Source organism: Pelobates fuscus, chromosome 13 (genome assembly GCF_036172605.1).
Source record: "Pelobates fuscus isolate aPelFus1 chromosome 13, aPelFus1.pri, whole genome shotgun sequence".
NCBI lineage: Eukaryota > Metazoa > Chordata > Amphibia > Anura > Pelobatidae > Pelobates > Pelobates fuscus.
The window spans coordinates 105,605,571-105,677,659 of NC_086329.1; the positions used below are offsets into that span (position 1 = coordinate 105,605,571).

Here is a 72,089-nt window from a genome sequence, read left to right on the forward strand (position 1 = left end):
GTATTATTGCTGTGGAGCTCTGTTATACACTCAGACACATTACTGGGAGTATTATTGCTGTGGAGCTCTGTTATACACTCAGACACATTACTGGGAGTATTATTGCTGTGGGGCTCTGTTATACACTCAGACACATTACTGGGAGTATTATTGCTGTGGAGCTCTGTTATACACTCAGACACATTACTGGGAGTATTGTTGCTGTGGAGCTCTGTTATACACTCAGACACATTACTGGGAGAGTTATTGCTGTGGAGCTCTGTTATACACTCAGACACATTACTGGGAGTATTATTACTGTGGGCTCTGTTATACACTGAGACACATTACTGGGAGTATTATTGCTGTGGAGCTCTGTTATAACACATTATTGGGAGTATTATTACTGTGGAGCTCTGTTATACACTTAGACACATTACTGGGAGTATTATTGCTGTGGAGCTCTGTTATACACTCAGACACATTACTGGGAGTATTATTGCTGTGGAGCTCTGTTATACACTCAGACACATTACTGGGAGTATTATTGCTGTGGAGCGCTGTTATACACTCAGACACATTTCTGGGAGTATTATTGCTGTGGAGCTCTGTTATACACTCAGACACATTACTGGGAGTATTATTGCTGGGGAGCTCTGTTATATACTCAGACACATTACTGGGAGTATTATTGCTGGGGAGCTCTGTTATAAACTCAGACACATTACTGGGAGTAATTTTGCTGGGGAGCTCTGTTATACACTCAGACACATTACTGGGAGTATTGTTGCTGTGGAGCTCTGTTATACACTCAGACACATTACTGGGAGAGTTATTGCTGTGGAGCTCTGTTATACACTCAGACACATTACTGGGAGTATTATTACTGTGGGCTCTGTTATACACTGAGACACATTACTGGGAGTATTATTGCTGGGGAGCTCTGTTATATACTCAGACACATTACTGGGAGTATTATTGCTATGGAGCTCTGTTATACACTCAGACACATTACTGGGAGTATTATTACTGTGGAGCGCTGTTATACACTCAGACACATTACTGGGAGTATTATTGCTGTGGAGCTCTGTTATATACTCAGACACATTACTTGGATTATTATTGCTGTGGAGCTCTGTTATACACTCAGACACATTACTGGGAGTATTATTGCTGGGGAGCTCTGTTATATACTCAGACACATTACTTGGATTATTATTGCTGTGGAGCTCTGTTATACACTCAGACACATTACTGGGAGTATTATTGCCATGGAGCTCTGTTATACACTCAGACACATTACTGGGAGTATTATTGCTGGGGAGCTCTGTTATACACTCAGACACATTACTGGGAGCATTATTGCTGTGGAGCTCTGTTATACACTCAGACACATTACTGAGAGTATTATTGCTGTGGAGCTCTGTTATACACTCAGACACATTACTGGGAGTATTATTGCTGTGGAGCTCTGTTATACACTCAGACACATTACTGGGAGTATTATTGCTGGGGAGCTCTGTTATACACTTAGACACATTACTGGGAGTATTATTGCTGTGGAGCGCTGTTATACACTCAGACACATTACTGGGAGTATTATTGCTGTGGAGCGCTGTTATACACTCAGACACATTACTGGGAGTATTATTGCTGTGGAGCTCTGTTATACACTCAGACACATTACTGGGAGTGTTATTGCTGTGGAGCTCTGTTATACACTCAGACACATTACTGGGAGTATTATTACTGTGGGCTCTGTTATACAATGAGACACATTACTGGGAGTATTATCGCTGTGGAGCTCTGTTATACACTCAGACACATTACTGGGAGCATTATTGCTGTGGAGCTCTGTTATACACTCAGAAACATTACTGGAAGTATTATTGCTGGGGAGCTCTGTTATACACTCAGACACATTACTGGGAGTATTATTGCTGTGGAGCTCTGATATACACTCAGACACATTACTGGGAGTATTATTGCTGTGGAGCTCTGTTATACACTCAGACACATTACTGGGAGTATTATTGCTGTGGGGCTCTGTTATACACTCAGACACATTACTGGGAGTATTATTGCTGTGGAGCTCTGTTATACACTCAGACACATTACTGGGAGTATTATTGCTGTGGAGCTCTGTTATACACTCAGACACATTACTGGGAGAGTTATTGCTGTGGAGCTCTGTTATACACTCAGACACATTACTGGGAGTATTATTACTGTGGGCTCTGTTATACACTGAGACACATTACTGGGAGTATTATTGCTGTGGAGCTCTGTTATAACACATTATTGGGAGTATTATTACTGTGGAGCTCTGTTATACACTCAGACACATTACTGGGAGTATTATTGCTGTGGAGCTCTGTTATACACTCAGACACATTACTGGGAGTATTATTGCTGTGGAGCTCTGTTATACACTCAGACACATTACTAGGAGTATTATTGCTGTGGAGCTCTGTTATACACCCAGACACATTACTGGAAGTGTTATTACTGTGGAGCTCTGTTATACACCCAGACACATTACTGGGAGTGTTATTGCTGTGGAGCTCTGTTATACACTCAGACACATTACTGGGAGTATTATTGCTGTGGAGCTCTGTTATACACTCAGACACATTACTGGGAGTATTATTGCTGTGGAGCTGTGTTATACACTCAGACACATTACTGGGAGTATTATTGCTGTGGAGCTCTGTTATACACTTAGACACATTACTGGGAGTATTATTGCTGTGGAGCTCTGTTATACACTCAGACACATTACTGGGAGTATTATTGCTGTGGAGCGCTGTTATACACTCAGACACATTTCTGGGAGTATTATTGCTGTGGAGCTCTGTTATACACTCAGACACATTACTGGGAGTATTATTGCTGGGGAGCTCTGTTATATACTCAGACACATTACTGGGAGTATTATTTCTGGGGAGCTCTGTTATACACTCAGACACATTACTGGGAGTAATTTTGCTGGGGAGCTCTGTTATACACTCAGACACATTACTGGGAGTATTATTGCTGTGGAGCTCTGTTATACACTTAGACACATTACTGGGAGTATTATTACTGGTGAGCTCTGTTATACACTCAGACACATTACTGGGAGTATTATTACTGTGGGCTCTGTTATACACTGAGACACATTACTGGGAGTATTATTGCTGTGGAGCTCTGTTATACACTCAGACACATTACTGGGAGCATTATTGCTGTGGAGCTCTGTTATACACTCAGACACATTACTGGAAGTATTATTGCTGGGGAGCTCTGTTATACACTCAGACACATTAATGGGAGTATTATTGCTGTGGAGCTCTGTTATACACTCAGACACATTACTGGGAGTATTATTGCTGTGGAGCTCTGTTATACACTCACTCACATTACTGAGAGTATTATTGCTGTGGGGCTCTGTTATACACTCAGACACATTACTGGTAGTATTATTGCTGAGGAGCTCTGTTATACACTCAGACACATTACTGGGAGTATTATTGCTGTGGAGCTCTGTTATACACTCAGACACATTACTGGGAGTGTTATTGCTGTGGAGCTCTGTTATACACTCAGACATATTACTGCGAGTATTATTACTGTGGGCTCTGTTATACACTGAGACACATTACTGGGAGTATTATTGCTGTGGAGCTCTGTTATACACTCAGACACATTACTGGGAGTATTATTGCTGTGGAGCTCTGTTATAACACATTATTGGGAGTATTATTACTGTGGAGCTCTGTTATACACTCAGACACATTACTGGGAGTATTATTGCTGTGGAGCTCTGTTATACACTCAGACACATTACTGGGAGTATTATTGCTGTGGAGCTCTGTTATACACTCAGACACTTACTGGGAGTATTATTGCTGTGGATCTCTGTTATACACCCAGACACATTACTGGAAGTGTTATTACTGTGGAGCTCTGTTATACACCCAGACACATTACTGGGAGTGTTATTGCTGTGGAGCTCTGTTATACATTCAGACACATTACTGGGAGTATTATTGCTGTGGAGCTCTGTTATACACTCAGACACATTACTGGGAGTATTATTGCTGTGGAGCTCTGTTATACACAGACACATTACTGGGAGTATTATTGCTGTGGAGCGCTGTTATACACTCAGACACATTACTGGGAGTATTATTGCTGTGGAGCTCTGTTATACACTCAGACACATTACTGGGAGTATTATTGCTGTGGAGCTCTGTTATACACTCAGACACGTTACTGGGAGTATTATTGCTGTGGAGCTCTGTTATACACTCAGACACAATACTGGGAGTATTATTGCTGTGGAGCTCTGTTATACACTCAGACACATTACTGGGAGTATTATTACTGTTGGGCTCTGTTATACACTCAGATACATTACTGGGAGTATTATTGCTGTTGGGCTCTGTTATACACTCAGACACAATACTGGGAGTATTATTGCTGTGGAGCTCTGTTATACACTCAGACACATTACTGGGAGTATTATTACTGTTGGGCTCTGTTATACACTCAGATACATTACTGGGAGTATTATTGCTGTTGGGCTCTGTTATACACTCAGACACAATACTGGGAGTATTATTGCTGTGGAGCTCTGTTATACACTCAGACACATTACTGGGAGTATTATTACTGTTGGGCTCTGTTATACACTCAGATACATTACTGGGAGTATTATTGCTGAGGGGCTCTGTTATACACTCAGACACATTACTGGGAGTATTATTACTGTGGAGCTCTGTTATACACTCAGACACATTACTGGGAGTATTATTGCTGTGGAGCTCTGTTATACACTCAGACACATTACTGGGAGTATTATTGCTGTGGAGCTCTGTTATACACTCAGACACATTACTGGGAGTATTATTGCTGTGGGGCTCTGTTATACACTCAGACACATTACTGGGAGTATTATTGCTGTGGAGCTCTGTTATACACTCAGACACATTACTGGGAGTATTATTGCTGTGGAGCTCTGTTATACACTCAGACACATTACTGGGAGAGTTATTGCTGTGGAGCTCTGTTATACACTCAGACACATTACTGGGAGTATTATTACTGTGGGCTCTGTTATACACTGAGACACATTACTGGGAGTATTATTGCTGTGGAGCTCTGTTATAACACATTATTGGGAGTATTATTACTGTGGAGCTCTGTTATACACTCAGACACATTACTGGGAGTATTATTGCTGTGGAGCTCTGTTATACACTCAGACACATTACTGGGAGTATTATTGCTGTGGAGCTCTGTTATACACTCAGACACATTACTAGGAGTATTATTGCTGTGGAGCTCTGTTATACACTCAGACACATTACTGGGAGTATTATTGCTGTGGAGCTCTGTTATACACCCAGACACATTACTGGAAGTGTTATTACTGTGGAGCTCTGTTATACACCCAGACACATTACTGGGAGTGTTATTGCTGTGGAGCTCTGTTATACACCCAGACACATTACATGGAGTGTTATTGCTGTGGAGCTCTGTTATACACTCAGACACATTACTGGGAGTATTATTGCTGTGGAGCTCTGTTATACACTCAGACACATTACTGGGAGTATTATTGCTGTGGAGCTGTGTTATACACTCAGACACATTGCTGGGAGTATTATTGCTGTGGAGCTCTGTTATACACTTAGACACATTACTGGGAGTATTATTGCTGTGGAGCTCTGTTATACACTCAGACACATTACTGGGAGTATTATTGCTGTGGAGCTCTGTTATACACAGACACATTACCGGGAGTATTATTGCTGTGGAGCGCTGTTATACACTCAGACACATTTCTGGGAGTATTATTGCTGTTGAGCTCTGTTATACACTCAGACACATTACTGGGAGTATTATTGCTGGGGAGCTCTGTTATATACTCAGACACATTACTGGGAGTATTATTGCTGGGGAGCTCTGTTATACACTCAGACACATTACTGGGAGTAATTTACTGGGGAGCTCTGTTATACACTCAGACACATTACTGGGAGTATTATTGCTGTGGAGCTCTGTTATACACTCAGACACATTACTGGGAGTATTATTGCCGGGGAGCTCTGTTATATACTCAGACACATTACTGGGAGTATTATTGCTATGGAGCTCTGTTATACACTCAGACACATTACTGGGAGTATTATTACTGGTGAGCTCTGTTATACACTCAGACACATTACTGGGAGTATTATTGCTGTGGAGCTCTGTTATACACTCAGACACATTACTGGGAGTATTATTGCTGTGGAGCTCTGTTATACACTCAGACACATTACTGGGAGTATTATTGCTGTGGGGCTCTGTTATACACTCAGACACATTACTGGTAGTATTATTGCTGTGGAGCTCTGTTATACACTCAGACACATTACTGGGAGTATTATTGCTGTGGAGCTCTGTTATACACTCAGACACATTACTGGGAGTGTTATTGCTGTGGAGCTCTGTTATACACTCAGACGCATTACTGGGAGTATTATTACTGTGGGCTCTGTTATACACTGAGACACATTACTGGGAGTATTATTGCTGTGGAACTCTGTTATACACTCAGACACATTACTGGGAGTATTATTGCTGTGGAGCTCTGTTATACACTCAGTCACATTACTGGGAGTATTATTACTGTTGGTCTCTGTTATACACTCAGATACATTACTGGGAGTATTATTGCTGTGGGGCTCTGTTATACACTCAGACACATTACTGGGAGTATTATTACTGTGGAGCTCTGTTATACACTCAGACACATTACTGGGAGTGTCATTGCTGTGGAGCTCTGTTATACACTCAGACACATTACTGGGAGTATTATTGCTGTGGAGCTCTGTTATACAATCAGACACATTACTGGGAGTATTATTGCTGTGTAGCTCTGTTATACACTCAGAAACATTACTGGGAGTATTATTGCTGTGGGGCTCTGTTATACACTCAGTCACATTACTGGGAGTATTATTACTGTGGAGCTCTGCTATACACTCACACATTACTGGGAGTATTATTGCTGTGGAGCTCTGTTATACACTCAGACACATTACTGGGAGTATTATTGCTGTGGAGCTCTGTTATACACTCAGACACATTACTGGGAGTATTATTACTGTGGAGCTCTGCTATACACTCACACATTACTGGGAGTATTATTGCTGTGGAGCTCTGTTATACACTCAGACACATTACTGGGAGTATTATTGCTGTGGAGCTCTGCTATACACTCACACATTACTGGGAGTATTATTGCTGTGGAGCTCTGTTATACACTCAGACACATTACTGGGAGTATTATTGCTGTGGAGCTCTGTTATACACACAGACACGTTACTGGGAGTATTATTGCTGTGGAGCTCTGTTATACACTCAGACACAATACTGGGAGTATTATTGCTGTGGAGCTCTGTTATACACTCAGACACATTACTGGTCGTATTATTACTGTTGGGCTCTGTTATACACTCAGATACATTACTGGGAGTATTATTGCTGTTGGGCTCTGTTATACACTCAGACACAATACTGGGAGTATTATTGCTGTGGAGCTCTGTTATACACTCAGACACATTACTGGGAGTATTATTACTGTTGGGCTCTGTTATACACTCAGATACATTACTGGGAGTATTATTGCTGTTGGGCTCTGTTATACACTCAGACACAATACTGGGAGTATTATTGCTGTGGAGCTCTGTTATACACTCAGACACATTACTGGGAGTATTATTACTGTTGGGCTCTGTTATACACTCAGATACATTACTGGGAGTATTATTGCTGTGGGGCTCTGTTATACACTCAGACACATTACTGGGAGTATTATTACTGTGGAGCTCTGTTATACACTCAGACACATTACTGGGAGTGTCATTGTTGTGGAGCTCTGTTATACACTCAGACACATTACTGGGAGTATTATTGCTGTGGGGCTCTGTTATACACTCAGACACATTACTAGGAGTATTATTGCTGTGGGGCTCTGTTATACACTCAGTCACATTACTGGGAGTATTATTACTGTGGAGCTCTGCTATACACTCACACATTACTGGGAGTATTATTGCTGTGGAGCTCTGTTATACACTCAGACACATTACTGGGAGTATTATTGCTGTGGAGCTCTGTTATACACTCAGACACATTACTGGGAGTATTATTGCTGTGGAGCTCTGTTATACACTCAGACACATTACTGGGAGTATTATTGCTGTGGGGCTCTGTTATACACTCAGACACATTACTGGTAGTATTATTGCTGTGGAGCTCTGTTATACACTCAGACACATTACTGGGAGTATTATTGCTGTGGAGCTCTGTTATACACTCAGACACATTACTGGGAGTGTTATTGCTGTGGAGCTCTGTTATACACTCAGACGCATTACTGGGAGTATTATTACTGTGGGCTCTGTTATACACTGAGACACATTACTGGGAGTATTATTGCTGTGGAACTCTGTTATACACTCAGACACATTACTGGGAGTATTATTGCTGTGGAGCTCTGTTATACACTCAGTCACATTACTGGGAGTATTATTACTGTTGGTCTCTGTTATACACTCAGATACATTACTGGGAGTATTATTGCTGTGGGGCTCTGTTATACACTCAGACACATTACTGGGAGTATTATTACTGTGGAGCTCTGTTATACACTCAGACACATTACTGGGAGTGTCATTGCTGTGGAGCTCTGTTATACACTCAGACACATTACTGGGAGTATTATTGCTGTGGAGCTCTGTTATACAATCAGACACATTACTGGGAGTATTATTGCTGTGTAGCTCTGTTATACACTCAGAAACATTACTGGGAGTATTATTGCTGTGGGGCTCTGTTATACACTCAGTCACATTACTGGGAGTATTATTACTGTGGAGCTCTGCTATACACTCACACATTACTGGGAGTATTATTGCTGTGGAGCTCTGTTATACACTCAGACACATTACTGGGAGTATTATTGCTGTGGAGCTCTGTTATACACTCAGACACATTACTGGGAGTATTATTACTGTGGAGCTCTGCTATACACTCACACATTACTGGGAGTATTATTGCTTTGGAGCTCTGTTATACACTCAGACACATTACTGGGAGTATTATTGCTGTGGAGCTCTGCTATACACTCACACATTACTGGGAGTATTATTGCTGTGGAGCTCTGTTATACACTCAGACACATTACTGGGAGTATTATTGCTGTGGAGCTCTGTTATACACACAGACACGTTACTGGGAGTATTATTGCTGTGGAGCTCTGTTATACACTCAGACACAATACTGGGAGTATTATTGCTGTGGAGCTCTGTTATACACTCAGACACATTACTGGTCGTATTATTACTGTTGGGCTCTGTTATACACTCAGATACATTACTGGGAGTATTATTGCTGTTGGGCTCTGTTATACACTCAGACACAATACTGGGAGTATTATTGCTGTGGAGCTCTGTTATACACTCAGACACATTACTGGGAGTATTATTACTGTTGGGCTCTGTTATACACTCAAATACATTACTGGGAGTATTATTGCTGTTGGGCTCTGTTATACACTCAGACACAATACTGGGAGTATTATTGCTGTGGAGCTCTGTTATACACTCAGACACATTACTGGGAGTATTATTACTGTTGGGCTCTGTTATACACTCAGATACATTACTGGGAGTATTATTGCTGTGGGGCTCTGTTATACACTCAGACACATTACTGGGAGTATTATTACTGTGGAGCTCTGTTATACACTCAGACACATTACTGGGAGTGTCATTGTTGTGGAGCTCTGTTATACACTCAGACACATTACTGGGAGTATTATTGCTGTGGGGCTCTGTTATACACTCAGACACATTACTAGGAGTATTATTGCTGTGGGGCTCTGTTATACACTCAGTCACATTACTGGGAGTATTATTACTGTGGAGCTCTGCTATACACTCACACATTACTGGGAGTATTATTGCTGTGGAGCTCTGTTATACACTCAGACACATTACTGGGAGTATTATTGCTGTGGAGCTCTGTTATACACTCAGACACATTACTGGGAGTATTATTGCTGTGGAGCTCTGTTATACACTCAGACACATTACTGGGAGTATTATTGCCGGGGAGCTCTGTTATATACTCAGACACATTACTGGGAGTATTATTGCTATGGAGCTCTGTTATACACTCAGACACATTACTGGGAGTATTATTACTGGTGAGCTCTGTTATACACTCAGACACATTACTGGGAGTATTATTGCTGTGGAGCTCTGTTATACACTCAGACACATTACTGGGAGTATTATTACTGTGGAGCTCTGCTATACACTCACACATTACTGGGAGTATTATTGCTGTGGGGCTCTGTTATACACTCAGACACATTACTGGGAGTATTATTGCTGTGGAGCTCTGTTATACACTCAGACACATTACTGGGAGTATTATTGCTGTGGGGCTCTGTTATACACTCAGACACATTACTGGGAGTATTATTGCTGTGGAGCTCTGTTATACACTCAGACAGATTACTGGGAGTATTATTGCTGTGGAGCTCTGTTATACACTCAGACACATTACTGGGAGTATTATTACTGTGGAGCTCTGTTATACACTCAGACACATTACTGGGAGTATTATTGCTGTGGAGCTCTGTTATACACTCAGACACATTACTGGGAGTATTATTGCTGTGGAGCTCTGTTATACACTCAGACACATTACTGGGAGTATTATTGCTGTGGAGCTCTGTTATACACTCAGACACATTACTGGGAGTATTATTGCTGTGGAGCTCTGTTATACACTCAGACACATTACTGGGAGTATTATTGCTGTGGAGCTCTGTTATACACTCAGACACATTACTGGGAGTATTATTGCTGTGGAGCTTTGTTATACACTCAGACACATTACTGGGAGTATTATTGCTGTGGAGCTCTGTTATACACTCAGACACATTACTGGGAGTATTATTGCTGCGGAGCTCCTTTATACACTCAGACACATTACTGGGAGTATTATTGCTGTGGAGCTCTGTTATACACTCAGACACATTACTGGGAGTATTATTGCTGTGGAGCTCTGTTATACACTGATACACATTACTGGGAGTATTATTGCTGTGGAGCTCTGTTATACACTCAGACACATTACTGGGAGTATTATTGCTGTGGAGCTCTGTTATACACTCAGACACATTACTGGGAGTATTATTGCTGTGGGCTCTGTTATACACTCAGACACATTACTGGGAGTATTATTGCTGTGGGCTCTGTTATACACCCAGACACATTACTGGGAGTATTATTGCTGTGGAGCTCTGTTATACACTCAGACACATTACTGGGAGTATTATTACTGTGGGCTCTGTTATACACTCAGACACATTACTGGGAGTATTATTACTGTGGAGCTCTGTTATACACTGAGACACATTACTGGGAGTATTATTACTGTGGAGCTCTGTTATACACTCAGACACATTACTGGGAGTATTATTGCTGTGGAGCTCTGTTATACACTCAGACACATTACTGGGAGTATTATTGCTGTGGAGCTCTGTTATACACTCAGACACATTACTGGGAGTATTATTGCTGTGGAGCTCTGTTATACACTCAGACACATTACTGGGAGTATTATTACTGTGGGCTCTGTTATACACTCAGACACATTACTGGGAGTATTATTACTGTGGGCTCTGTTATATACTCAGACACATTACTGGGAGTATTATTGCTGTGGAGCTCTGTTATATACTCAGACACATTACTGGGAGTATTATTGCTGTGGAGCTCTGTTATATACTCAGACACATTACTGGGAGTATTATTGCTGTGGAGCTCTGTTATACACTCAGACACATTACTGGGAGTATTATTACTGTGGAGCTCTGTTATACACTCAGACACATTACTGGGAGTATTATTACTGTGGAGCTCTGTTATACACTCAGACACATTACTGGGAGTATTATTGCTGTGGAGCTCTGTTATACACTCAGACACATTACTGGGAGTATTATTACTGTGGAGCTCTGTTATACACTCAGACACATTACTGGGAGTATTATTGCTGTGGAGCTCTGTTATACACCCAGACACATTACTGGGAGTATTATTGCTGTGGAGCTCTGTTATACACTCAGACACATTACTGGGAGTATTATTGCTGTGGAGCTCTGTTATACACTCAGACACATTACTGGGAGTATTATTGCTGTGGGGCTCTGTTATACACTCAGACACATTACTGGGAGTATTATTGCTGTGAAGCTCTGTTATACACTCAGACACATTACTGGGAGTATTATTGCTGTGGAGCTCTGTTATACACTCAGACACATTACTGGGAGTATTATTGCTGTGGAGCTCTGTTATACACTCAGACACATTACTGGGAGTATTATTGCTGTGGAGCTCTGTTATACACTCAGACACATTACTGGGAGTATTATTACTGTGGAGTTCTGTTATACACTCAGACACATTACTGGGAGTATTATTGCTGTGGGGCTCTGTTATACACTCAGACACATTACTGGGAGTATTATTGCTGTGAAGCTCTGTTATACACTCAGACACATTACTGGGAGTATTATTGCTGTGGAGCTCTGTTATACACTCAGACACATTACTGGGAGTATTATTGCTGTGGAGTTCTGTTATACACTGAGACACATTACTGGGAGTATTATTGCTGTGGGGCTCCGTTATACACGCAGACACATTACTGGGAGTATTATCGCTGTGGAGCTCTGTTATACACTCAGATACATTACTGGGAGTATTATCGCTGTGGGGCTCCGTTATACACGCAGACACATTACTGGGAGTATTATTGCTGTGGAGCTCTGTTATACACTCAGACACATTACTGGGAGTATTATTGCTGTGGAGCTCTGTTATACACTCAGACACATTACTGGGAGTATTATTGCTGTGGAGCTCTGTTATACACTCAGACACATTACTGGGAGTATTATTGCTGTGGAGCTCTGTTATACACTCAGACACATTACTGGGAGTATTATTGCTGTGGAGCTCTGTTATACACCCAGACACATTACTGGAAGTATTATTGCTGTGGAGCTCTGTTATACACTCAGACACATTACTGGGAGTATTATTACTGTGGAGCTCTGTTATGCACTCAGACACATTACTGGGAGTATTATTGCTGTGGATTTCTGTTATACACTCAGACACATTACTGGGAGTATTATTGCTGTGGAGTTCTGTTATACACTCAGACACACCAACAATATGGAGCTAGTAGAGAAGGGGGATTTGGGCCCATAATAGGGACTGTCCCTCGTAACTAGGGTCAGTTGGGAGGTGTGTGATAATAAAGCTGACTGTGGGTAATATTTATTCAGTGTGACATTCTATGTCTATGGTTATGGTTATGACAGTCACAATAAGTGACACTTCCTGTTTGGACCATCTCAGCCCCTCCCTTAACAAATATGGTTAGGAATGAACAATGTAAGAGCCGCTCTGCCTTCTCACCTCTATGGTGAGGAGGACCGCCGCGCGCACTGTGCCTTCTCGGAATCCCATTGGCCCGCGCCGCCTGTCACAGCAACAACTCACCTCCAGCGAAGCCCCGCCCCGATGGCGAGCGATCCCTGAGGTCAGGGCGCGATGTGATTGGTGGATGTGGATTACGTCACGCAGACTGGCAGCGAGTTAGGCTGCGCTGTATCGTTACTCTCTGATGTGTCCGATTCCAGGAAGTGAAGTTTGTGAACAGCTCGAGTGAGAGGAGATCAGGTGAGACAGGGCGAGCACCCAATATCCCCCCCCCCCCACTATCCTCACACAGCCCCCCAATACCCCCCAATACCCCCCACTATCCTCACACAGCCCCCCACTATCCTCACACAGCCCCCCACTATCCTCACACAGCCCCCCACTATCCTCACACACAGCCCCCCACTATCCTCACACAGCCCCCCACTATCCTCACACAGCCCCCCACTATCCTCACACAGACCCCCACTATCCTCACACAGCCCCCCACTATCCCCTCACACAGCCCCCCACTATCCTCACACAGCCCCCCACTATCCTCACACAGCCCCCCACTATCCTCACACAGCCCCCCACTATCCTCACACAGACCCCCACTATCCTCACACAGACCCCCACTACCCCCTCACACAGACCCCCACTATCCTCACACAGCCCCCCACTATCCTCACACAGCCCCCCACTATCCTCACACAGCCCCCCACTATCCTCACACAGCCCCCCACTATCCTCACACAGCCCCCCACTATCCTCACACAGCCCCCCACTATCCTCACACAGCCCCCCACTATCCTCACACAGCCCCCCACTATCCCCTCACACAGCCCCCCACTATCCTCACACAGCCCCCCACTATCCTCACACAGACCCCCACTACCCTCACACAGACCCCCACTACCCTCACACAGACCCCCACTATCCTCACACAGACCCCCACTATCCTCACACAGACCCCCACTATCCTCACACAGACCCCCACTATCCTCACACAGACCCCCACTATCCTCACACAGACCCCCACTATCCTCACACAGACCCCCACTATCCTCACACAGACCCCCACTATCCTCACACAGACCCCCACTATCCTCACACAGACCCCCACTATCCTCACACAGACCCCCACTATCCTCACACAGACCCCCACTATCCTCACACAGACCCCCACTATCCTCACACAGACCCCCACTATCCTCACACAGACCCCCACTATCCTCACACAGACCCCCACTATCCTCACACAGACCCCCACTATCCTCACACAGACCCCCACTATCCTCACACAGACCCCCACTATCCTCACACAGACCCCCACTATCCTCACACAGACCCCCACTATCCTCACACAGACCCCCACTATCCTCACACAGACCCCCACTATCCTCACACAGACCCCCACTATCCTCACACAGACCCCCACTATCCTCACACAGACCCCCACTATCCTCACACAGACCCCCACTATCCTCACACAGACCCCCACTATCCTCACACAGACCCCCACTATCCTCACACAGACCCCCACTATCCTCACACAGACCCCCACTATCCTCACACAGACCCCCACTATCCTCACACAGACCCCCACTATCCTCACACAGACCCCCACTATCCTCACACAGACCCCCACTATCCTCACACAGACCCCCACTATCCTCACACAGACCCCCACTATCCTCACACAGACCCCCACTATCCTCACACAGACCCCCACTATCCTCACACAGACCCCCACTATCCTCACACAGACCCCCACTATCCTCACACAGACCCCCACTATCCTCACACAGACCCCCACTATCCTCACACAGACCCCCACTATCCTCACACAGACCCCCACTATCCTCACACAGACCCCCACTATCCTCACACAGACCCCCACTATCCTCACACAGACCCCCACTATCCTCACACAGACCCCCACTATCCTCACACAGACCCCCACTATCCTCACACAGACCCCCACTATCCTCACACAGACCCCCACTATCCTCACACAGACCCCCACTATCCACACACAGACCCCCACTATCCACACACAGACCCCCACTATCCACACACAGACCCCCACTATCCACACACAGCCCCACACAGCCCCCCACTATCCCCTCCCACATCCATCACACAGCCCCCCACTGTCCCCCCACTGCCCTCGCCTACATCTTTCGCCGGACCCCCATGCTTGTCTGGGAGCCCAGACCACAGCACTACAATTCCCACTACTCTCCACCGTCAATACTGCTGGCTGAGCACCATGGGAGTTATAGTACTGTCCTTCCTGGGGATCTACCCATTAACACTGCCTGCTCTGTGCCTGGGGGTCTCCTGTCTGCCCCTTATATATATTATACAATATACCCCATGTTATTATATAGAACCCCTGTCTGTCCCCTATATATTATACAATGAACCCATGTCTGTCCCCTATATATTATACAATATACCCAATGTTATTATATAGAACTTCTGTCTGCCCCAATATATATTATACAATATACCCCATGTTATTATATAGAACCCCTGTCTTCCCCAATATATATTATTCAAATATCCCCATGTTATTATATAGAGCCCCTGTCTTCCCCCTATATATATTATACAATATACCCCATATTATATAGAGCTCTGTCTGCCCCCTATATATGATACAGTATACCTCATGTTATATAGAGCTCTGTCTGCCCCTATATATGATACAATATACCCCATGTTGTTATATGGAGCCCTGTCTGCCCCCTTTGCATATTATACAATATACCCCATGTTGTTATATACAACCCCTGTTTGCCCCCTATATATTATATAATATATCCATATTATATAGAGCCATTGTCTGCCCCTATATATTATACCAGGGGTAGGCAACCTACGGCACTAGTGCCATGCACGGCACTCGAGGTGCCTTTGCACGGCACTCAAGGGTACAAGAGACAAACAGGCTCTGGCCTGTCAGGAGTCCCAGTGAAACTTAAGATATCTGCTAATATGAAAAGGTGGTGAAGGACAATCCTCCATTTATGCATTGCAGCACGTAGAGGAAGTGATCTCAGATCACTTCCTCCCAGCACTTGTGAATAGGAATCCACACTGTAGTAGAGCAGCCCACAACCTCCTGTCCTTGAGCTGTACCTGGCCAGCCTGGTATCCACTAAAACCCAGGGAAGCCTCAGAGCTGCAGAATAACCCTCCCCTCATACAAATAATACAAACACACACACAACACCACCAACAATCCACATACATGCACACAACCCCACATGCAGCCTCTCACATGCAATACCCCAAACAGCCCCACACATACACACACTACCAAATACACAATGTGATATATCCATCCACACACAATTCCACAAGCAGCCCCCATACACAGCCCAAATTCATAGGTATTATACATGATACCACAAACTATTAATGAACATATACAATATAATAGCTCATATACGCACAAATACAATGATACAAAGCAAATATGCAGTACAAATAACACAAGCAGAATATGGCAACATACACACCTCAATTTAAAGAAATAGGACCGGCACGCTACGGGACATCACAATCATATTTCGGCACAGTGCTGCTAAAAGGTTGCCTACCCCTGTATTATACAATATACCCCATGTTAATTTAACACTATAACTATCATAGCTGTGTTTATATAGAGCCTCAATGCTTTTCTCTTGTCTAAATCTATATAGTATACAATATACTCCTAGTTGCTATAACAATCTTACTACCATGACTGTGTTTATATCTATATACTATTAAAGGAACACTATAGTCACCAGAACAACTACAGCTTATTGAAGCCCTTCAGGCTTTTTGCTGTAAACACTGTCTTTTCAGAGAAAATGCAGTGTTTACATTACAGCCTAGTGATAACTTCACTGGCCACTCCTCAGATGGCTGTTAGAGATCCTTCCTGGGTCATGGCTGCCTAAAATGCATCCAAACCTTCAGTATCTCCTCCCTCTGCATGCAGACACTGAACTTTCCCCATAGAGAATTAATCTCTATGAGGAGATGCTGATTGGCCAGGGCTGTGTTTTACTTGTGCTGGCTCTGCCCCTGATCTGCCTCGTTCAGTCTCAGCCAATCCTATGGGGAAGCATTGTGATTGGCTCAGAACAACACTTCTGATGATATCAGCAGGCAGCTTGCTATTCTGATGCAGACAGGGGTAGAGTCAGCAGCTTCAGGCTTAAATACAAGTAAGATTTTACTATATTTAGGGAGACAAGAAAGGGCAAGGGGGGCTAGATTGTGGTTTTAACACTAAAGGGTCAGAAATACATGTTTGTGTTCCTGATCCTATAGTGCTCCTCTCAATATCTGTATATAATTAAGTCAGTGGTGGTATATCCCTAGTCATTGTAATACTACACCTTCTGTGACTGCCTTAAGGTAAGGCTCCTAAGTTGTACATGGCCCTCTGTGTAAATCTGTATGGCTTTAGAATAGTTCATGGGAAGCAGGTGACTTGCCTGTTGCAAAGATGGCTAAGCGTTATGGGAATTGCAATTTGGCAACAGCTGGAAATTTACGAATTGACCACCCCTGGTATAAATACCTCCTACACCCAGATAATCCAGGCATGATTAGTTACACACAGAGCTGAGCTGTGTCTGATTTCGCCTTGTACTTTCTTGTTTGTTGAGACATTTGAGTTCAATATAATTTCTTGCGAGCTGTGTAATTTATATCCGTCATTTGATTACACTGCCCTTTATCCCAAAGGATTATTGTTAAATTGCAAGAGGTCGGGAATTCAGAATCGATTATCATTTTTAGGCCAATCTAGCTAACTGTGAACAATCTGCAGTCCGCTATACTTTTAGTTTTGTCTTCAATTTGAAATTTACTTAGAATTTTGATTTATGTAACACATTTTGATTTGTAGGGAGATTAAAATCCAAATTGCAAACTTCAGTGTAAAATAGCAATCTGTGGCTATAGGGGAGTTGGGGAATAGTTCTAGATCGATTATTTTAACTAGGGATCGGCCGGTATTGATTTTTTTTTTTTTTTTTTTAGAGCCGCTACCGATAATCTGTGAACTTTCAGGCCAATAACTTAAGGATATTCTGTACATTTACCATTTTGAAAAAATAAATTCTTTCTAAAGGTAAATGCACAAAATATACAAGCCACGTGTAGTGGATGCCATGTGTTTAGACTGGGGAGCTGTGTGTGTAGTGGATGCAGTGTGTGTGTGTAGTGGATATAATGCAGTGTGTTTTGTGTAGTGTGCATTATATACACACACTGCATTATATACACAGTGTGCTTGTGTAGTGTGTAGTGGATATAATGCAGTTTGTGTAGTTTATTTTTTTAAATATTTAAGTATTATTATTTTTTTTTTTTTAGTCCCCCCATGCTTCTTTGTGTGGGAGAGGGGAAATAGCAATCCCTGGTGTTCCAGTTGCATGGCATGGCCCAGAGGGGGCCCGCAGCAAGCGCTTACCTTTCCAGCAGCTCCCTTCAGCTCTCCTGTGTAAGTCTTGCGGCCTGTGGCAACGCTCTGAGTCGGCCGCGGGACTTGCGAGATTTACTCAGGGGAGCTGCTGGGAAGGTCCTGGTATGTATTATCGGCAATATCGGTATCTTTATTGGCTGATACCGATATTGCCGAAAATACCGAATATCGGCCAGACCGCTAATCGGTCGATCCCTAATTTTAACCTTAATGTTGCCATTTAGATTCCAGTTTGTTACAATTCGGTTTAGTAAAACAACTTTGAAGTCTATAACCATGACTGTATAGCCAAACCGTGGGGATATTGAGTGTCCTGGGGCTGCCTCAGTATAAGTAGTCAAATTGAAATAACAGAAAATAGTCCTGAAACAGAAGGAGTTACGCCATAAAATAGAACTTTTATTAGTATATTGAAATAGTATGAGACAATGAATACATAGGACTAACACTTTAAAAGCTAAGCCAAAATAGTCAATTTGAAAACATAGCTGACTAAGAAAATGTTTCCAATTTAGTTCATTTAGCCTAATATTTCAAATTAATTTAGATTTTCTGACCTTTTTTTTTTCCGTTTTAATTTGTGTTAGAATTTACTGTTTAATGAGTAAACCATTTGATGTCAATATAATTCTAAAGCTTTATTGCTGTGATATATGTGGCTGTACTATCATTAACAAAATGAAAATACACGTTTAACAACAAGAGCTATGACGCTGTCATTTAAACACATTTTCTCACGATTATTCACATGATACACTGGACGGCGTTTGCAAAGCACCATGGGAGATCTAGTTCCACTGCAGCTATAGAGCTCTCTGATTGTGATAGTGATCTGATATTACACTGCTTGTTATCCGCAAAGTGAAATAGCGTGTTGTGTTTGTCTGTCATCAAAGTCAAGGCCTGTAGCAACACTTCTCATTGTTGGTTTATTGCAGGAATGTGAACATAATGACAGACTTTCTATTTTATGACCCGTTGGGTCTTATCATCTTCGTCTGCTTTGTTTCTATAAAATGCTGCCTCTTTGATAGATTTATTTTATTTAAACAGAGCAATGTAAAAGGTATAGAGAACCCTGCCCGTGAGCAAAGATCTAGGCCCTGAAGAGTACTTCACTAGATAGCGCGTAAGCTTACAATCTAAAGCTTCCTTTCCTAACACATTTTCTTATATGCCGTGTGCTCCTTAGGATGACCACTTTAATTCGGCGTGGACGAAGGGCAGAGGAGAGCCAGGAGAAGAGGACGGATTCTGACGATTCAGGCAAAGATAATGACGACGACTCCTCATCAGACTGCAAGGACATGAGGCTCACTCTAATGGAGGAAGTTCTGCTTCTGGGTCTGAAAGACAAAGAGGTGCGTTCGATAAAATAATATTAAATAATCATTGAGTCTGCAATCTCTGTCTTTCTAAAAGGACGTTTGTAATTTTACCCTTATCATATTTAATCACGTAAGTGAAACTTTAGTTATGAATGTCTCCATAATGTTACTTGGTGAATAATTGACCGTGGTCAATACATTAGGCATGTTGGGGGCCAGATTGCTTTGCATCTCTGTTACCTGTGAACTATGTGTCCGGTTTAAAGACTTCATTTTTTTTTTTTTTCCCTTCTGAGAGGCAGAAGTCTAAATTATGATGTTATCGTTAATATGACGCTCTACTACTACAGGTATCTAAATATGAAGAAAAATAAAACAATTTCAGAGGTTTTCAGAGACTGATCTAGTGCTCTGGTATTAACCAGTGATTTTTGTATTGGTCGATAAACCATTTCCTCCTCCAGCATTGTCAGACGCGAGTAGCAGACAGTTGTGTAGGGAGGACAAAGGTTAGTAATATGTAATTAAAGAAGTGAATTAAACTCTGGGAGATTTTCTGAAATCAGCCGTTATTTTGAATGTCTCCAGGATCTGTTCCCAAATTTCGTTAATGGCATAGCTCACTTGGAGTACCTGTTGCATAGTAATGTTTAGAGCGGTCGGGCCTGCTGGTCAAGTTTGACTTGATCTATAGGAAATGAGGTGAATCGGGACCAAGATATTTGTGTTCAGTAACAACAAGCGGAAACCAGGTAGGTCACATTCCCAGCGGAATAGTCACCTGTCATTGTCCAATCCTGTGTAATTAAGGGCCTTGTATTAATCCTGTGAAGCAAGTACATATCATCCACATTTACAGGAGTATCCCCTAAAGGGAGAATTCAAAGTGAACTTCCAACGTAAGGCCAGAGGAGCTGAATGGAAAGCATAACTGACTGAGAAAATGTTTTCAGATCGGCTATTTTGGCCTTAAATTTGAGTTCACTTTTCATATTGAAGGCTCACTTAGGTGAATAACTCTCTTTGTGATTGGCTGCTCCTCAGTCTTTTGGTAAAATGTTGTTGTTGGCTTTTTTGGTTTTGGGTAATTACTGCTATGAAACCGTTCTTTGTGGTTTAGTGATTTTGATCAAATCTATGCATAACAAACAAACCTAGAGCTAGTGGATGTGTCACTTTTGTTGGGGTGTTTGCATAGATTCCAAAGACCTGGACGCTAATGTGCTCACGTTGTGTGATGTGGACTGTGGGAGAAGCAAAAGGAATGGATATTCTCAACGGAAGCTCTCCGTTACTGATATTGCCATCTTTATTCAGCACCTGGCATAAACCAGAGGCTTTTCACATGCAAGACCATTGGATCTTCCATAGAACTACTTGTCCATAGCAACCCCTGTGGGAAGTTACTGCCTTGTCTTATTGCCGTGACATTCCATCGCATTTGACATTAGCATTCCCGAAATGAAATTCTCAGAAGTGACTGACGACTAAAAGTATGCTGACCTGTCAAAGTTCATAAAACAATCCACATAAAATGTACCTGCCGTGGAACACGAGTTACCATTAAAGAACGTAACATTTCATCTATATATTGTGCTAGCAAATGTATAGATTTACATTTCAAACACTTTATAATTTTAGCCCCTGCCCCACATGTCGAGCAACTCTGAAAATAGTCTTCATTGAGCCGATGGGATAGAGGCCTGTAGCGAAAACTGATTGACGGTAGAGAGCAGGAGAACCATTCCATAGACCGTTTTTTTTGCTCTGTCGCAGAAATTCCCCATTGAAGTGTTTCTTTGCCTGTTGGGAGAACGTAGGGATGGAGGGACTGATGTCGCCTCTTTCTGACACTGGTGTGCTGTCAGTAAAGCCAGCATGTAGGTATTATTAGGGAGCATTGTCACCAGGAAGCACCAGTCACTGTGCGGAGGACCGGAGGATGGGTACCAACGATTGTTTAATGCCCATGGCCTCTCTGGGGAAAAAAGTGCTGTTTCAGAAATGGTCTCCAGCTGTGCTATAGACACAGGCTGGCTACTTTTGCTTGAATTTTGCCGTTCGTTTTTGAAGTCCCTACTTTTGCTTGGTGAATAAACCCCAGTGTAACCATGTAATGTTTAAAGAAGGTGATTATGGGAGATTAGATCACAGAAGTGATCTCTTAACTCAGTAAAGGAGCACTTAACACGGGATAATGTGATTTAAAATGGGAAGGGGAAAGCATGAAGGATTATTTGTAACTTACAATTCACATTTCAGAATATTTTAATCGAATGTATAGGAAACCCGCTGAATTAATAGAAGGCTATTGGTCATGGACTCATTAAGGTTTGAAAATAAATGTTTACTGGAATAAGAAACCTTTCTATAAGTTTATTCTTTATTGATCTTGTCCTTTATAGTAAAACTATGAATACATTTTCAAGGAGAAAACATGGTTATTGCTGCAGAGGCACTCTGTTGGCTGAACATTGATTTGTCCCCCTTAACTATTGAGGGTATGAACCCTATTGGGATGTTGGTGTCCCTTTACCTGTCACCCAGGTGTCGTCGTACTATGCTTTAGACTTCCTGTAGCACCTTGTACGGCCTGTAAATAAAAATGACACATAGCAGAGGATTTGCATGGTGAAACATAAAAATATTATCGAGGTGAAATTGACAATTGGGGAAGTAATGAAAGTGGCCCAGCAGCATGGAGTGACACCACTGATGAGTCTTGTGCTCTTCGACACTGGGTTATAGATTCAAAGAAAAAGTTGGTAAAGGCAGAATTGGTGTAGACTGAAAGCCAGGAGTTTTTATGGTTTGCCATGTGCCTGCCATCCCTATTCTTCTAGCCAATACATTTATCCCTCTCTGCCTGGCACCGCTTACCTTCAAATTAAAATCGAATTCTCTCAATAACTAATGACTGGCCTGGTGTACCTCTCTGATCTACTTTCCTTTTTATAATCTATGGTTTTTTATGTAATTGGATACAAAGAGCTACCTGCTATCAAGCAGTCCATTGGTGCATATGTGTATATCTCCATGTGCTTTGATATTCTATTAAACACAAATGAATGCCACCCCAGTGATGATATACCCGCAGTTAGATAGTGAGCATTGTAGTCTGAGGGCAGCTGAGAGACATTGGTTCAACCTTTAACAATAGCTCTGGCTTATTCCTTTCCAAGGTACAGGTGTGCACGTACAGCTCGATAATCCTAGACTTTAGGAGCTCTTGGTAAATAGACTTTTGCAGGGTTAATATCCAACACGGACCTCTGTCCTACAAAGGGCTGGGTAAATAAACACAGCTGCAGAATGCTGGCTGATAGAATGTGCACAGGACTGACTGCAAAGCAATGATGGTATTAAAGGATCTGCTTACTCCACAATCGTCTAGTACGGTCTGGGTGTCCTGCAGCTTTGTATGATGTTTGTATATATGTAGTGTCTGGATAGCTCAGACGGCACTAAGGAGGGTTTGCCCATGTACTGGCTGAGGATCATGGGAGTTTTGTTGTGACGTTAGCTGGAGGAACGCACATGATCATTCTTGGAATTGGAGCATAGCGCCATTTTGGTATCATTTTATTCTGGGTTTGGTTAATAAGTACAAATAATGTAAATTAAAGCTTACAGGACACCCGATATGCTATAAACCTCGGCCTAAACTTCTACTAACCCGGTCACACGTGACTTCATCTAGTAGCTGATTGAATTAAACGATGTGTGCAGATATGGCAATTAGTGTAGGTGCTTAATTAAATAGAATTCTGTTTTGTTGCTCACAGAGAACATCCTCGGGTACTTACAGCAGACGCAGTAAGGCATAACATATACTAATTAAATCTTCAGCAGACTAGGATATTATATATAGCACATACTACTATGTCTGTGGGAGGAGTACTCACTCCACATTTACGTCTTCCACTAAGATGATGCTCGATCTGACACTTATTCCCTGGTTGTCGCTCTAACCTTGTTCTTTAAATTACCGTTATTGTGTTAATATTGCCTGATTTGTTAATGGAAGAGCGGGTTTAATTTTGCGTTGTGCACACACACATTGAGTCCTAATTGGTTTTTGCTGCTATGGGGCTGTGCACACCTTTCTTATTGTTAAATGATTTATTTAATGTTTGTAACTGGGAGCAGTCTGACCCCTTTAATTGGATGAGAATGTGAGTACTGTAATATCAGGAGTACATTGTGTTTGCAGATAATAAATCTGTCCTCTCTTCTGTTTGGAGGAAATCTACACAGCTTAGTCGATGTTAACCAAGTGCTATCAATGTGGATAGCTCTGGATGTCTCCGCCATTTAAACAGAGCTGTGTGAATGTGGACTGAACCAGGGGTTCCCCTTCTATGTGATGGGGCGTAGGCAGTGTCCTGGGGCAGTAACACGGGTCCCTGGCAATCCGTTTGGAATCCGGACATAATACACTTAGCAATACCTTATCATTAACAAATAATAATTTTTTCCTTGATCCTCTCTTATTTCATGCAATTCTTTGAAGGAAGGGGTGCTACTGTTACTGTTTGATAAATATGAAGGGTTCCAGAATTGTAGACTGGCATCGGACACCTTGCTAGGCTCCCGTAGACCCAGTGTGATATTCTGCATTGCTAAGTAGAATGCTGATCCCCGAGCAATGCAAGGAATGCACGCTACTTTTAGAGCCATGATAGAAAAAAGGACAAAAGGTTTGTTAAGAATCCCATCTGTCTGTACGTGTGGATCGTGCTGCTCAGAATCCCTAACTGTCTGTACCTACCTTTCACATTGCTCAGAGTCCCTACCTGTCTGTACCTACCTTTCACTTTGCACAGAGTCCCTACCCGTCTGTACCTACCTTTCACTTTGCTCAGAGTCCCTACCCGTCTGTACCTACCTTTCACTTTGCTCAGAGTCCCTACCCGTCTGTACCTACCTTTCACTTTGCACAGAGTCCTTACCCGTCTGTACCTACTTTTCACTTTGCACAGAGTCCTTACCCGTCTGTACCTACTTTTCACTTTGCACAGAGTCCCTACCCGTCTGTACCTACTTTTCACTTTGCACAGAGTCCCTACCCGTCTGTACCTACTTTTCACTTTGCACAGAGTCCCTACCCGTCTGTACCTACTTTTCACTTTGCACAGAGTCCCTACCCGTCTGTACCTACTTTTCACTTTGCACAGAGTCCCTACCCGTCTGTGCAAAGTGAAAGCTAGGTACAGAGTCCTTACCTGTCTGTACCTACCTTTCATTTTGCTCAGAGTACTTACCTGTTTGTACCTACCTGTCCTTCCCTATTGATTTGTTTTGGAGCCTGCATGGTGTTAGCATCAGTTATTGGGTTAATATCTTTTATAAGAGTGTTGATTCATGGAATATTTATTTTTTATTTTATCGTGAATTTCTAAGTACGATTATCCCCTACAGCGCTGTCTGGCTCAGTCTCTCACCTGTGCAGTGTAAGAGAAGAGAGAGACCTAACAGGTTCCAGGCTGTGCGTTAATCAGCCAGGGATAAACTTCTCATTCTTACATTGGTTTAGGTTATTTTGAAGCTACGAAATGTTGGAAAAAGTTATGTTTATAATCTGACAGACGTTTTAGTTTAGAGCAGAAATGTTGTCACATTTTCCAGAAATATGTAATCTTTCTTCCTTTTTTTTTAATTCAGTCTGTGTTTGAAGGATGTGTGTATGAATGGGTAGAATGAGTTTAAACTATACAGCAAAATACAATTATTTTACAATGTGTAAATATTTATTCCAACGTCGGTAATATAAATGTCCTTTTTGTGTTCGCTATGGAAATCTGACTGTTCCTTGAGATGTCGTTAATATTTATAAAGTTAATTCTCTCTAGACAAGACAACATGCTGGGATGCCTCCTATTTATGGATGGCCTGTATAGTGGATCTTGTAGGGAGGTCCTGGTGTAAGAGTTTTTGGGGCCTCCCTCTAGTGCAGGGGTAGGCAACCTTCGGCTCTACAGATGTTTTGGACTACATCTCCCATAATGCTTTTACAGCCATATTGCTGGCAAAGCATCAAGGGAGATGTAGTCCACAACATCTGTAGAGCCGAAGGTTGCCTACCCCTGCTCTAGTGCAAGAATGGCCAAAAGGCAGATCCCCATCTGTCATACAACTCCCATGATGCTGTGCCAGATGGGGATCTACCATTTGCCCATCCTTGCAGGGTTGGGTTTGTGAGCAGTGTTTGTGTGTTTGAATGTAAACATGTGTGTATTTGTACGTACTGTTGCTGTTAGAATGCAGTGGTGTATTTGTCTGTAGTGTTTGCATTTGATTGCAGGGGGTATGTTTGGATGCAATGTATTTTAAATGTACATTTGTGTGTGTAATATCTGTTTGCATGTTGTTTTGGTGTTTGATTCCTCCGATGTATGCATGCGCGCACACACACACCTCTTTTGGGTATGAGGATGGTTTTCTTGGCTAATGTTAATGGCGGTGTAGTGTCTGGAGCTTCTCTTTTCTTGCTCCTCTGCCCGTTCGCTTCCTTCTATCCCTCTGCCTGTGTGAACCACTACTGCTTCCTCCCTTCCACGTGGCGCACTCTCTATATGTAGCTGGACACTTCATCCCAGCCGCTTGCGATTACAAGGGGCTGGTGGGGGTGTTAAAGGGCAGCAATACCCATCTGGTAGCCATAAGTGTATGGGCCCCCATAGCATGCGGGTCCCGGTGGTAGTTCCGCCATTGGGCCCTTGTAATGTTTAAGCACTGTGATCATACAAGCACAGCAGCACATTGTGTGAAGACTCCCGTAAGCACTCTGCCAAATATCGTCAAGGATGGGGAACTGCTACAGAAGAGATGTATTCTGCAGAGTTTATTTGGTATATCTGACTAGAAGAGGACATGGGGGAACGATAGGACCTTGCACGTCTGCTTGATTACAGGGCCGCAGGTTATTATGTTATTGGTGACACTCGTTTAAGTAGTCCTGTCACTTGTCCCCTTCCACTATACTTGCGTAGCCTGTGGCAGGAGAACACACAAGTTGCATGTAGCATCTACGTTTTGGGCTGGCACCTAAACCAATCAAAACTTGCGTCTTGTAACGTATTATTTGGGCTAGCTCCTAGAATACGGCTAAATTCACCTCCTATTCCATGCTGCGTTCTATGTCATTATATCCATAATGCTGCTATAGTTATTCAATATGTACAGTGCTATCTTTGTAAGTGTGATATCTCTATAGTAATGGTGATTACCTATTAGATATAGTAACTATGGAAAGATAATGTGTAACTAATGGAGTTAGAATTGCTAGCTGTCACAGTGCAAGTCATTTATACATGCAGCTCTTTGCAACTTCCATAAACTGATAAAAGTCCTGTTTAACCTAAAAAAACGCTATCTGACATCATGTGGTCCGTGTACCAAGGTCTGAGCTAGTAGAACGGTCCAATCAGATGCAGCTTTATGAGAAGCATTTGATTGGACCACAAGCGAACAGCAGTAACGTTAGAGAAGATAGTGTGGTGATATTTACTTGGTGCTGGATTACAAGTAAATTGAGGCTTTATTTGCAGGATACTACGGAAGGGGGAGGAGGAGGTTTGTAAACAAATTCCTCGTTTCCACTTAGCGGTATGGTTCAGAAGGGTTAGAATGGTCCAGCCTATTCAGGTGAGCGTTTCCACTGCAAGTGGGACCGTCTGGGTGGGGGCATGCAGGGTTTAGAACAAATGCCTAGCGTGTCATTTATCGTGAGCATTGACATTTTCCTGTCCGCCAATCAATGGATTGTATAGTGTGACGCCAGTAGCTCCGCCCTAACCGTCCCGTACCATTTCCTATGGACCTACATCTGAAGGGGCCCCAGGAATGGTGCAGTTTGGTTCGGTTGTATGGGCCACTTTCATAATGGAAACACTCAAAATAGCGTACCAAACCGTATTACTCAGTGGAAATGGGGCATTAATAGAGAGATCATAAATGGGGTTAGTGTAACCCTTTAAGGGCTTTCCTGTTGTGCATGACCTGACAGAAACCATATTTTAATTTGCTAATTTTTCTGTTCGTTGTGCTGGACAAATGGCTATCGCGTGTTGCCTACATCCCTTTGCAGGCCAGCTACATGGGGCAACACAAAGTACCAACTGGCATCACCCATGATCTGCACTGAAAACAAAGCATTCTGGGACAGGTCAGAGTGCATGCTGGGTGAGGGCTGAACATACACACCTTTTCTGCATTCCCACCCCTGGTGTGGCATTAGTTGATTTTTATTTATTTATTTTTGTCTATTTTGTTTTTTTGCATTTCCGCTGATCCATTGAATCGGTAATATTTGCAGTTTAAAACAGGACAGTGCCATGTTACGCGTGTTCCTGTCCCTCTGTATCTGCTCTGCTCCCATGAGATATCCCGTGTGTCGGAACACGAGTGGCCCAGAATTACAGGATCCCGTGTCGACCTCTGCACGCAGGCCCAATTAATGCTTGCATTGCTGGTCCATTGCTTGTAATGAATGAGGAAGTTTCAATGTCACCACTAACTCCCTGTACATCCTGTTGGATACAGCTGGGAGTATGGCATGTGCGTCTTTTTAATGTTTAACCAGCTGCTCTCCATCCCACCCTTCATATCCTGGAGAAATGAACGCCTCCAGTGCAGCCCTTATTACATCTCTTGCTAAACTGATCTATTCTTGCGATTAACTCCTAAATATTGAACCAGTAGATCCCACATTCCACTTTATGTGAACATTATACCTGTTACGATATTCCGGAATCTGCGTTCAGAATTCGGGCAAACTATGATTTTAAGATTGATATCTGTATAGTAATAGTGATTATGTTAATCTGTGTAGATCTCAAAAGTAGCAGCAGAAGATGACCGGTAGAAAAAAGATAAATCAATATTTGAGTTTATTTTTATATTTTCCCCCACAAAAAATATATTTGTTTATGGATGCTTTGCTGAATGACAGCTGTCCTCTTGTTAATTAATCAAGAGCTAATCCAATATGTAAACCGGAAGTAAAATATGTGATGTTATCCCAGTGGCTGCTCGCATATATCCATAGAGATGGTTTATTTAGAGCAGGGCTGTCCAACCTGAGGCCCCCCAGATGTTGTTGAACTACAACTCCCATGATTCCATGGCTATCTGTGTCATTGAAAGAATCATGGGAGTTGTAGTTCAACAACATCTGGGGAGGCCGCAGGTTGGACAGGCCTGATATAGAGGTATTTCAGGCTTTCCCCCTGCTTGCTGGCATGGATATCATCCCTTACCAGGAGATACTGCATATATATATATAATTGGATAAAGGGCGCATGGGAATAATTCCCAGATATTTTAATTATTATTTTTTATTCCTGAGTCACTCACAGCTTCAAAATCCATAGAACTTGGAACAGCTGCCATGATTAAGGAAACTCCGCGATCCCTCAAGGTGTTACTTGTGAATTATGGTGAAAGCCTTGCTTTTTGCTGGCTGGGTAATCCGTAACGCTGTGAGTGTAGAACTAGACTGGAGAAACCTTGTGCAAAGTCCTGTTATGTAAGGCAGGCTGTTGTTGTGATGGCCATTGCAGTCTGGGACATTTAACCCCTTAAGGACCAAACTTCTGGAATAAAAGGGAATCATGACATTTCACACATGTCATGTGTCCTTAAGGGGTTAAACACATGCTGGAAAATGTTTGAGAGCATTTGGCTTTTGATTTGATTTTGTGCTGTTGGGCTATGGGTGTGACCCCCCTCATGTTTTGTCCACCCATTTTCATGTGATTTGGCAAAACCTGGAGGATCACCCGTATCTGGATGTCTCAATGGACAGGTTCAGTCCCTCCGTGACCAAGCTACCAGTGTGTGGTCACTCCGTGCCGTGATAGGCTGCGACTCTCTGGTCATGGGGACAGCATTGAAATATTTATACAGATAACAAAGTGATATTCCTCATTGCGTATTGAAGAGAGAAAACGTTGGGTGTCATGCAACACCACAAGAAAATTGTTTTTGTTCCTGATAATTTCAGGAATGGCAGCTAAAGCCTGTCACCATAACCACTGGAGTACTCTATAAAAGTTTTGGTGCTCAGCCTTGGGCTGTGGATTGAGATCTGCACAGGAATACAGCATTGTAATCAGGAGCTGTAATGCGTGTTATATATTATCTATGGTTTGTGTATTGGCACTCCTTACTTTTTATGTCTTTGTTAATGTGTGCTGGAATTTAACCACCTCTTTCCTTTACTGCAACGCGCATGACGTCAACGAACAGTTCTGGCCTATAAAGCATGTAAAGTAAACCTAGGAGACCTATTATTTCTGGGATAGGGTCTTTAACGTGCAACCTATCCCAGTATATAGATGTCATATTGCAACCGTTTGTGAAAAAGGCCAAATCATATCTAAAAGATAGTGGGGATCTGCTCACCAATATTGAAAGCCTACAATGGGAGCAGAATTATATTATGGTTACATGTGACGTCACGTCACTGTATACTGTTATCAGACACGATCAGGGATTAAAAGCAGTGAGAAAAATCTTATACGAGGACCCCACCATGTTGGTGGAACAAGTAGAATTCTTGATAGAATGTATTGATTTTATACTCAACAATAATTTCTTTTGGCACGGTAATGACATCTATTTGCAGATCAATGGTACCGCTATGGGGACCAGGTTCGCCCCGAGCTATGCGAACATCTTCATGGCATACTGGGAAAACTTGTCCATCTGGCAAGGACACCAGTGGGGGGCGAACCTGGTCTTCTATAGACGGTACATTGATGACTGTTTCTTCGTCTGGAGAGGGGGGGAAATAGAACTACTAGAGTTCCTGGCATACATCAACAGGAACGAATACAACTTATCCTTTACGTATAAGTATAGTTCCAGCAGTATTGACTTCTTGGACCTGGTCCTTTATACGGATCAACAAAATACCCTCAAGTCGAAAACCTTCTTCAAGACTGTAGACGTCAACAGTTACATTCTAACGTCCAGCTGCCATTATCCAACCTGGCTCTTAGGCGTCCCTTTTGGACAATTCTTAAGGGTCAAGAAAAATTGTTCCGACCCGGAAGTATGCACCCAACAACTTCAAAAAGTGAAACATCAGTTCATAGAAAAAAGATATGACGAGAAAGCACTGGATACAGCCCTGGAAAAAGTGATGAATATAGAACGTGAAAACATCCTACATAAAAAACGAAAAAGTGCAGAGTCCAACAAGAACAACGAAGATCTATGTCCCCTGGTCTTTAATTATAGTGCCCAGGCGTATAAGATCAAAAACAGCATACAGAAACATTGGCACCTACTTCGCCAAGACGCAGCTTTGGCTACACTTTTACCAGCCAAACCTAGAGTCATCTTTAGGGGGGCTCCCACGTTACGAAATAGTTTGGTTCACAGTTATAACAAACCACCTAGACCCCACCATTTTTTAAATGGTCAAAAGGGGTACTACAAATGTGGCAGTTGCCACATATGCAAAACAAGCACAATAGGAAAAAACTGCACTACTTTTCAGTCCTCAACAACTAAACAAATATTCCAGATTAAGAACTGTATCACGTGTAATACAAAACAGGTTATATATAAGTTGGAGTGCCCGTGTGGCCTCCAATATATAGGTCAAACCAAAAGAACATTAAAAACCAGGCTCAGGGAACATGTGTATAACATAAAAAGAGGGTTTGATAAACACACACTCTCTAATCATTTTAATACACATCACAATCGTGATCCCACACTCCTATCATATTGTGGCATAGAAAAACTAGAGGTACCATGGAGGGGAGGAGAGCTGAGTAAGATACTAACCTATCGAGAAATGTTCTGGATCTACAATTTAAAGACCCTTGTCCCCTGGGGCCTAAATGCAGAGCTGGAATTAATGAACATATTATAGTAATCTGTACATCACTATTTGAATGTTTTCTATGATTTTGGTCCTTAAAGGGTTTAGGAGATACCCCCCTACCGGAGTTGGGATCAGAATATGACCTAATAGATACAGTCGCTACTGTCTTTACTATACTTACCCACAGGTCCTAATCAGGAATCAATTTTTAAAATTTATATATTTATTTTTATTTTTATTTTTATTTCATTTCATTTTTATTTCATTCATTTTTTTCATCTCTATTTCATGTATGTATCATTTTTTCTTCATTTGGTTCAATGCTTGATAGGACATTCTATAATGTTGGTATTATTGGAGCGATAGAAGACATATACATTAGTTGCCACTATACAGAAAAATGTACTAAGATGTTGTTACATTGGGAATAAGGCACACAAAAGTTATATGTGTATTTTTTCCTAAGTATGTTTAGATACACTTCAGACTTCGTGGTTTAGGTGCACATGCACTCCCATTTCAGTGATTTGTATAATTCAAGTTACAGCCTTTTAAAGAATATGACATGCTTTTGTTGGTTGATAAAGTTTTTATTTGCTTGTAGCTACACCTTTAAGTTTTAAATGGAATTTTGCCCGGCAAAGGTATATAACTGCCAAGCTAGGCATGAGACACCTATCTTGAAAAAGCCCCCGTAGTAGGGGCGAAACGCGTTGATCAGGTGTCTACTGAGACTTCATCTGCAGCACTCTCTGTTCCATCGGCTACCCACTTGAGCCGCATTTGCCGCAAGTCCGCTGTTTCCCCGACTAACAACTAAGACATTTTTTTCCCGAGTGCACCGGGCAGTTCCTGTCTTCTTGGAGGATTCACAGCTTGACTCGAACCAACTACTGGACATAAAAGCAGTCTGCAACACGATGAGTATCTCTTTTTCTCGTGTAAGAGTATTTATGTAGGGGGGGGATTTTATACTTGAATAAATTGTGTTACGGTTTTACACTATATACCGTTTCTGTTTCCCTTTTATCTAAGGTATTTTCGCATATCTGGACCCCTACTTTCTATCACACATTAGGATTTTGGTGCAGGACTTATATCTTCCTTTTTACCATACTTTGGATTTTTTGGAGTGGTATTTTTCCACTTTTGATTCTGGATTTTATATTAGTTGGTTTATTTCTACTAGAATTCATAATTTTTATTCTTGTTTGTCCGTTAACTTATTCCTTACTTATTTATAGTTTTATATGGTTTACAGTGTTACATATATTTTTTCACTGTTTATTATTTCTAAAGACCCTCTTTACTAATAGGGGGATTATTCACTAAGCGCTGAAATTTCAAATATGCATGTAAAGTAAACCTACTTTACTATTGGATGGAGAAATGGTTCAGTATGTATAGGAAACAGGTAACACATAAAGGGTGTTTGTTAGCACCCCTCAGTGCTGCGGCATTAGCCTGAGCTTTGAGAAACCTGGCAGACATCATCTATGGGATTGGTTAAGTATTCTCGATAATTCGACATCTGCCTTATAGCAGTATTCATCACCCCCATCTAAAGGCACACAAGCATGCGCCATCTTACATGAGCACAAGTGGCTGGGCTCTGCGAGGTGTCTGTCCTGGCTGGGCTCTGCGAGGTGTCTGTCCTGGCTGGGCTCTGCGAGGTGTCTGTCCTGGCTGGGCTCTGCGAGGTGTCTGTCCTGGCTGGGCTCTGCGAGGTGTCTGTCCTGGCTGGGCTCTGCGAGGTGTCTGTCCTGGCTGGGCTCTGCGAGGTGTCTGTCCTGGCTGGGCTCTGCGAGGTGTCTGTCCTGGCTGGGCTCTGCGAGGTGTCTGTCCTGGCTGGGCTCTGCGAGGTGTCTGTCCTGGCTGGGCTCTGCGAGGTGTCTGTCCTGGCTGGGCTCTGCGAGGTGTCTGTCCTGGCTGGGTGAATGATTACTTGATGGCTGTGTTGTTGTGACTCTGTCTCGCTTTATGGGCACTGTTATTTCAGTACACTCACTGTCCTGGCTGTGTTAATGATGGTCACTACGTTGTGTCTATCTCAGTGGTTTTTAGTGATGTTGAATGGCACTGATGTGTAAACCACTTTACATACACTAAAACTGGTTAACAGAATAGCGTGATTGCAGCATTGTGCATTCTGTGTAATTAATATGAAAGCGATAAGGCAGAATTCATGCATAAACAAGTGGTTTCCTTAATGTACGGCTGTGAGATTATAAGAACTCTGCAATATTCTTGTTAGTAAACTGCAATCTATGTGGGTATCAGGGCTTGCTTTCTGTCACCATGCATGTATCCAGCCTTGCTGTAGGTTTTCAGATGTAGAATAAGACAGTGTATGGTTAATGAGAAAGGAATGTATACAGTGTTTACACTGAGATTTGGATAAGGCTGCCGCCATGTTTATTTCATACAGCCTGTATTCATGTACATTGGCATAGAGTCAGAGAGGAGGGCAGGGGGCGCACAGTGAGTGGGTGCAGCCAGAACGGTGTCAGTAGAATGGAACAAGTGTAGCATCAGTGCCAGCGGAGAGAATGGTCAGGGCTGTACGTTTCTGGGCAAGCAGGTTGGCATATTTTACCAGTCGGCACTCATAGACTGGTAACCTGTCAGACATTTCTGTCCTTAATGAAATCTGTCAGACTTTCAATGTGACCTGTTTTCAGTGTATTGTGGGTACATTCCAGCATTTATAGTGCACACGGTTGCCAGGACTAGAATCCACTGAAAGAGAGAGTGATTCTGTGTATTTATATGTGATCACCCTGAGTCATTGCTGCCTATGGAATAGTTGGGGAGCGTAGTGACGATTAAAGCATTCCATGACGTTCTGTCAGTCATTACCTTAACAAGGTCTCTGGACCAAACCCTCCCCAATCATTCTCCTTCCCAAACCGGCTCAACGAGTGGCAGTGTCCAATAATAGCAGGTAGTGTGATGACCTAGGGCGACATTAACCCCTTTGACTGCTGGATTGAGGTTATTAAAGGGTTGGCAGTGTGGGCCTTTGGTCCATAGTTCCAGGTGTGACAGCCTTTATATGCAGACTGGAGCAGCATGTATTAACATGGTGCCATGCAACCGAACAAACAGAATTTAGACTAAACATCACATCATGCCCAGTCAGTCTGCCAGAGTAGGGCCAGATCTGGGTCATTGAAAGAAGCCGGCTGGAAGAGGGGATGAATTGGGGGGGAGCCTGCGAACCGCTACAATAATTATAAACCCTTTAACGAAACAGTACAAATACATCATATGTTGGGAACTATATGTAGCCTATGTAAGAGGAAGTCCTGCTACTCCTATCCTTGTATTTAGAAGAATTCCTCCATATTCTGACTCTAGAAAGGCTTCATCACCTGATTCGGGGTTAAAAATTCTGGCTGTAGGTCTGGGTGTGATGGAGCTGCCTAGCACTAGGCCACACATTGCCGTATTTCTAGTGGGCAACTCATTCTGGGCATGTTAGCATATGAATCCCACATACTGCCAGAGAACATATTACACGCTTTGGATCACAGAATTCATTAGCATTCGTTACTGTCACACCCCTACTCCCTATGAAAGTGTGTGCTGTTCCTGATTAAAACAGGTTAACAAAAAATTGTAAAATCTTCCTTTAAATAATGGGTGTCCACGCTGTGTAGTCGAGATCTATGTACTTTACTTTCTGTGACCTTTTAGTGTGCAGATCCTGACATGAGGCTGACGCAAGCTGCCATGTTCCTCTGTTTACATTGTCACCAACACATCCGGGACAAGTCTCTGGACGCACTGGCCTGGCACTCCCGAACGGCCAACGATTTTACAATTAACCGATTGAGACAGTCTTCTGCTCTAGCTTACCTCTAGCTCTTTAACCCTTCAACTGACTGCCACTACTGATCGTAGGTCAGACAGCGCTTTGCCAGGTTCTGTTTGGACTGTGCTGAGTGTTATCAAACAAAGTGAAAGCCACCCCTCCACTCCCTGTTCCCTTGGTTTGCTACAAAACGTATTTACTAAAATGTGTGTATTTTTACACATCCTTTAGAACCAGAAATTTGAGAGAAACTTCCAACATTTCTTGGTACAGGGAAATAGGCAGCCTTCCACGTAATGATGGATTCCAACTCGTACTATGCTCAGCCATTTGAAATTTAACACATCATAGGGACACTGTTTCTGCCTCTGGAGGAATGCATGTTGGGTTATTAACTAGTGTGAACTGTCAGGAGTTCAAAGTGATTTTAACATCTTTAGCCAAACTGAAACAGAGGTAACTCCAAGATCCGCAGAGTGATTGGCAAAGTTTCCTGTAAAAGCATTTGTGTACAGCACTAAAACTGTTAATAATGGAACCACACCTGCTATTCACTAAGGATGCAAACTGCGCTGTGGGGATCAACTCAAAATATTGTCTTAGAGGGAAGTGTTTAAATGTTTTTGATCTCGTATCTTTTAAACATGCTCCGCACTAATCAAGTCTTTCCTGATTACAGTGACAGGGGGTTCTATTCTTTACAAAAGCGCAGTGGGAGGGGTTTAGCAGACAAGTAATTTTTGTTGTATTTTTAAAGCACTGCCATGGAAAGGATTTATCTTCATGTCCGAATTAACCATGCGAGTCGTTTTATATACCACTTTAGTGACGTTTTATTTTAAATATATTTATATATATATTTATTTTCCTATGTGTTGTGTGTTTTGTGGTGCAGGGCTACACATCCTTCTGGAATGATTGCATCTCGTCTGGACTGCGTGGAGGAATTCTGATCGAGCTGTCACTGCGAGGTCGCATCATTCTGGAGCCTGCCACTTTAAGGAAGAAACGACTTTTGGACCGAAAGGTACCACATTTGCTGCTCCAAATACTTACAAATCGAGGTTTTGATAAATGCTCAATAGTCCACTTTTTGAAAAGGCCTAGCGAGGAAAAGTTCATGCTCTTTACTGAACAGCCCATCTTAAACTGTACCTTATTTGGGAGCCTGACTCGCCATCACTTTGGGGAAATTGAGAAATGACTGTTATAACATAGTATTCTTGGAGTTCGTATGTCTGTTAAGCTATGAACTTTTTTAAAGCCCCATGGTCTGACATACATGGCATGTATTTGACCAGCAACACTGCTGTCAGACAATTAGGTAAGTGTTTTAATTAAAGGGACACTCCCAGCACCTTAACCACTACAGCCCAATGTGGTGCTTATGGTGCCAGGACTTTCTTTGCCAGAGTAGTCAAACAGTTTTAAGAACCATCTACAATGTAACTGGGCTCTAGCAGGTGCCACCGCCACCTCCCCTGCTTCTGGTAGCTCTGACTGTTGACTATTTACTCTGGAAAGGTGCCAGGGCACTCCAGCAGGCTGTAGTGATTATGGTGCTTGCAGTGTGTTTTTTTTTTTTTTTTTTTTAAAGGGACACTATAGTCACCAAAACAACTTTTTGCTTAATTAAGCAGTTTTTTTGTATAAATATCATTCCTCTGTAATCTCATTGCTCAATTCTCTGCCATTTAAGAGGTAAATCACTTTTGTTTTGTCCATGCAGCCCTAGCCACACCTCCACTGGCTGTGACTCACATCCTGCATGAAAAATGGTTTTTATTTTTAATCAGGTGTAAACTTACTTTAGAAGTTTTTATCTCGTGTTATGTAAATTGAACTTTAATCACATACAGGAGACCACTACAAGGTCTAGCAATCTGTTAACAGTGCAGTATAAGAAATGTGCAGAATGTGCAATAAAGAAAGTGTAGGCATTAGATGACTCTTTACAGGAAGTATTTAGGAAGGCTGTGTTGGTCACATGCAGGGAGGTGTGACTAGAGTCTGCATAAAGTGCTTTAACTCCTAAATGGCAGAGAATTGAGCAGTGAGACTGCAGGTGCATGATCTATATGCCAACACTGCTTCATTAAACTAAACTGGTTTTGGTGACTATAGTGTCCCTCTAAGTTTTAAGTCGGCGTATGTAGGGTGGGTTTTTATTACTTGCTAGGGAAACTCCTCCATAAATGGTCACATTCAAGAGCTTCTGGTGCTCTGGATTTTACATAACAATAAAACTGCCTAATCAAGACATTACGCTAATATCTCCATTTTGCTTTATATTACCTGTAACCTTTATAAGCTGCAATAAAAAAGCTCTGTGGAAATGTCGGGAAACGCAGGGGAAGATTTATCGAAGTCTTCTGAAAGGTCGTCTCTCGTTTATTTTCTAATCTCTTCGTATTTATTAGAATTTAAGCAGAAAAAGCAGGAACTCTCTATTTTTAGAACAATTTGACATTTTTTTTAATAGATATATCTATTTCTGAACAGCCCACTAAATTTAGTGTCGGATAAAAGAGAAGTGAGACAGAGCACTTTTGTAGAAAGAGAAGTGACAAAAAGTCTGGTGCATCGCTGAAAAAAATAGCTAGATTGAAAAATTGTATCAAGAAAACAAACAAATGCAGAACTGTCTGCGAATCTTTGATAAATCTCTTCTTCAAGGCGTTGCTGGAAGAGTTATATACACAATGTTCAGGTCTGTTTGCGATCAGATTACCTACATCCTCCTATTAAAGCACGCCTATCATCTTTACACAATTAGAGCTGCTAAGATCGAAAGGTTCAGATATTTTACAATCCTCTCTTTAGATTTGTGTTTTGAAGTAATGGAAACCAGGAAAAATAGGGTCTGTATACAATATATAAAGCAATTTGGATCACTTATGTACTTTCCCAAAATCCACCCAAGCACAGCTTGCAGGAACGGGCAGTCAGGGCCTTTGTTTTCTAGGGCATTGTGTCCACACCGTTTATCTGTATATAAAGTATAATAACCTTCACAGCCCGTTATAGTGGTTATGATGTCAAAGTGTTTTGCAATAGTTATCTTCTTGCCTGGGTCTCGCTGGGCACCGAGTCTCTGGCAATGCCTATAAATATTTTCAACTGGTACGCTGCACACACAGGGTTCTCGCACCATGATCACTTCAGATCGCTGGAGAAACCCTTTAACAACGGTTTTATACACATACCCCTCTTACATCCTGAGTGACAGGATATACATGCAGATCTTTTCAGATAGCATTCTGGACAAACCAGTCTTTTTATGACTATCGACACATCCCTGGCTGCTAATTAACGGGAGTAACCAGTTCCTTATCTCTCTCCTGCTCACCGTTTATAGTCTAGCAGCGAGGGAGTGAGGCTGGGTCTCTGTTCTTGGCCGTTGCCCACAGTGTATGCTTACTGGGTGTTTTTACAGTGTTTAACATTTTGGGTTTGAATGCAGTATACATATGTTTTACAAGTGGTAAGCAATGTATTCATACCTTAGGGGGGGAAACTCTGAAATTACAATTTTACTTTAAAAAGCACCATGGTTGTTATAGTCAGCAACAGCTGGTCGTCTCTCTTTTTGGCCGCCCCTAAAACAAGCTTATAGATTGGTAGCATTCAGCTGATGACAAGGAAAGGAGGAGGTGTGTTCCCACGTGCTGAGGGAGCCCGGCGCTGGAGAAAGGCAAGATTTTAACCCGTTCCTCTCCATCCAGCCCGGTGGGAGTGGGACCCTGAGGTTGGGGGCACCCTCAGGGCACTATAGTGCCAGGAAAACGAGTGTGTTTTCCTGGCACTATAGTGGTCCTCTTAATAAACACAGACATGCTTTACGTATTATGTAGCTTAGGGTGATCAGAGAGTGCCCTATTTTACTACTACAAAATATATATATTATTTTAATTTCAGCTCAGTTTGCCTTAAAGAAACCCTCCGATGAATTTTTCTTAACAATTTAGTAACAATACCGCAATGAAAACACTCTCTCATGCTTTTAATTATGCATTTTTCCATTAGGGTATATCTAAAACTTATTTAGCAGCCTTTGCAAGCCCTCCCCTTCTAATCCCACCCACTCTTTCTGTGTCTGTCCAATCACAGGCTTCCCAATGCAGCTCAATGTAAAGTCTTTGCAAGGCAGGTGCTCTGAGCAATGGCTGTCTCCACTGAGCTAAAAAAACAACCAACCAGGAAGTAACTGTATCCGTAACCGTATCGGTAACAGCCCAGGAGGTGTAACAAGGTTGAAGCAGCACTATAGAAAACTGTATTTTTTTTTTTTTTTTTTTATTCTTTATTTTTTGTGTGCAAGATTTCACAAAACGGGTCTTGATGCCACAATAGCAGTCACAAGCACAGTGTCTACATACATTTCACATACGGCATATAGAAGATCTGCACAATTTTGTATATTATGATAACATTAGAGAATTACGCATTTGTTGCTCCAGCTGTTTTCACCGCTAGTATCATCAGTTTATGCAATAGGAGCATAAATACAAGCATGACTAGGAATTACAGTTTGCTTCACTGGAGTTAGCATGACATAAGGTTAGACGTTTGCTGGCTATAATCATCTGAGTGTTTGGTCTCTGATAAGTCGTTTGGTCTAATTAGTTAAACTCTAGCTTGGTCCACCTCGGGCGCCACCATGGAGCACGTGGAGTTTCGTGGGGTTAGTTGCTGTCACTCCCTGAGTCAGGTCTGGGGTCTACGTAGTTAATAATGGGGGTATTTGTCAGGGCTTGTGTGCGGTATCTTTGTCTGCAGTGGCATGTTTATAACAGAAGTTGTCATGTTGTGCTTTTATGGGTTGCTTTACCTACTGGTTATGCTGGCTGGATGTCAGGTAAGTCAGAGTGTGTGTTAACAATGGTGTGAGTATTTCTAAACGCTGTAGTGATATGTGTTGGGTCATGTTAGGTGTAACAATGGCCTTAATAAAGTTGCTAAGCTCTTGGTCGATAACATTAAAACAGTGTGAAAGTAAGTAGAAGGAGACAGCAGATTAGCATTACTTAACAGACTGAGAGTTCATGTTGCAGCACGGAAAGCTGTGCTCGGGTGAAGTTCTTGGGTCTCAGTCCTCAGGGTGGTCCGTGTTTATCCGACGCCCACTCTGTGGTGCCGCTGGGGTTGCGTGTATGCTGCTCGGGCCGGGAAGCGCAAGCCCATTGCAAATAAAGTCCCGCTGCCCATGCTGGTTCTCTGTGTGTCGCTTGGGGAGTGAGTCCCGGTGGCTTCCTGGCGTGTGTGAGGTACCTTGTCTGCTTTGTCTCGCCAGACCCTTCTTGAAGCCCATGTGGGGTGTTTGCCATTCCTGGTGGTCTCGCTGTGGGGCTGCGCTGTTCCCTGCTGTGGGTGCCCGTGCATTTTCTTCTGGGTGTGGTAAGTGGTCGTGAGTGGGTAGGGATGGTTGGTACCTCGGTGCTCTCGTGAGGTCGTCCCTGTGGCTGCAGGTGCCTGGGTTGGGCCTGTGCTAGATTTGTGTTGAGGTGTTCGGCTACCAATCCGCCGCCGTTGTTTAGTGCTATGTCCCGCCAGTGCAGCTTTCTGTTGCTGAGGGCTTTTAGGTGGGTGGCTTGAGCTGGGCGGGCGAGTGTCGCTTTGTTGTAGTAGTTTCTGCTCCCGCCTGTCTCTGTCCTTCTCCCTCTCCATGAAGGCTGTGTGCGGGGCCATACGCTTTTCTAGTGTTGCCCAGAAGCGTTGGAAGCTCTTTTCGATCCGCGTGAGTATACACTCCACCGCTGAGCAGCAGTCTCCGCCATGTGGCGTGGGTGTAGGAGGTGGATTAGGCCCCTCCGCCATCTTGTAATGGACTCCGCTTAAAGTGGAGGAGCTGCGCCGGGAGACCAGTGGCTGTGGAGGTGAGGTTTAGCTTATTGGGACCGGGATATCCCCCACCGGTCCTAAGGGGGGAGGGGGAGCCCAATACTTCGGGTGCTGCTTGCTTTGGTGAGCTGGGAGAGCGGCCGCCTCTCCCCTGCTCTGCATTGTGTAGGCCCCAGGTCTCTGGTCCGGTGACCCAGCAGGCGATCTGGGTATGCAAGGTGTCCTCCCGTTCCCCATTGTTTGTATTGCAAGGTGAGGTAAGTTGGGGTTCAGGAATCAAGCGTTTTTTTTGTCGAAAATCGGATCCAGGCTCAGGAGCTCACAGATAGTGTCTGTTCAGCTCCCCGGTCAGGCCCCGTCCCCAGAAAACTGTATTCTTAACTCTAAATAGCAGGGGTTACTAACCCAGTCCTCAAGTACAGTGATTGAAAACCACTGTTCTATAGTATGCCTCTGCCTTCGTGGACGCCATGCCAATAGGAGAACATAATACTTATGTATGGCAAAATCAATGCTTTCCTATAGGGATTTTGAAGATTCTGGACCCGTCAAACTCTGTCAAAATGCAGGAAGTGCCTGTAGTGGCTGTTAACCCGGCATTGTGAAGTAATTTCACTGTTTGTTTTTTTTTTTTTTTTATATTGCAGGATTAAGTGGATAGGCACCCAGACCGGACTCTTAATACTTAAAGGAACAGTGTTAAAACCACCATCTAGCCACTCTCACCCTATAACCCTATTTAATATAGTTTAATATAGTAAAATCTTACTTTTATTCTGCCTCCATTGGCTGACCTCATCAGAAGTATTGATCAAAACCAATCGCAATGCTTTCCCATTGGACAGCATTGGATTGTCAAAGAGGCAGGGGCAGAGCCAGCACAAGTCAAACACAGCCCTGGCCAGTCAGCATCTCCACATAGAGATACATTGAATCAATGAATCTCTTTGAGGAAAGTTCAGTGTCTGCATGCAGAGGGAGGAGATACGGAATGTTTGGATGCATTTTAGGCAGCCGTGGCCCAGGAAGGATCTCTAACAGCCATCTGAGGAGTGGCCAGTGAAGTTATCACTAGGCTGTAATGTAAACACGGCATTTTCTCTGAAAAAAAGTCTTTACTGCAAAAATCCTGAAGGTAATGATTCTACTCAGCAGAACAAATTCAATAAGCTGTAGTTCTGGTGACTATAGTGTCCCTTTAAAACACTTCAGCAAGCTGTTGTGCTTTAGGTGTGAAGTGTTCCTTTAAATATTTCCTTCTTGTGTTGCTAGGTTACACCTTCTTCCATGGCTACGTTCGTGTCGAGCCGCCATCTTGTGTTCCTAGACACTGCTGTCATAATCTCTGTACTATAATCTCATCTAGTGCTGAAAAGCCAGTGACTGCTAGTACTATTACTTGTCATCCCCACAAACCGTTTAGTATTACAACACAGGATGTATAGATTTATATCAGATGAAGCCTTTTCTTCAATGCTTTATCAGTTAATGTCTCCACCTTCTGGTTAAACAACAACAAAAAACCTGTTTGACAAGGTTTTCCCCCTTAAGCATTGTTTCTGTTTCAATTCTGCTACATCAAATTCACTTGAACAATCTCAACATTTAAAAAGAGAATTGAAGGTGAATTTGAAGGTGTGCCGTATGCCCTTGTAGTAATCACTTTAAAAATGGGGTTACTTGATGTAAAAAAAAAAAAAAATGGTCAAATTGGAAAAAAGCCTTGGACGAAGGTGCTGCTCATAGGCTGAGAGTTTCAGTTGCTCCCGATTCACAAAAAGTGGTGAAAAATTGGTGTTTTCTTCTCACTCCATTTTATGAATGGGGAGCTACTGTCAGATGATACTCTTAGCCCAATGAACGGCACCATTGAGGCATCCTGATTGAAGCTTCAAACCACAATGAAAGTTCAGGGTGAGAGTTGATCAGTGGCAGACTGAGGATTTTGGAGTTAAACTGCTTGCCTGTTGTTATGGTGCCTGGAGTGCACCTCATAGCGTTTAATTATACGCGCACCTTGCCCCCATTTTGGGAACAGGGTCACTGCACATGTATGTCCTTATCCCCTCCATAGACGGTAAACCTTTATCTCCTATACATATCCCACACACAGGAGATAGACAAGGGTTTGCCTGTGTCGCTCTGTGGCTTGATAGATGTAAAATAGCTGGTGATTCACTGCACAATGTCCGTGAACATGCGTGCACAGAGAATCATGGGAACAATGTCCGTGAACATGTGTGCACAGTGAATCATGGGAACAATGTCCGTGAACATGTGTGCACAGTGAATCGTGGGACCAATGTCCGCGAACATGTGTGCACAGTGAATCGTGGGACCAATGTCCGCGAACATGCGTGCACAGTGCATCGTGGGAACAATGTCCGCGAACATGCGTGCACAGTGCATCGTGGGAACAATGTCCGTGAACATGCGTGCACAGTGAATCATGGGAACAATGTCCGTGGACATGCGTGCACAGTGAATCATGGGAACAATGTCCGTGGACATGCGTGCACAGTGAATCATGGGAACAATGTCCGTGGACATGCGTGCACAGTGAATCATGGGAACAATGTCCGTGGACATGCGTGCACAGTGAATCATGGGAACTGTCCGTGAACATGTGTGCACAGTGAATCATGGGAACAATGTCCGTGGACATGCGTGCACAGTGAATCATGGGAACTGTCCGTGAACATGTGTGCACAGTGAATCATGGGAACTGTCCGTGGACATGCGTGCACAGTGAATCATGGGAACTGTCCGTGAACATGCGTGCACAGTGCATCGTGGGAACAATGTCCGTGAACATGCGTGCACAGTGAATTGTGGGACCAATGTCCGTGAACATGCGTGCACAGTGAATCGTGGGACCAATGTCCGTGAACATGCGTGCACAGTGAATCGTGGGAACAATGTCCGTGAACATGCGTGCACAGTGAATCGTGGGAACAATGTCCGTGAACATGCGTGCACAGTGAATCGTGGGAACAATGTCAGCGAACATGCGTGCACAGTGAATCGTGGGACCAATGTCAGCGAACATGCGTGCACAGTGAATCGTGGGACCAATGTCAGCGAACATGCGTGCACAGTGAATCGTGGGAACAATGTCCGTGAACATGCGTGCATAGTGAATTGTGGGACCAATATGTCCTGCTTTTTTTTTTTTTTTAAAGTGAAAATGAATGTAGCGTTGGTTGATCATCTAGAAATGCTGAAAAAGCATAATGCCCCCTATGCTCACCTCACTCCAGTGAAAGCTTCAGGAGAGATCAATGGGAGCCTGTTATTTTTTGGTATTGTCCTGCTGTTGTGAGTTTGGTGAATGAACTGTTCAGACAAAGCATCCCGTCTGGCTGCAGACTGATTTAGAGGGTAATTGTAACAGGGGCGTGGAATCTGTGGCACCATTTAGGGATTAATTCTCCAACACTTCTATAATTGCAGCTTGACCTTTGTTTTTCGATTCACTGATTCGATGAATCAAGACGGAGCACATGTGTATTTTTGTGTCCACAGAAGATTAAAGAGGGAAGCAGTGGTTTGGGTGTCGTGTTATGGTAGATGTCTTTACAAATCTTATCCGTTAATCCCACAGGTACTGCTGAAATCTGATGCACCAACCGGAGACATTTTATTGGATGAAACCCTGAAGCACATGAAGGCCACAGACCCTGCCGAAACAGTGCAGAGCTGGATCGAGTTACTGACTGGTAAGGAGATAAATCCAAGACACGGTCCACTATCTACACGACAGCATGTGCACAACAAACATTACTGGGTTATCATCACCCTACTCACTATCAACTTTGTATAAAAATGGCTGTACTCATATAAGCTAACCATTCCTCTCTGATCGGTAGCTTGCAAGAATATCCGTTACGTATTGGCACACACTGATCAGCTTACAGACATTTCATTATATGAATACTAGTATTGTATTTTGTGTGATTTATCCCCTGCATGCAGTTGTTTTCATTGGTAGAACTTGCTCTGAGCTTGAATCTTCATGCGGTTCTTACTGTGGGTGTCTCTCCAGTGTGTTCAGGCAGAGGGCTAATAAGATTCAGGATTGAGTAGTGTCCAGTGCACCCCACATAGTATTGTGACTATAGTGCTGGTCTTAGTGAGCAAGCATGGTGTATGATTTATAATGTAATTAACGATTATAGATAGTGGTAATAATGCTGTGTAGCAGTTTGTCCCCAGTCATAGTTCCATTCTTCCCATAGACTGAGTGAATTAGTCCTATAAAGGTATAGCCTGCCATACTGCGTCTGCTATCCGTGTGCACTCATAACGCTAGACCTGGTGTGTGAGCAGCTATCACTGGATATTCCTGTCACAACTTACCTCTTCCGGGAGGAGAGCGAGATCTTTATATGTGCAGTGTCTACGTTCACAAGTTGCATGTAATTGACACGGCAAATGAGAGGAAAATTCCTTGTTTCCTGTGCCGGTGCCAGAGTTGGCTGCCTTATAGCACAGTATGTGGTAGTTTGATGGTCTGTTCTTCAGATACTTCTAAAGTGTATATTACTCATATCTTACAAATGTCAACATTCGCTGTACATTATCTGTCTTTTTGTCTCTCTCCAGGTGAGACCTGGAACCCATTCAAACTGCAGTACCAGCTTCGTAATGTCCGAGAACGTATTGCCAAGAACTTGGTGGAAAAGGGAATACTTACCACCGAGAAACAGAATTTTCTGCTGTTTGACATGACCACGCACCCAGTCACCAACACTACCGAGAAGCAACGCCTGGTAAAGAAACTTCAAGAATCCCTTCTGGACAAGTGGGTCAATGACCCTCATCGCATGGACAAACGGACATTGGCTTTGTTGGTGCTGGCTCATTCTTCGGATGTTTTGGAGAATGCTTTCTCAACCCTGCCAGATGATAAGTATGATATGGCCATGAACAGATCCAGAGATCTATTGGACCTGGACCCAGATATCGAAGGAAACAAGGCCAATGCCTCAGAAATGATATGGGCTGTGCTTTCAGCCTTCAATAAATCATAAGCAAAGGGGATAAGAAATAACAACTCAACTTTATAAGGATTAACTCCAATCCATCTCCAGCTTGTATGGTGGGGTAGGAGGAGGATTGAGCTCAATGACCATGCTTTAGCATGGAGTCTTGGAACTAATAAACTTTGTTACCCCGCCTTCTGATCTACCCCGACATCAGCTCCAACACTTTTTAAGAATAACCAGTTAGTTCGCAAAGCACGTTTTCATGACCAGAATCCCGAGTAGGTGCTGAGTTAGGAGATTAGTACAGCTCACACAACTCCACCACTGGGAGAAACCGGGAATGGCTTTTGGTCATTCTGAATCATTCTCTTCTGCACCTTGTTATGTTTTCGAAATGTAAAGTAATACTTAATAAAGCCAGAAATGGAGGTCATAACACACTTGTATTCTCCTAGAACATTATCGAGGCTTTCCCATTCTTTTTTTTTTGTGAGCTATTCAGGTAACGGATGTGTAGGTAAAACCTTTTACCCACAAAGAACCTGGATCTCAGGACTGCTCATATGAATCTACTTTGCACAAAGAGGTCCCTGCACATCCTTAACATCCTCACCTAATTTAGTTCTACAGATCGGTGTTCCGTAGTGTCTCTCGTTGCCACATTCAATGAACTATAGAATTCTCCACCAGTTGTTGAGCAGACCAAACCCTCCTGTTTAACCACCGAACTCGGTGTAGGCTCAGACAGATATATAAACCTATAAGGGGCTACAGCGACCAGTAATGCAGATTAGGGCATATAGACCGCATCACATAGGTTTAGTTTTACATATATACATATATATATATTTTTTTTGTTCACCTTTTAGCCCACAAATCTTTCTCCAAGTATGCATATATCTGTCTTCTCTTTTTTTTTTCCATTACATATCTTGATAACAAAAGCATTTTCCTTTAAGACCCATGTGTCACTTTTTGTGGTGGTCCACACTGTTGGGGATATGGGGACGTCTCCCTGATAGGTTTCCTTTTTTTTTTTCCTTTTTTTTTTTCATATGGATTACTAGACATTAACTGTTAATTAAACCAAAACTACCACACTGCTTGGCCAAATCGATCGTCTCTCAGGATCATGGGAGTTTAAGTTCAACAACTAAAGAGTGATTATGGCCAGGTCTACTCCATATAAATTACAATTATGCTTAACATCCAGTGTGTGTGCCTGATTTTTTTTTTTTTTGCTATGTTAATTTCATTTTTTTATTAAATGTTTTGTTTGTGTTTCCCTCCCCCAGAAGCCATTTCATCACTTGTGATTTATGTATTGTTTTCTATCTTTTATGATCATTTCCTCTTACTCTGATCTTGAATATCAAAGTGTGATTGTGATATACATGTTTTTTTTTTTTTTTCTTCTTGTCATTATTGCAGTGGGTTTACAAATCCATACGTAGGGTTATCGGATATATTTTATTAACTTTCTTTGGTAAAGATATGGTAGGGCCAAAGTTAAGCAATGGCAAAGAATATGTATAATCAGTTACGTCTTTGATGCATATTTCCAATAAATTCTGTATAGTATTTTAAACTGTTTACTTTTTTTTTATTCAAGGTATGAAATATGTAAGGGATATTATGGCACATTTACTTAACTCGGAATGGCCGTGACAGTTAGAATTTTATCAGATCCAATTGTTTTACCTAAATTTTGATATTTGGTTTTTAGTTTGCAACAGATTATTTAGTGAATTTTACTCAACCCTTTGACCTGGACAATTCACGCCTAATAATCAGGGTGCATAAAAAAAAAAAACTATCACTATTCACGTGATAACCAGACCTTCAATCAAAAGACTTTGCCTCTCCGCTTAGGAGTTGTGGAAAGCAGGTCTGTCCTGTATCTATGCCACTGTTTAGTTCACAATGGGCTTGTGCAAAATTTTGTTTCAGCCGGTTCGCTCGAATGAAATCCCTGGTACCTTTTGGAGATTCTTATTGATTTAGTAGTCCTCTTATTTGAACTAATAAAGAATAACTAATTTTGCACAATTCTAGTTCACGATGATTTTGACCTCGATCACAATCTATTCTTCCTTTATTAAATGTTAGCAGGTAATATGAATGTAGTGTGTGCCGACAGGGAAGCGAGTAATACATTTTAGAGGGTGCAGGCAGAGATTTAGGTCCAGTGGTGAAGGGAGAAGACATTGGAGGGATACCATAGGGGCAGGTGTGCAATTATCCCCCCCCCCCAGTATCGAGGGACTTCAGCCTTGCGCCATTCTCCTGTGGAATACGATATTAGGAGATACAGTGGAATGCAGAGTAGAGCAACACTGAAGCAGCGGATAGGAATATTTCAGTGCAGCGCTGTCTGGGTTTGTGCATGGCTAATTCTGCCAGTCCTGTTCTGTGTGAATAGGACCATTCATGCACATTTTGTACCTGACCCTAGGCCAAAAGTAGTTGGTTCTTCCCTGAAAGAGTATCAGCAGGGAATCTGGTTAGATGAAGAAAGGAATGGATCAAAAGATGAAAGGAAAGGGTGCCGGCAGGGAGTTGTGTCCAATTATGAAGTGGGATGTTCCGACAGGTAAGCAGATCCTAGGATAGGGGAGGTGTTGGCAGGAAGCTGAATCTGATTTATGAATGGAGAATGCCGGCTGAGAATGTGTCATAAAATGAAGGGAGAGGCTACAGGTAGGAAATTGGGTCCGATGCTGAATAGAGAGGTTTCATTGGCAATTATTAAAAGATTAAAAAATAAAAATCATGGCTGTCCTAGTGTGACCTTGCAAAGAACCAAACATCCAGCAATTTGTAGAATTTAATTGGAAAAAGGAAAACCATAAAAGAAATCCAGCTTAATATTCAGGGTGAGAATTGGGAATTTCAATTCAAAATTAAGTTTATATTTCAGGCCAAAATAGCAGAAATGGATAAATTCGAATTCCATGTTCCAGTGCAGCTACTTCAGCCTTACATTTGAAATGTATTTTTGAATTCCCAACAATTCTCACTTTTGTAAATAACCCTTTGTTAGGTAAATAGAATCTTCACATTAACACCCACTATGATCACCTAGCACACTGTGTATTAATCAGATGTTACAGTCCCTTTCAGAAACTGCAAGTTGCTATAATGGCCACTAGATGGAGACATAACACTGAATTGCAGTCACTCACATTTTGCACATATTTATTCTCATTATGACTGTAGTGAGTGAGATGAAAGGTGTAGAGGTCACCGGGAGTCCTCATCGCATTTTACAACTCTTACCGCAGACTACCACGGAAATAATATTAATACGGCTCGGGATCCAGCTTCATTTACATTAAAAATACATGGATCTTGAGGGGTCTGGGTTATATTTCTATTTTTATTATTTTATTTATATAGCGCCAACAAATTCCGCAGCGCTGTACAATGGGACTGCTATGAAAAGCAGTGATTTTTCTTAGAAATACAGATGGATTTGGTAGGACTTCATTATGATCACATTCGTGGTATCGTCATTGTCTGTCTGTCCCTGAGAGCCTCGTATCCCTGTGTGAAGCTTTCGCCTGTTATAAAGTAAAATATAAATATATTGAAAACCAAAATATTTGTCAGAATGAGCAATTATTAAAAGTGCATAGTGAATAATCCACAAACCAGATAAATATTTACTGTAGGTATTCCCATAGTACAGAGCTCAGTACTGAGTTATTAAAGGAACACTCAAATGTTTACAGTAAGTGTATTTTTAAGACGAGTGTTTTTGTGTTTGCGCAGATTTAGGGTCACTAAATTATGAAAAAGAAAAGTGGGAAAAACCCACCTCCATTAAACCTGCCTGTAATCCAGCATTAAGACATTTTGCTCTCTGAGATCTTCTGTTATGATCATCTCTGGTGTAATCCGGTGCTTCTCATAACACGTTTAGTGACATTCGTGCAATGACATCATATGTAAAAATCCTTGACTATTAAAGGTCTGAAGAACGAAACTGCTCCAGCGCTGGTTTGTCTGAGATCCGCACGGGGCATGTTCTCAGCTAAATGTAAACATGACTGTTTCTCAGAGTTTGTATAAAGGATGGACTGCGCTGGACTGGCATGACTGAGAGCGATGTGGGACCAGGACAACGATTACAAGTTCAAACTCACCGTAGCCTTCCCATTTATGGTCACGGTCATCATAGTGAAAGATACGCATGTTTTGTCTATTCAAAGCCATCTTATGTGATCAGTAATGTGTCCTGACACATTGTAACGGTAAGTCTAAATAGGAGACAAGACAATACCATCTCGGTGCGTAACCGTAACAATATGTAATCGTAACAATATGTGTGAAACAAACAATAGTTTCACTTACCCAACTTGTGCGTCCGCTAGAGGAAGCCCAGGCTAACTCTCATAATTCACACTTTACTGTTCAACACTTGGCAGGTTAGTATATAATTAGTTAAACCGAGGGCGAGACTCCGCTAATGGAAAATTAGAGTCAGAACATCTGGTTATAAAGCTGGTAATGAGATAAGTGTGATACACTGGAATCAATGCATCTCTATGAGGAAAGTTCAGTGTCTGCATGCAGAGGGAGGAGATACTGAATGTTTGGATGCATTTTAGGCAGCCATGGCCCAGGAAGGATCTCTAGCAGCCATCTGATGAGTGGCCAGTGAAGTTATCACTAGGATGTAATGTAAACACTGCATTTTCTCTGAAAAAAAGTCTTTACTGCAAACAATATTAAGGGACTGATTATACACACCAGAACAAATTCAATAAGCTGTAGTTGTTCTGGTGCTATAGTGCCCTAAATAGAAATATCAGAAAGCAGAAGTATGCACACCACACATAAATTGTCACGTGCAAAAGTTCATTTTTATGATTTAAAGACAAAAGGGGAATTGGGGGCACATTCGGAAGATGCATTTCGCAGGAATGGTGCTGCCGTAGAACCCAAAATGTATACACAATACACATTAAGGAACAGCACATACGACCATAATAGTTTTACATTTTACAAGGCGGCTTGATATCACCTATCTCAGCAAACAAATATGGGATTCAGTTCCACCATACGGCCATATTGTGTTACGCCCACCACTACGTCACAGTACCCCAATATCGGTGGGTCCGTCACGAATTCCAACGTGGGAAATAAGTAAAAAAACAGACCAGAATGCTTTTGGGTTAAACAGCCCCCCAGCTCCAGATGCTAATTTGGAGGTGACCACAGCAAAGTATAAATGTGCGAAGGTTTTGGATAGTAATGTAACTTGTAATTATAATTTTCATTTGGTATAGAGCCGATATATGATATGTATTGTGAGTATATACATCAATGCACTATCACTTTAAGTTTTGAAACTGTATTTTTTTTAATTGTGTTTTTTTATCCCATTAATTTAGCATTATATATATATATTAGTGTAGGACCCACCGATATTAAAATACTGTGAAGTAGTGGTGGGTGTAACACAATATGGCCGTCTGGTGGAACTGAATCCCCATATTTATTTGGTAAGTTAGGTGACTTTATAAAATTGAAAACTGTATTTTTATGTGTGAGCTGTTCCTTATCTGTATTATTAATCATTTAAAGAGACAGCAGCTAACCGTTATGACATTGTACAAAATATTTCCAAAAAAAGTGACCAAGACTAAATCAGAAGGACAATACTAATAATAACTTCCATTAAGCCAATCAGAGCCGGACACGTGTCAGAAACAACCCAAGTGTGAGAAAGCCCTGGTCACGTTATTGTATAGACTTTGTATATCTGTTGTAACGGTTGTTTTACATGTGCTGTCTCTTTAAATAATGACACATGACTATTTATTTGTGTTCTGCATCCTTTTGCTTTCTTGGTTATTAAATCAATCATTTTCGGGGGGCGGGGCCGGACCGCCATGCTGACCGGTCGCATGCTGGAGAGGCTCCTGAGGGAATCAGCCCCATACGCTGAAAAATGCAGCTACTAAGCTTCTAATGAATAACGACAACACTGCTTGGCTGTCGGTGATGCAGCAGACCCCGAGATCGGGAGTTTTTGGAGCCCGGAGGGCGAAAAAAAAGACACTGGTGTCTGCGGCCTAATCGAGGAAGAGGCGGGGTGGACGGCCGCCATCCTGCTTTCTCCCCCGGCTATCACACACCGGCTCTCTGATGTGGTCCTGGTCCCGTTCCCCCCCCCTGGACCGGTGGGGGTTATCCCGGTCCCCACTGGAGGGCCCGCGGCAGCGGGGAAAGGAACACTACAACTTAATCTCCCGCACTCTGCAGCTAAAATGGCCGCCACCTAGGCCACCACGGGAAAGCCAGCTCTGAGCAGCCTGCAAGAGGAATCCCTACAGAGGCTGTGGAAATCCACTACTACAGGTCTTGCACTCACGGGCTCCAAGGAGCAGAAAGACCTGCAGCTGATTGGCAGCACCCACTCGCACCCCAGCACAGACTCTCCAACGACCACTCACCTAAACCGAGAGCCTCGAGGAGGGAAAAGCCTCACGTCGTTGCCAGACATCTGGGTGGACACGCCTGCGGACTCTGATGCCGACTCCAGATAGAGCTCGATCGGAGGATGCCAGAAACGAACTTGTGCTACAACCTGCAGAGCCAAACTAGCAGGGTATACCACTATACTGGGACGCCTTTCCTATCACCCTTAGCCAAGACGATGGAGGGAGGGAGCAGAGGGGTAACCCAGACAAGCTAATATGTAGATGTGCCTTTAGCATTAACCTTTGTCTCCCTGTGTAGCGGGTCCCCAGAGGCATACTCACTAAGTACCTATCTAACCTAGTTGCTACTCCTACATTACTCTACTACTTAAAACAGGCTTAGGCTCCTACACACGTTTGGGTTAACAATCTAGCATAAAGTATGTAGCAAGCCTGCTAATCAACGTTTACATGTAATTTGAAATTCCTGTGTTTACCATATGTTAAGTACTTGTCAGAGCGGGCACCCCAGCATATCAATGGGCATCTTTCATGTTTAAATCGAATGTCCGGCTATGTTCTTCTAGACAATAATGTTAATATGTACCAGCGTGTTTTACACTCTCAAAAAAAAAAAATGTGCTGTTTTAGGCAAATGTCATACCAATGCTTGTTATCGTGTTTCACACTGAAGGCTTCCTAATGTTGTTGTGACATTGTGAGCATACCTGTATTCTTTCAAAAGTACATCAAAAATAAAGAATTTAAAAAAAAAAAAAAAAATCAATCATTTTCAGTCTCTGTATTTTCTGTTCTTTTATTTATTTTTAATTCACCGTAGTTTTTTTATTTACACATTAGAAGGGATTATTTTTTCTGATGGCGGCGGGATCTTTGGTAAATGTTAGTGATGGGCGGAGCTTAAACAGCATTCCATTTCAGTTGCAGATTTACCCACAATCCATCGGTGAAATCAGTCCGCAGAAGGCAAACAGCAGACAATATGGAGGGAGGAGAACAGAATGGCGGCAGAACACACAATGCTATATTTATTTAAACTATACCAGTGGCTGACACAGTGCCCACATGCAATGGTTACCATGACAACATGAAGTCATGAAGCCACCACCCCATCGCTGCTAACCCACTACAGGCCCCAGAGGAACCAAAGCCAAGTGAAATAGAGAAATGTACGCAGTGCTGCACATACAATGTACGATGGGATCGCCGCTGGGACGGCCATAATGTCAGAGCAGACGGCAATGCTCTCCAGCTAAACAGCAGGTCGGGGAAATCACCGAATTATCACAGCATTGGCAACCACCAAAATCTAACTCCACAACCTCAGAGACCCCCAATAAACCCCCGATAAACCCCCGCCATGGCACTGCTCACACAGCGAGGGGCAAACAGTGCGGACATGACGGAGAAAGAAACAGGCTGGGGAAGGAAGGGCTGCAAGCAACAGGAGATAGTGGGCCAAGCCGCCTGACTGCATCTCCTAAACTGATCGACATCATGCCCCCCATGTGACTGGCATCCGGTATCGTTCACCATCATTACCCGCTATAGGAGGCTATGCCAAATGGACCTTCCTGGAAATACTGGACAGATACGGACACCATCACTGGCTGTTATTGGATCTGCTCAATGGACCTTCCTGGAAATACTGGACAGATACGGACACCATCACAGGCCGTTATTGGATCTGCTCAATGGACCTTCCTCGAAATACTGGACAGATACGGACACCATCACAGGCCGTTATTGGATCTGCTCAGTGGACCTTCCTGGAAATACTGGACAGATACGGACACCATCAAAATACTGGACAGATACGGTCACCATCACAATCCGTTATTGGATCTCCTAAATGGACCTTCCTGGAAATACTGGACAGATACAGACACCATCACAGTACTGGACAGATGACACCAGAAGCCCCCAACATTTCAAGGGTGATGCTTGGACTAAAAATAAATATAAAAAGACAAGCTCTGCTCTCTTCTCCCAGCCTCAAGGTATAGATAATATGTTATGTGATAGTTTAATGTGAGCCTGGATTTACAATGCTTTTGTGGCATTAACCATCTGGCAATTATATTCAGGTTATATTTATCCTAAAAGGCTCCATTTCCCCTAATATTTTGTTGACTTTCTGGACTTATATATTAATTTCAATTCATTTTAATTTGTGGTATTAATATATTATATAATGGACATGTATTTTATTCTATTTTAAGAGGTTGCTATACCCCAATAATTGATCTATATATGTATTAATATTGATATCTCTATATTTTTCTAATTACTATTCAGCATTTTATCCCACTCTAAGCTATTTCTCCTGACCATCCTGCTATACTGTTAGCTAGGTTATATCTTTGTATTTAATTTAGGGTATGGCGAACCCTGGGTTAATTTGAGCAATATTTCGTTAATTGTCCCCTAAATCACTTTTGGATGGGGACAGGGCACATCATGACCGGTCTGCAGCTACGTAGCCTCATATGCAGCAAACTGCGATGCACTGTATGTTCTGACAGCTTTCTGGTGGCCAACATTACGCTTTCCAGCAATTTGAGTTTCAGTAGCTCATCTATGTGATCGGACCAGACGGGCTAGTTTTTACTCTCCACGTGCATCAATTTATTTATCTATTACTGGCATTTATAAAGTGCCAACATATTCCGCAGTGCTGTACGATTGGGAAAACGACAAACATAATAAGAACAGACCAATACAACAGGTATAGGACCCTGCCCGTGAGCTTACAATAAAGGTTAAAATGGGGAGATTATCATGACCATGATGCTGGTTCACTGGTTGTCCTTCTTTGCACCACATGTGGTTAGTACTAACCACTGCATACCGGGAACACCCAAAACTTGCCCTTTTGGAGATGCTCTGACCTAGTTGTCAAGTCATCACTATTTGGTCTTTGTCAAAGTCACTCAGATCTTTTCTCTTGTCCATTTTTCCTCTTGTCAACACATGAAATTCAAGAATTGAGTGTTCACTTGCTGCCCAATATCCCACCCATTGACAGGTGGCATTGTAACGATATAATCAATGTTATTCACTTCAACTGTCAGTGGTTTAATGTTGTGGCTGATCAGTGTATGTCCCTTCACTTCTCATTAAATCCCTCTCCCATCATTTACACCCAACCTGTACATAGCCACCCACCTTCCAGTCACCTACACCCACCCTGGATATTCCCATCTACCTCTAGGTCACCTACACCCAGCCTGTACATCCCCACCCACCTTCCAATCATCTACACCCAGCCTGTACATCCCCACCCACCTTCCAATCATCTACACCCAGCCTGTACATCCCCACCCATCTTCCAATCATCTACACCCAGCCTGGACATTTCCACCTACCTCCAGGTCACCTACAACCAGCCTGGACACATGATTCTCATTTAGCCAATGACTTAACTCCAAACTGGTTTAAATCTAAATTACATAATATATCCTTGTAACTCATCTGGAAACATTCTCCTATTCAGCTATAAAGCTATAAGGGGGTGAGCAAAGGTAGGGGCTCATTTAATCACATCCACATAGACAACTAAAAACATCCTGCATCCAGGTGCAACTGACTCCTGGCCAGGGCCGGACTGGGGATACAAAGCAGCCCTGGAAAAAAAATCTATGCCAGTCCCATAAGTCATTGCGCCATATATTGTCGCATGTAATATGTAACGCTATGTCTTGCCACCCCAGATGATTGGGTAATATATATATACACACTGCTTTTTCTAATATAAAATATTGGTCCTTTCAGAGTAAAACATTTAATTATACAGTAAGCATACTCACATGCAGACACAGACAATCTCACTGACACACACAAGCTCATTGATACACGTTTAAGGCCGTAAGGCCTGTATTTGTGGGAGGAGTTAAGCGTTCCATATAAACGCTACTCCCCCCTTCCTACCTGCCGTACGCACGCTGTTCACTCAGTGACAGCCATACTTCCGGTCCTCGCTCAGGCTCTTCCGGTCCTCGCCTCTTCCGGTCCGGCTTCCTCTCCGTTCCCCCGCTCCTCCTTTCGGGCAACAACATGCGAACGCCAAGGTAACGAGCAAATAGCCGCGCTCGGGCTATTTGCTGTTCGTCAAATCTCAGCCATACTATCGGCGGTCCGGCTTACCTGCTAACCGTGAGTCTCATTCCGGTCCCCTCCACATTGCTCTGTGGTCTCATGGGGGACCGGAACACACATGTCGGGGATGCGATTGCTGGGAGCAATTCCCTTGCACTCTTTAGGATATTAATGAACAACAAACTTGTTTGTATGCTTCCAGTTTATATATTTTGTGTGCTCTCATGTCAAGTGGATTGATCTGATGTGTTTTATTGTAAATCCCCCAATTGCAGATAGCGGAACGTTCACTAAGAATACACTAAACTGACAGAGCATTTTGGGAAATTTAATTTACAAATGTCTAGTATTCCAAGGTTACCTTCTACGGAAATGACATGTGGCATCAGCCTGTTAATCTAATTTGGGGAGGGGGTTTCTGCATTCTTTTCTCTGTTCCTGCTTTTTCCATGCTTGCTGGACTCGGTTAATATATTATTTTTCTTCCCCTGCATCTTCCTTTCTATATAAGGAGGAATCCTGAAACGTACAGTAGGTTAGTTATTTTCAGAAGATCCTGCATGTTTGTGGTTTATTATTTACATCTAAATTGTTCCTGATTTTCGACATCTTCCTTCCTTCCTTCCTCAAAGTTGAAGTCGTTATTATAACGTATAAGCCAATGCTGCCAGGATTTATGTACCTCCAACAGACCCTTCCCATCCTTGATCCTTTCTTTTCCTAGATTCAAGCAACTTTGTTTTTAGATATGTTTGTCAGAACAATAGCCTTACTTACATAAATCTTACCGGGGACCACCCACGCTCCCCTCACGCCAGCACTTAGGCAGTCACTTTCGAACACCCGTCTGGGGGGTCCTACACCCCCCCCTCACCCCTACACGGTCTCATTAGATTTCCGGTCCAAACGTTAATTTTGCTAGGGGTACATATATAAATACACTTGGATAAAAATAAATAAAAAATCATGCTGTTATAGAGGCTATGCTTTTCTACTGTATGGGTAAAGGAAGGGATGCCAGCGATTTTATTATATCATGCACGACATATTGATTACAAAAAACGTTCACTCATACTTTCCAGTACGTTTTTCATGTATCGGTGCGAAGACCTAGTTTATTCGGCTGGTATCTCCACCTAGTGGTTTTATGGTATTTGCTGTTTTATTCTGTATAATGTGTAGCTTCCCTGCCGTCCTGTTTTCAGGTTTATTTATGATGTATCTACAATTGGTGCATCCCATGTAATACTACTCAATGCCTGACACTTAGCATGTACTGTTTTATTGGGTCAGGTTAATCTAACAATTAAACGCTGTATAATTTGGATTATTTTATCTCCCAGATTACACTGACGCTTGTGCAACTCCAGTTATACATGTATCTAATTACCACAGGTTCAGGCGTTCCGCCATTTGACATTCTAATTACTTTTAATGTTGCATATTGTCATTTGTTATCATTAGACAATCACTGGTTCGCTATTGTCGCCTGTTTCTATCAGGAACAATTAAGTTTCGTCCACGTTTCAAACAACTGCCTCGACAAGGCCACGTTGTTACGCGATGGGGTATCGAACCGACAAGCCAACGAACGTTCAGGTAATCGGTGGGAATGGCCTCGTTCGGGCTATTCCCGCCATACAACGCCTGTGCAAGTAATGACCTATATTTCATACGCTCAAACTCACGAACGTCCTAACTCATGAACGCTTAAAACTCTCGTACAACACGATTCGTATGAGACCGGCAATCAGGTTTCATTTCGGCAGACTATATGGTTTTGGTAATTAATATCAATTATGTCTGTATATTTATGCGGAAATATGATCGTTGCAGGTACCACTTCCATAGTTTCTTTCACATTTGCATCTATTACATTGCAACCTTTATACAGTCAGTATAATTGGGATTTACATAGGCACTGTTGTCTGTGGATTTCAGCGTTTTCCTTAGCGATTTTGCATTTTTCCTGTAACTGTCAGTTTCACTGTTTTAGGCTGCAACCAACACTGGTGTGATACATTAATAACATGGTTTAAACAGGTCTTCAAATGTTTCTTTTTATTTATTGTGGTCCTACATTGTAGGTAATTCCATTAGTGTTTAGATCACGGTTGACTCAGACTGATCAGTTGACAGTACAATTGCCTGTCTCAATTACAATTACGTAGGTTTCGCAATATTGATATAATAACTGAGGTTATCTATTATTCAGCTGCTTCCCATGTGGATAACCATTCTTTCACTGTTATTGGACTGCTTGCCCTATCACTCCCAGCTTTGGCTAGGGTAGTAATTTATGTAATACCCTTGTTGTGGGGACAACTCTGTTATACAATGCAGGCAAGGCTTTAAGGTAAATATTTTTCATGTGTGTAATTTTGAAGGATAAACAAACAAATGTTACATTAGGTTCACAATTACTATTGTTTCATATTGTCATCTGCTATCGGTAGACAATTACTGGTTCGCTATTGTCGCCTGTTTCTATCAGGTATGAATGTGTTTTCGTTCACATTCCCAACAATTGTTACACAATTGGCCGTTAGTCAATCGATTGTCTCCTGTTTCTACCAGGTTAATTAAGTTTTTGTTCACATTCCAAACAACTGCCTCTACTAGGCCACGTTGTTACACGATTGGGTTTTGGGGTACGGGGGCTTGATTCCTGCCTTGCCTCGTCAGGCCACGGCCACACTCGTCAACTTTTAATTCGTACTCGCTACCCGTAACAATCGGTTTGTTACTCACTACCTTACTAATTTCACCCTCCTCTCTCCGTAAGGTACTACAACGTTTTCTTGGCACATCGGCTTCATACATCTCCTTTCAGGGTTGTATAGTAGCCATCACGAGAATCTTCAGCACCCTCAGGGTCTATCGCTACTGTACTTTCAGCTATATCTCCATGGAACTGCACTATACTGCACATTATTTTCCTTCCCTCGACTTCAGTTCCTTTTCTCTTCTTTCTTCCTCCTTTCACTCCCTTCTTTTCCTCTGTCGCTGTCTGGGTATCTCCGGGTACCTATCATTAACCACAACTTGGGTTTACCAAGCACGTTACGTTACCCCCTTATCAAGCCCCCGTCTAGGGTCAGAGAACTGGCTATCTAGGGTTAGGAGCTGGCCTTAGCTGTACAACGTAGCTGGTCCTGCGAGGCCAACTCCCCGATCTCAACACGGAGATTTTCGCCCCTCGGCCCAAATCATAGTTAGAGCCTCGCATTCACCCACCTATCGGGTTTATAGTTAGGGCCTCCCCTGACACGGCCACACGTTTTTGGATCATTTACTGTCACCGAGAGGCCGCCTCCCCGCCACCACGCTAGTGGCTCGAGCCCCACGCCCAAATCATAGGTAGAGCCTCTCACCAGCCGCTTGGCATCTAGCAGGGCCTCACTTGTCACGGGGTAGAGAGAGCTTTTCGCTTCGGCACTAGTTAGCCAGCCAGTTCTATATTGCTTAACCGTATTGTGGTTATTTGAGTTCATTTGTTGACAACATCGGACGAGGGATTGCAGAATTTTCATATCTAGTAGGGTCAACTAACCAAGAGTCACTCAGTCTCGTACCTCACCCAACTCACAACACTCAAGCATAATCAGCATTTCAGCATCCCCTTTTCGGTTGCTCGGCTATTGGGGCTCGACACAATTTATCATCTAGAGCATTATTTGTTTACTCTAAGATACATATAACAGAGTCGTGACATTTTTCCAAGACTCAGTGGAGCATGACATCCACGGGCATACTGATCACCCTGTAATCTTTTCTCCATTTTTGCCTCCTTTTATTCAAACCTTCATACGCACACGATCGCACTATACCGAACTGACATACACGTTCTGACAAGCCTTTCAAACCATACCCCATCTTAACATAAGATATCAAAAGATAAATAATTGGTTTATCACTCTACAGTAACGTACGTACACAGATGGGAATACAGGGCAGCATCAGACTCCCTAAACAGCATTCGCGCCACACAACCAGGACTTAAATCTATGTGCCTGCAACCATACAAGGGTTCTGGAACCCTACAACTCCACGATCACAACTAATCAGACTGGTAAATCATGTCTCCTCAAGGGAAATTTAAGAAGGTACAAACACTACATCGTGTCACGCCAACATTCAAACCAGACAATCAAGACACTTGACCTGCTAATCATTCCCTAACTACTTCTAATACGATTCTACATTCACACTCCTGTCATTAGAATAGGTAGGACCACTGGCTCCTATTTTTCACATCCTTTCTATAAGCACGACATCCAGTAGCAGTACGCCGGTACAAACAATTAGAGTCACTAGGTATCAGCTACATTATACAGGAACATTCCCAACGCATAAGTAGTAAGACAACGGATTTTATATGATAATTATAGTGCTATAAGTGTGTTTTCTGGCATTTCCTTTTGCCCTCTTTTACAGGCCTACCCCCTACGTCGGTTCCGGCACACCACACCGACTTAATTCCAATCACAAGGTATTTCACTATACGATATTAACCGACCACAAATACAATATAGAGGATGCAAAGTGGAAAATACAACCTGTATAACAGGACGTGGTCTTTAGCAAATCTAAAGGATAATAAATGGTATATAGTGAAGTATGTATAGAAAGGAATAATAACATCCAGGAGGTAGAGAACTTACAAGAAGTATTGATGGTCTGCGCTTATCTCCCCTTAGGGGTATCTGTATGCAGAAACGAGATTCTCCTCAAGTCTGAGGTCCTCAAATGGATAAAAAGAAAAGATACACATAGAATAGTACTGTTAAAAAATTATAAATTTATTGCACTGATTGCACTTACATTCAGGTCGCAATCAGCAAGCATATCTCCACTCACAAGTGGACCAAGATGATAAATGGGTCTATGCAGAAGATGGAACAAAAGCTGATCACAACACACTAAGTGCTAAAAATAATAATAATACAATCATAAAATCAAATAGAAGAAAAAATCTTTCTAAATACCGTATATACTAGAGTATAAGCCGAGTTTTTCAGCACATTTTTTGTGCTGAAAAACCCCAACTCGGCTTATACTCGAGTCAATAGTCTGTATTATGGCAATTTGCATTGCCATAATACAGACTGGGGGCTGTGGGGGCTGGCAGAGATCTTACTTACCTCTCCTGCAGCTCCTGTCAGCTCCCTTCTACTCCGCGGCGTCAGTTCAGCACCTCGGTCAGCTCCCAGTGTAAGTCTTAGAGTGTGAGCTGACAGAAGAGCTGAACTGACGGTGCGGAGGAGAAGGGAGCTGACAGGAGCTGCAGGAGAGGTAAGTAAACTCTCTGCCAGCCCCCCTCTCCCCTCCCACTGAACTGCCAATGCTGGACCACCAGGGAAGGAGAGCCCCCCTCCCTGCCATATATCAAGCAGGGAGTGGGGATGAAAAAAACATATATTAATAATGATAATGAAATTAAATAATAATAAAAAAATAATAATAATGAAATTAAATAAAACATAATAATAAATAATAATAAAAAATAATAATAATGAAATTAAATAAAAAATAATAATAAATAATAATAAAAAAAATATAAAAAAAAATTGCCCACCCCCCACCAAGGCTCTGCAACACACACACACACACACACACACACACACACACTGCATTCATACACACACACTGCATTCATACACACACACTGCATTCATACACACGCTGCACTCATACACACACGCTGCATTCATACACACACGCTGCATTCATACACACACTGCATTCAAACACACACGCTGCATTCATACACACACTGCATTCATACACACACGCTGCATTCATACACACACTGCATTCATACACACACTGCACTCATACACACACTGCACTCATACACACACTGCACTCGTACACACACATACTGCACTCATACACACACTGCATTCATACACACACACACTGCATTCATTATACACACACTGCATTCATTATACACACACTGTAAATAAATATTCAATTAATATATTTTTTTTAGGATCTAATTTTATTTAGAAATTTACCAGTAGCTGCTGCATTTCCCACCCTAGACTTATACTCGAGTCAATAAGTTTTCCCAATTTTTTGGGGTAAAATTAGGGGCCTCGGCTTATATTCGGGTCGGCTTATACTCGAGTATATACGGTACTCAATCCAATGCGTTTCATCAGTATTGACTTCTTCAGGGATGTGAGTACAGTCCAAAATCTTTTCTTTATATATCTTCAAGTGTAGAGTGTTATTTTCCCGCGCTGCTGAATACTTCCGGGGTGTGACGTTAGGTATCTTTCATTGGTCGCATCCATAGAGACGTAATATGACCTGCAGCCGTCTGTGCGACTTCCGCGTTCCAGAATGGAACGCATGACGGAACTTCCGCATGGCGCACATTACAGCGTTCCACAATGGAACGCATATCAGAACAAAGATCAAAACAACAATTAAGATGAGAGTGGCTGAAAGGGAACCACCCACTCTCATCTTTTGGACATATGTGCCCATATATATCATCATACAAAATATAAAAACCAGAAATAAATACAGAAAAATAGTATATAAGTGGATACACCAGATACCTAGATAATAAGTATGAAAAAAATATGAAAAAAATATATAATATATATATATATATGAAAAATATAAAAAAAATGTATAAAAGCTGTATATAAGAAAAACTATATATAAAAAAGTATATATAGAGAACATAAAAATGAAAAAATATATAATAAAAAATATATATAATAAATACACATTAAATAAAATGAAATGAAATTAATACAAAAATAATACAAATAGTAAAAAAGAAGATAGAAAAAATAATATTAAAATTTAGGTGTCATGTGAATCCGCTTACATGTACATATCAGCCACAATGATAATTCCACATCACATAAAAAATATATGTTCATACAGAAGATATAGAGCTTTTTTAATCTTCTACAAACAAGAAAAAACTAATTAGTATAAAATATATATATATACATATTACTTGAAAAAATGGTCTAATGAACCCACTAAGTGAGAAATAGAAAACCAAAGAGGTGTATTAAAGGGACACTCCAGGCACCCAGACCACTTCTGCCCATTGGAGTGGTCTGGGTGCCAACTCCCACTATCCTTAACCCTGCAAGTGTAATTATTGCAGTTTTTTTTTATAAACTGCAATAATTACCTTGCAGGGTTAAGTCCTCCCCTAGTGGCTGTCTACTAGACAGCCACTAGAGGTCACTTCCTGGTCCCTAGCACAGATTATCTGTGCTAGAGCGTCGCCGAACGTCCTCACACTGTGTGAGGACCTCCAGCGTCGCTCTATTCCCCATAGGGAAGCATTGAAATTCATTTTCAATGCTTTTCTATGGGCTGCGCCAATGCACATGCGCGGCATTGCCGCGCATGCGCATTGGGACTCCTCGGCCGGTGGGCGGGATCAGTCTCGCCCACTGGCCGACGGAGGAAGAAGGTGGAGCGGCGGGGGAGGAGCAGGCAGCGACGTGGGACATGTCGCTGCCTGAGGTAAGTGACTGAAGGGGTTTTCACCCCTTCAGTAACCGGGGATTGGGGGGTGGGAGGGAGAGGGACCCTCCAGTGCCAGGAAAACGGATTGTTTTCCTGGCACTGGAGTTTCCCTTTAAATTATATCCAAAAAACCTTCTGTAAAGCTGGTGACTAGAGTATCAAAGGAGTCCTGCTAGATCAATGTCTTGATTTAGACCAGTTTTTAAAGTTTTTAAATTATATATCCACTGTGCCTCTTTTCTAGCTAATTCAAGCATTTTATTTCCTCCTCTCCAATGTCTTTCAATATAATCTATACCAATAACAATAAAGGTAGACCAGTTAAAAAGTGCACATTCAAGTTCTCCCTGCTGCCGCAGGTCACCGAAATGTCTCCCCGGCCCCAGGTGCCGACGGCCCACCGGGAAATTTCCTGGTATCCCGGTGGGCCAGTCCCGCCCTGCCCCTTGCTCACCCCGAGCAAATTATCTCTGAAATTGTAACGCATATCCCAAAAGTGTATTAAATAGTAATGTAATCTAACTAGCAAACCACGACATGCCCTCATCTTTAAAACCATATAAAGAAAAGACCAATTCAATATAGAACGAACCATGTAGAATGAACAATATGTTAGCATAACAGTACAGGTGTGCAATGAAGAATGTGTAGCCAGAACTATATGTTGTAACAAACCACCTCTTTTCCAGGTAGGATTTTGTCACAGATCTTGTAACCACAGCCTTCTAGGGTAATGAAAGTCCAGGACACGTCCAGCTCAGTTTTTCTTGTTTATTCAGTGAAATATATATACAGGTGTTTCAAAAGTGAAAAATAAACAAAACAAAATTCCTTGCTCTTGCTTAAGCACTTACTATACACAGCAAATCCCTATCTGGAATTGGGTGGCTTTGCCACTTGCCAATTTACAAAAAGTATAACTGCAAGACACCATTCCTCTGGCTTTTCCTCCTCATTTTGCAGCATGCTGATCCCTTCCTTTTAAAAGCCTGCTAGCTAATTGATCAGATACAGGTGAGGTGCAATTAGACATAAGTGATACTACTTGTGGCGGAACCCACCTCGCCACTAGACATTGGAGGGGTCTGGCGGCCTGCCTCTTACCCGCTGACTATGGCCCCTGGAAAACTGGTACATTTAAAGATTTATATTTGGGCTTGTTGTACTGTATATTGCTGCGACTGGCCCTTTTAACAGCATCTATGGACACATTGGGACTTTTGGGACTACTGTCCCTTTAAGACTGTGAAGCATATTCTAGTGTACTGCCTGTAATATTATATATGTATTTATATATGTGTTAAGTTTATCCTGGGTGATTTGTATGCAGCATTCAGCTGATTGTTCGGTAGAATCACTCCATTCAGTATATTGAGTAAAAATAACGAACAACCAGACCACCCAGGAATGAGTGTGCCTCCAATTACCGTTTGCAACAATGTTGCAAACGGGTAATTGGCAATCAGTGCAGTGTGGTCTGTGTCCTCTGGGTGGCCGCCATTCGGGAGCCGAACACGTGGCTGCGGCCATCTTAAACTACCGAACAGCGGTGTTTTGCCGTCGAGTGTCTGGAACTGAAATCGGACACTCGACTAGGCAAACACCGCTGAGACCTCCAGACTTCCAGGATTTCGTGTGGAAACTACCGAACGGCCCGCCGTTCGGTAGAAAGAAACTCACGAACTAGGGGATTCATGCGAATCCCCCTTAGTCTCTATAATACCAGTAATTCGTCTGTTTCATTCCCTTTTCTGTGACCGACCGCAGGGCCAAAATGCATGGAACTGTTTTCGGATACTTTACCCATGCGGTCGGTCAAATCTTTGGAACCCCATATCTCCCGAACTGTTCATCCGAATGACTTGAATTTTGGATATGTTTCCCCCCTGAATAGCGATGCTCGATTTAAAGGTGTACCCCCTGTTTTTGGGGTACATCCAGAACTTGTCTGGAAAAGTGTACCGGATAATTGGGTTTAATGTTATCTGAGGGGAGGGGATGTGTGGGCTGAACCATGTATGTGATTGGTTATTTTATGCCTCCCCCTGGGTGTGGCTTGTATGTGGATTATTGTAATAAAAGCCAGTCTGGATGAGCCAGTCCAGAGTTCCTGTTTTACCCTCAAAGTGAAGTGTCGTCTCATTATTGGGGGAAGGATTTATTGCATGCTGTTCCAGTTGACTGCTAGAAGTGTAAGCCTATTCGTATGGTTCCTATTCAACAGTCTACAGCATTCATATGCTAGAGAGGGTTCCTATGCTTCTCTGATTCGGTGATTGTGGTGTCTGCCAGAGTGCTTGGAGTCCTCAGGAAGCACTAGGAGCATCCATTAACGGAGGTACCAAGTCGGGGTGCCATGCGATCCGTTACACTACTAAGCAAAATAAAAGGTCTGGTTCGACTGTTACATAGCAGCTGGTGCTATTGAAGCACTGGCCCACCCTGCTCTCCAAGTGCTCCGCCCCAGGGACCCATACCCATGCAGAGTACCAGTAATGCATCTTGCAAACCTAACATCTCTCCCTGGGACATTTAACTCTCAAACCTCAGGCTGCTGTTCAGTAAAGCAGGCCTAATATAGATGCCGGCAACTACTAAACCACATTTCCTCTCACAATGTGCAAAACAAAACATACACAAAAATATTTTTATTTATTTATTTACAATATAACAGCAGTGTTTGTGTGTTTGAATGTAAGCATGTTTTTTATGGTGTATGTGTGAGTGAATGTAAGGGTGTATTTGTATATGGTGTTGTGTTTTTTATGTACTGTTGCAATTTGAAAGCTGTAGATTACTTGTGTAATACCGACACCCACACATAGATACACACACTGACACACACACACAGTTTCACAGACACACAGAAAGACACAGAGATACACACACTGACACACACACAATTTTACAGACACAGAGAAAGACACATAGATACACACACACTGACACACACACAGTTTCACAGACATACAGAAAGACAGAGATATACACACTGACACACACACACAGTTTCACAGACACACAGAAAGACACAGAGATTCACACACTGACACACACACACAGTTTCACAGACACACAGAAAGACACAAAGATATACACACTGACACACACACACAGTTTCACAGACACACAGAAAGACACAGATATACACACACTGACACACACACAGTTTCACAGACACACAGAAAGACACAGAGATATACACCCTAACACACATACAGTTTCACAAACACACAGAAAGACACAGAGATACACACACTGACACACACAGTTTCACAGACACACAAGAAGACACAGAGAAACACACAGTGACTCATATACAGATACACATACTGACGTACATATAGATGCAAAGACACACAGATACATTCCCAACATTCCTAGATTGTGAAGGACAGGCCATGGATAATGTAGTCTTCAAATAAAAAGGTGTCTGTCTCTTGATACAGTGTCTGCAAAAAGAAATGATATGTAATTAGTTTAGCATCATATGGCATTGCCTACTTCTTACATATAAATAAGAATGTACAGCTTATTATGGTCACTGTGATGGTGGGGAGCAATTATTATTATTATTGGCATTTATATAGCGCCAATAGATTCCATGCCGCTTTACAATATTATAACAAGGGGGATTTAACAATAGGTAAGACAATTACAAAAAACTTACAGGAATGATAGGTTGAAGAGGACCCTGCACAAATGAGCTTACAGTCTATAGGAGGTGGGGTGTAAAACACAATACGACAGGAGATAGCAATCAAAAAGGGTAGGAGTGAAGCAAAACTGGAGGAGAGATAGAGTGCCTTCTTTTAGGAGAGAGCAAGGGACAGGTATGTGAGGTAGAGGTTCCTCTGCGAGGCCATAAGCTTTCCTAAAGAGATGGGTTTAAAGGTACTTTTTAAAAGATTGAAGACTAGGGGAGAGTCTGATGGTGGTAGGCAGGCTTTTCCAAAGGAAAGGAGCCACCTGTCAGGTCCCCTGCCCCCGCGCCGCTCGCGGCGACCTTGCTTACCTCATCACAGCGAGCGGCGCCATCTGGTCCCTGTCTCCAGACTGGCAGTGTGCCTGACGCTGCACGCTCCAGAGCAGCTTCCTTATATGTGTGCTGCACCCGGTCATGTGACCTTGCACACAGTGATGACCTCAGAGACCACAAGGGAGGGAAGAAACTCCTCCCACGTGTCATGGCTAACACTAATTGGAGATTAGCCAATCAGACACGCCCTGTGTGTATATAAGCTAACCCCTCCCTTTCCTCAGTGCCCTGTTGTGGTCTGTGGTTTACCATTGAGCGTTGCACTTGTTATTTGGTTTTCCTGGTTACTGATATTTAGCTTTGTCTCTCGTTATTCCGTCTCTCTGTTTCCCTTGACCTCGGTTCATGTTTTGACTATCCCTTTTTGCATAACCCGACCATTCTAAGGATCGGTATTGCAATTCTCTCTACTCTGTCCTGTCTGCATGTTAGGGTTCCCTAGTGAACTTTACACCACCTGCGAGAAGTCCTGCAAGCGTGAATTGGCCTTACAGGTGCAAGCAGCAGACAAGAGAAGGTCATGGGTAGAGCATAGAGATTGAGAAGGGGCATACCTATGGAGCAGTGAGGAGATATAGGAGAGGATAGAATTGTTCAATGCTTATAGGTATGGATTAGTACTTTGAATTGACTCCTATAGGATTCAGGAATCCAATGTAAAGACTGGCAGAGGGGAGAGGTGTGAGAGGAGCGACTGGAGAGGTAAATCAGTCTGGCAGCAACATTCATTACAGACTGTAGCGGGGCAATACGGCTTTTGGGGAGACCAGATAGGAGAGGGTTACAATAATCTGTGCGGGAGATTACTAGACAAGGACAAGGTCCTTAGTAGTATCTTGCGTAAGGTAGGAGCGGATGCAGGCTATGTTTTTAAGATGGAATCTACAGGATTTGGGTGCAAAGACACACAGATACACACATACCATAGGAGAACATGGTCTTTTTGATGTCCAAGCTACTGCTATAGTTTGACCAAGATGTGGCCATCACCATCTTCTTTGCTGGAAATCTTTTCTTTTCTTTCATTACCGACATTCCTAGATTGTGAAGGACGGGCCATGGATGACTTAGTCTTCAAATAAAGAGGTGTTACTTAGCAGAAAAAAAAAATGTCTTCTGTGGTGTCTATCTCTTGATACGGCGTCTGCAACAAGAAATGATATGTAATTAGTTTAGCATCATATGGCATTGCCTACTTCTTACATATAAATAAGAATGTACAGCTTATTATGGTCACAGTAATGGTGGGGAGCAATTATTATTATTGGCATTTATATAGTGCCATTAGAATCCGTACTGCTTTACAATATTATAAGAGGGGGGGGGGGGGATTTAACAATAAGTAAGACAATTACAAACAATGCGACAGGATATAGCAATCAGAAAGAGCTCAGTTTTAGAAAGATTGAGTTTCAGAAAGTGGAAGGACATGCAGTCAGAGATGGAAGAAGGGCAAGCAGTGACACATTGCATGATGGCAGGGGAGAGGTACGGGGAGGAGAGATCTATCTGGGTGTCATTGGCGTACAGGTGGTAGTGTAATCGAAAAGAGGTAATACGTTTGCCAAGAGATGCAGTATAAATTGACAATAGAAGGGGACCAAGGACAGAGGCTTTGGGGACTCCAACCGAGATAGGACGAAGGGAGTAGGTATCATTAGAAAAGGAGACACTGAATGAGCATTGGGGCAGATAGGAGGAAAACCATGAGAGGACAGTTTCACAGAGACCGAGTGATTGAAGAGTTTGAGGAAGGAGAAGATGATCAACAGTGTCAGCTATTAAGGCAGTTCTTGTTAAATGGAGCCCCCTCTTGGATATGATCACTGGTGAATCAAGAAATCAGTTTTCATCTTGTTTTGGTGGAATTATTATTCTGTATAATGTTTCCTCATTTTGTAAATACTGATTATTTGTGTACTTACCAGCAGTGACAAGAATGGACAGGTCACTTTGCCCCCCTCTAGATCTTTCCAATTAATGTTAGTGTAGAAGGGGTGCTCCCGAATGTTCCTTCCTGCCACAGCACGTGCATTAGGATCCTTATCCAGGAGCTAGAGAGAGAGGATACACTGAGTATAATTTACTTTATATCTCTGTAACACTTTGATGTACAATCTTTAATGCATCAAAAACCAATCACCTCTGATGGAGGACGCCATTTTAACCTTCTAACAAACCTCAGATGAGGCAGGGCTTGTGAAAAGTTAGTTGTAAATGTATTACATTAACTAAAATCTCGATTATATGACTGACCAGTAAATAAGGTTTTTTTTTAATAAAGATTTCCTCTTGTGTTGTCCAATCGGAACATAAAATGGCTGCTTGATCTGTCTGTCGGTTGCAGGCAGAGAGTAATAAATAGGATTAATAAATGAAAAGAAGACAATAGGCTCTGATCCAGAAGTCCCAAAACAATGAGGGGCCAATGGAGCAGTACCAAAGGATGCCCACTGTTACTCTCCCTAAATCTGGGGAATAACCCACAATGTACAAAGTAAAGATAAGAGTGGACTGGAGTGTCCACATTAGTGCTGGGATTTCTACAGGTATCCATGTACGCAGTTATATACGCTGGTAATATCTATAACTAGCTGTCTCTCACCCTGTCCTGTTTATGGGTTCTGATACTTTTCCACACTACTGTTTTTCCCCCTAGGATTATTAAAAGGTGGGGCTTCCCTCTGCTTTTTTCCCCTCTTCTTTTTATGTTAACTCTCCCACTAGGACACCCCAGTCCACTCTTATCCTTAATAAATAGGATTACGTATTGTAAATTAAATGTCAGTGTTTTTATCTGCCATCATTATTAAATATTAGTATTAACCCATTAAACATCAGGATTTAAATAATGTCAGGCGTTAGATAAACACCCCAGCACTCCATGCCGCTATCAAACCCGTGCAAAAGGGGGCGATAGGCATGAATGGGGAATACCTAATCTTCTCAGCACGAAACATAAGTTACTTTCACTATTCCAGTTGGTTCTTTAACCTGTTTAGAACATATTACAATAAATATAACTAGTATCGATTCCCAGTAACGACCCCATAACTCCACCAGTATCTTCTTTAATGTTTCTTTACATCCCCTATCATTACATCCAATTAAAACATTAACCGGCACATTTTCTATCACCTTACCTT

The 72,089-nt window shown here is 42.5% G+C and overlaps 2 protein-coding genes across 2 annotated transcripts in view; one reads left to right on the forward strand and one right to left on the reverse strand.

The window, feature by feature from the left end:
* The first annotated feature begins 13,660 nt into the window (after positions 1 to 13,660).
* On the forward strand, positions 13,661 to 48,427 carry GOLPH3L (golgi phosphoprotein 3 like). Its single transcript, XM_063439233.1, has 5 exons — positions 13,661 to 13,787; positions 20,216 to 20,384; positions 36,906 to 37,037; positions 45,456 to 45,570; positions 46,457 to 48,427. The coding sequence occupies exons 2-5, from the start codon at positions 20,217 to 20,219 to the stop codon at positions 46,882 to 46,884; spliced, it is 843 nt and encodes a 280-aa protein (XP_063295303.1). The 5' UTR covers positions 13,661 to 13,787; position 20,216; the 3' UTR covers positions 46,885 to 48,427.
* A 21,477-nt stretch (positions 48,428 to 69,904) lies between these two features.
* The window catches only part of LOC134582676 (protein kinase C delta type-like), a 7,498-nt gene continuing 5,313 nt past the window's right edge, over positions 69,905 to 72,089 (reverse strand). Inside the window, exons 7-9 of the mRNA XM_063439327.1 lie at positions 72,087 to 72,089; positions 70,869 to 70,997; positions 69,905 to 70,015 (exon numbers count right to left, since the gene is read on the reverse strand). The exon at positions 72,087 to 72,089 is cut by the window's right edge and continues 189 nt beyond it. Of these exons, the coding sequence (XP_063295397.1) occupies positions 69,905 to 70,015; positions 70,869 to 70,997; positions 72,087 to 72,089 (243 nt within the window). The remainder of the gene's footprint in view (positions 70,016 to 70,868; positions 70,998 to 72,086) is intronic.

Coding starts and splice junctions, on each gene's coding strand:
- GOLPH3L (XM_063439233.1), top strand. CDS start 20,217: ATGACCACTTTAATTCGGCGTGGACGAAGGGCAGAGGAGAGCCAGGAG. Junction 20,385..36,905: donor TGGGTCTGAAAGACAAAGAG/GTGCGTTCGATA, acceptor TTTGTGGTGCAG/GGCTACACATCCTTCTGGAA. Junction 37,038..45,455: donor AACGACTTTTGGACCGAAAG/GTACCACATTTG, acceptor TTAATCCCACAG/GTACTGCTGAAATCTGATGC.